Source organism: Microtus oregoni, unplaced genomic scaffold, assembly GCF_018167655.1.
Source record: "Microtus oregoni isolate MIOR12 unplaced genomic scaffold, Mior012 000063F_ref0000156, whole genome shotgun sequence".
Taxonomy (NCBI): Eukaryota; Metazoa; Chordata; class Mammalia; order Rodentia; family Cricetidae; genus Microtus; species Microtus oregoni.
The window spans coordinates 8,703,952-8,776,040 of record NW_024543873.1 but is presented as its reverse complement, the minus strand read 5'-3'; the positions used below and the strand labels follow the sequence as shown (position 1 = coordinate 8,776,040).

At 43.8% G+C, this 72,089-nt stretch overlaps 1 protein-coding gene across 1 annotated transcript; it reads right to left on the bottom strand.

Annotated features, from left to right (window-relative positions):
- Nucleotides 1-18,364: 18,364 nt before the first annotated feature.
- LOC121439845 (LON peptidase N-terminal domain and RING finger protein 3-like) lies at nt 18,365-52,297 on the bottom strand. The gene is made up of 12 exons (XM_041640456.1): nt 52,205-52,297; nt 51,314-52,151; nt 48,548-48,666; nt 45,407-45,529; nt 38,834-39,080; nt 38,046-38,136; nt 30,738-30,852; nt 27,417-27,538; nt 25,095-25,253; nt 22,577-22,739; nt 21,544-21,693; nt 18,365-18,520 (listed from the first exon to the last, which is right to left on the bottom strand). The coding sequence occupies exons 1-12, from the start codon at nt 52,295-52,297 to the stop codon at nt 18,365-18,367; spliced, it is 2,376 nt and encodes a 791-aa protein (XP_041496390.1).
- Nucleotides 52,298-72,089: the final 19,792 nt, after the last annotated feature.

Here is a 72,089-nt window from a genome sequence, read left to right as displayed (position 1 = left end):
GAAGTCTGGGTAGATCACAGTTTTCTAGCTTCAATATTCCTTTCTGTGTTCTCTTGTTTGGTCCTTTGACTTCTTGAGGCATCCACTGGCCCTCATCCTGGGAACACTGAGGTGAAGGTCCTCTTGACAGTAGGACACCGTGATGCGGCCGTGGACCTTTGTCAGTCCTACTTCTGTCTTCCTGGAGGGGTGGGCTGTGTATCCTTCTTTTGCCTTGATTATGTAACCATTGGTCAGCCACTTCCCATCATGCTCTTCTCTGTCCTAGTTGTACCTCTCAACTTAATGATTTCATAGGTTACAAGAGGTGTGGCTGCTAGGTTGCTACGGAAACCTTTGCTCTATTGACTCTTTTCTCCCTCTAATGAAAAGTAAAAAAAAAAAAACTTAAAGCAGCTATTCAACTAAGACTTGAGTACATTTTAAGTGTAATGTTCTTTTTCACTCTGGGGAGTGTTTGAAAGCCTGTACTTCCAATTCAATTTGTTTTCTTGAGCTTTTTGCTGTGTTTTATGTTTTTATACTTCCATCCAAATATTTTTTTATTGATTTTTGAGCTTTACATTTTTCTCTGCTCCCCTCCCTGCCTCTCCCCTCCCCCCTTCACACATCCCCCAAGGTCCCCATGCTCCCAATTTACTCAGGAGATCTTGTCTTTTTCTACTACCCATGTAGATTAGATCCATGTATGTTTTTCTTAGTGTCCTCATTGTTGTCTAGGTTATCTGGGGTTGTGATTTGTAGACTGGTTTTCTTTGCTTTGTGTCTAAAAGCCACTTATGAGTGAGTACAAATAATGATTGTCTTTCTGTGTCTGCGTTACCTCACTCAAAATGATGTTTTCTAGCTCCATCCATTTGCCTGCAAAATTCAAGAGGTCATTATTTATTTTCTGCTGTGTAGTACTCCATTGTGTAAATGTACTACATCTTCTTTGTCTATTCTTCAGTCGAGGGGCATTTAGGGTTTTTTCCAGGTTCTGGCTATGACAAACAATTCTGTTATGAACATAATTGAGCACATGTCCTTGTGGCACAATTGAGCATCAATGCCCAAAAGTGGTATTGCTGAATCTTGAGGTAGGTTGTTTGCTAATTTTCTGAGAAATTGCCAGACTGATATCCAAAGGGGCTGTACCAGTTTGCACTCCTATCAGCAATGCAGGAATGTTCCCTTTTCTCTGCATCCTCTCTAGCCTAAACTGTCATCAGTGTTTTTGATCTTGGCCATTCTTACAGGTATAAGATGAAATCTCAGAGTTGTTTTAATTTGCATTTCTCTGATGACTAAGGATTTGAGCATTTCCATAAGTATCTTTTAGCCATTTTAGATTCCTCTGTTGGGGGTTCTCTGTTTAGGTCTGTACTCTATTTTTTAATGGATTATTTGTTATTTTGATGGCCAATTTCTTGAGATTTTTGTATATTTTGGAGATCAGACCTCTGTCTGATGTACAGCCAAATGTTTTAATTGAGTTCTCCAAAAGGAAAAATAAAAACTTGGCATTCTCTTGTGTTAGTATGTGGCATTACCAAAAAACTTTCTTCATTGTTGTGCCTACATTTTCTAGCCGACAGAAGACACCAGAAACATTTGACAGTGCATGCAGAGGAGAGTTGGAAGTTGACAGGTCTGAAGTCACATGCTAACAAGAATAGCCACTGGAAATGGTGCATGCCTGTAACCTCAGCCCTCTAGAGCTTGAGAGGCCATGCCATCACAAGTCCAATGTCTGCCTGTGCTAAAAGGGAAGACCTTAGCTGAACAAAGACAAAGAAAGAAACAAAACCAAAATGCAAACACACACGCATACGTACATGCATCCAAACAAATCAGCTAAGAGCTAGAGTCCAGGCCCAGGAGAGGAGGAATCAAAAATACTGCACAATAAGGTTGCTAGGCAATGAAATGTAAGACCCCAAGTAAGTAACAAAGGAACAGCATAAATCTCTTCTGAGATAAGATTGGGCAGCAACCCCAGGTGTGGTAATATTGAGGAGTTGTTTGGGGAATATATAGATATTATTATTTCCCTAAGTCTTTGAACATAATCTGTAAATGAAGATAATAAACCTGTCTTGCCAGGTTTAATGGCACAGAAGTATAATGTCAGCAGTTCTGGAAGTTAAGATAAGATCACGAGTTCAAGGCTTGCCTAAGCTACAAAGTCAGTTCAGAGCTCCTCTGGACTACATAATGAGTCCCTGTCTCAAAGCAACAAAAAGAAGTCAAAAGAGGGCTAGGCACATAATTTGTGGTAGAAATGCTTCTTTAGCATGCTGGAGGCCCTAGGTTCAGTCTCCAGCCCCCGCTGACACATACCACTGTGTGTAGCACAGACTTCTACTTCTGTTCCTTTATTAAATACCATCTAAATAGAAATCGTGTATTCTTTGTGTAAACTCAGCCTCAAGATATTCCCCTGAGCACACCAGTGCCTGTTTCCTCTTCAACACTCTGTTCTTCTCACCGCCCTTTTGCTCCTCTCAACATTCTCCCCATATACTCTAGCGCTTCCACTGTGTCCAGAGCTTTCATTTCAAGTAATAGAGAATCATAGTTTACAAAGAAATAAAGGGGACTTATTATTTTCTTCTAGTCTTTATGGCTAAATGTGAGACTAAGGGGACTAAGATGGGTCAAGCGGGACCCATTTTAAGCAGTTTTCGTTCCCAATAGAGCTCACTCCGAGCACAATCATAGCTCTAAGTTCTAAGGGCCCCATGTAAAGCCAAATATGTCACCTTTGCCTTAGATAAAATGTTAGCCAAGGAGGAGGAAAGAAAGAGAACAAAAGGAATGTGGGAAGTAAACATTTTAAAAAGTATGAGCCTTCTTCGCCGGTCACCATTACCAGCATCTCTGATGTGTGCAGCACTGCTCAAAGTAACCTAAGTCATAGGAACCCTGAGGTCATCACTCATCCTGCTCTAGATGCCTTGACTTATATTTTTAATGTGCTCACTGCTATGATGTGGATGTTGACCTGCAGCAAAGCAGTTGGGGCTGGACCCTAGCACTAAGGGATTTAGGGAGAAAACGAATCCATTGAAAGTTTCTCAGTTGCTCAAGAGTCCCTAGGAGAACTTGAAACCAATATCAAGTTCATGCAAGAAAAAGGACCAACCCACTACAAAAGCTGCCCCTGTTCACTGTTTCCACTGTCAGCTTGTCTCGATTTCGAATCACCTGGAAGGCAGAGGAACCGCTCTGTGTGTTAAGGTTTCCATCAAGGATTAAGTGAGGGGGTTTAGTGCACTGTGAATATTGGTGGTGGCACTATGCTATGGACTGGGGGGGGGGTGGATGGCATAAAGGCCTAAAAGGGGAAAGACATTCCTATTTATTTGCCTTTAGACTCAGCATGATACAAATCGAAATGCTTGGCTATGCCTTCCCCAGTCTGATAGACTGAGAACTCTGAAACCGTGAGACAGAATAAGCCCTTCCTCCAGTAAGGCCTTTTGCTGGAAAGGTGAAATCCTAACTGAATCCTAGTCCATTCGTGACACTACTGCAGTATCCACCACTGGGCACTACCCACGAGAGCCCACCTCGTCATTACTCTCAGGGTTGAACCACAAGCTTCGTCTTGACACATCGGGGCAGCTGCTGCTGCTGCTGCTAGGGAGGCTCTGCCTTCCACAATTATACATCTGTGGAAACTTCCCCAAATTTTGAAAGAGGCTTCAAATTCAGGGAAGAATATTTTGCTAGCCTTGTCATAACAAAATGCAACAGACTGAGTGGGTTTAAAAACAAAAATTTATGTTCTCACAGTTCTGAAAGAAGTACAAGATCATGACGCCAGAAGATTTGGGTTCTCATTGGGGTCTCTCTCTCTCTCTCTCCTTTGCTGTGTACTTACACTGTCCCTTGTCTTCATGGAGGGACATTAGTTGGATTGAATTGAATTAAGACACACCCGAATAGTTTTATTTTAACTTAATATATTCTGAATTTATCTTCAAACTGTCACATTCTAACATACTAGGGGTTAATGACTTCAACATTGAATCTGAGGATGGTGATGCAATTCAACATGGATGACTGTTTAGTTCCTTGAGATTGCTGCCCTGCCTTGGGCACTGCTGGTTTGAAATGGCTTCACTACTTCATTCTCTCCCAGTCTGAAAAAGGCAAACTAAGCTATCCACTCTCCTACATCTTAGCCACCACTAGTCACATTTACCCAGAATATATTGTGCCTGCATTTAACAAGATTAAAACATGTAGAATTCTTAAACATCTAGATATGATAGCTTTTTAGATGGTCTTCTGGACTTCAAATTGACCCATCAAATGGTGGTTCTTTCCTGTGTAAGTGTCAACTCAAGACCCAAGTACCAAGTGACTATCTTGCTCCTTAAAACAAGTTTTGGATGCAATGATCCAAAATGTGCTCCCACACTCCACTGCCTTTGAAAATTTCACTGTGTATATTCATCACTTTTGATCTAGGAAGGCCAAGCTGTATATAGGTGCCATGTTTTAAAGACCAGAAATGCATTTTTCAATATCCTTCTAGGTTACTAAGGAATGTTAACTCAACAGCCCCTATTTTGCAAAATTCTTAATTTTTTTTGGGTTAACTGATATTAATTTTTCCCAATGGATGGGCATTGGTAGAAGTGGCCCTTCTAACAATATATAAAGATGGTTTTGTTTATGTGCCCCCCACACATATGTATATGTATATATTTACATATTCATTCTGTCCTTAGCCAACTAGAATATTCTCCCCTTTAGCCCTGCAGCTAAGAGACTGGAGAGTAGGGAAGAGATGTAGTGCTACCCCTGAAGAAAGGGAGCCACTGGAAGACAGAGGCATCAACTGGATTTGTAACACATGTATTAACGTGAGTTCCTGAGTTGTGGGAGTGTTTTTTAGAGTATCTTATATTTGGAGTGGTTTTACAGAGCAGAAATCTTTGAGGATCATGTCGGTAATGCAAATGTACATTGTGAGATCATAGAAAACTTTCAGATTAGAAGTCAAAGCCCGTTCAAGGGCGATGTGGGGAGCCCCAAGCAACAACAGTCAGAAAGTAAGTGGATGTGTAACATTCAGAAATTGTCTGTGGGAGAAGGGGCAGAGAACAGAGGCAAAGTGTGATGCTGAAGAAGGAGGAGGGACTAAAGAAGTAGTCTATGACTGTGCACCCAAACAGGTGAGTCCAATCATGGAAAGGCAAGGATAGCAAATTCCAGAGAGAGAGAGAGAGAGAGAGAGAGAGAGAGAGAGAGAGAGAGAGAGAGAGAGAGAGATCACTTTATTCCAGGCTCTAGAGAAGAAGAGAAAGACTTCCCCAAGGGGCACAGATCAGAAGCCAGAGAGCAAATGTAGCAGGTTGCTGAGTGAGTGTATGGCAGGGGAAGGAAGAACACTCTGCTGTATCTGCTCATTTATATGGCTTTGTTTCGCAAAGGCAGAACAATCTCTAATCAATGTTTTTATACAAAATGGCCCCAGAAAGATTTAGTGAATATTTTATAATTTGATCATTGCTAAGATTCTATGATGTCACCATATAGCCAGCATGCTTAGTAGACTAATCCAGAAAGGGGGGAGGGTCAGTCTCAAACTTGTCAGACTGTATGATCATCTAAAGACAAATCCAGATTTAGCATAAAATCTTGATATGAAAGACCCCCCAAAAGATTTCTGAAATATTATGGCAATCTCAGGTTAATACAAGCTGAACTGACTCAAACAATTATGCCTTAGAGACTTCCTATTATGTGTGCAGAAAGACTTAAATGGAATATATGAATTGGATCATTGATTGAAAGTTCTGTAAACTTCAGGTAAGATATACACAGAGTCGTGTGTGTGTGTGTGTGTGTGTGTGTGTGTGTGTGTGTCTTTTAAGAGAAAAGATACGGGCGGGGAAGAGACAGAAATCTTTAATAAATAAATAAATTAAAAAATAAAAAAAGAGAAAAGATATGGCCAGATAGTGGTGGCAAACACCTTTAATCCCAGCACTCAGGAGGCAGAGGTCTCTGTGAGTTCGAGGCCACCCTGGGCTACGAGAGCTAGTTCCAGGACAGGCTCCAAAGATACAGAGAAATTCTGTCTCAGGGGAAAAAAAAAACCAAAAAGAGAAAGAACAGATACATGTGTTCCACAAATATGTGGTGCTATCTGCTTAGATACCAATAGGTCAGGATGATGGAAGAAAGTTTAATCATATACTGAGATGACAAAAAAGCACTTAAGCGGAGACTTCTATCTCCTGGAAGGATTTTGGATTGGTGGGTCTTGTTTGTTATATTTTGTTTCGCTTTGCAGAGTAGAAATGGGACCCAGGATTTTGCACATGCTAGGTGAGTGCTCTACCTCTGAGATTCAACTTTAACTAGCCCAGGTAGTTTCACTCTTAGTCGGCTCCATTTAGACAAGGCTGGGACCATCATGACTTATGCAGCAGAAAAAAGGTCAGGAAAGGTTAATATGAGCTAATATGAAGTTATTGTCCATTGAGTAATGGTGAGTTAGTACATACCCAGGCAAGCTTCTTAGGAGAGACAGATGGCCATGCCTAATTGGCTTAAATAATAGCTATATTGATTTTTGGTTTGGGCTTCAGAAGGTACATTGGTCAAAGGATGCAATTATAATCAGACTAAAAGCTTAAAAATTAGGCAAAGTTTTGAAATTAAGTGAAATTTTTTAGTCCATTTATATCTTCCATAAAAATGTCCTTTTGTAGATGAAATCCCGAGTTGGTTTATTAGGTGCAATTGCATTATTAAGATTTATGGAGGCTAGAGAAGTGCTGTTCACCTCAAAACTCAAAGGTCACATGTGTTTTGCTTTGGCAGGGCTTGCTCAGTGTTTTGATTCTCTTGCTTGTGATATGGCCCAGAAAAAGGAGTGTCATGTCTGCAAGCCATCTCTACAGCAGTGTTAATTCTGTCAGTTGTGTTGAAACACCTAAGAAACACAACTTAGATGCTACAGGGGAGGGACTTTGTCTTCTCAAGCCTCCTTATTTTTTTCTGTTTTCCATTTTCAACTGACTTTTGCAGGTAACACTTTAATAGTGGACTTCATTAATATATCTTTGTATAGATACTGTTGTGCCTTGCTCATGTTGACTCACTACCAGCTCTAGCCTTCCTGCCACATCTACCAGTCCCCTTTGCTCCAACCACAGTCTCCTTTTGTGTTAGAGATTGATTCCACATTTCAGGAAAATGTGATACTTATTTCTTCCTTCCTGTCTCAGTGAGACAGTTGCTGTGGGACCCCTGCTGTGATGAGACACCATGACCAAAAGCAACGTGAGGAGAACCGGGTTGCTTTCACTCCCAGTTTCATATGACTGTTCATCATCATATCCCCGAGGGTCGGAGCTCAAGCAGGGCAGGAACCTGGAGGCAGGAACTGATGCAGAGGCCAAGAAGGGCTGCTGTTTACTGACCTGCTTTTTCTTATCTAACCCACAATAGGCTGGAGCCCTCTACATCAATCATTAACTAAGAAAATACCCTACAGGTCTGCCTACAGCCTGCTCTTATGTAGGTGTTTTCTCAACTGAGGCTCCTTCCTCTGATGACTCTAGCTTGTGTCAAGTTGACATGAAACTAACTAGCCAGTACACCTACCATTACACTCTCTTGTTCACTGCCCCTTTTTATACCTCTTCTTCCTCCTCATAGTTTTCTTATTCTAGTGTCATATAAGTATATCTCTATACATGCATAAATATTAAATATTAAATCTAGATCATTTTCTCTGTCCTGTCTTGCATGCTTCAACGTGTCCGTAGACATCCCAGTGGCCCAAAAGGACAGTGACCTTGCCTCTTCCTGTGATTATTACTTAGAACTATACTAAACCTCTAGTGATGGAGGAAGGTCATTGGTTAATTATAATAAAGAAACTGCCGTGGCCCATTTCATAGGTTAGAACATAGGTGGGTGGAGTAAACAGAACAGAATGCTGGGAGGAAGAGGAAGTGAGCTCAGACTCCACAGCTCTCCTCTCGGGAGCAGACGCCTGAGAGAGACTCCATGCTCCTGGCTCCTGGGCAGACGCACGCTATGAAGCTCCGACCCAGGATGGACATAGGCTAGAATCTTCCCAGTAAGCGCACCTAGGGGCACAACACAGATGATTAGAAATGGGCTAAATTAATATGTGAGAATTAGCCTAGAAGAGGCTAGATAGAAATGGGCCAAGCAGTGATTAAATGAATACAGTTTGTGTGTTGTTATTTCGGGGCATAAGCTAGCCATGTGGGCAGCCAGGGTGCTGGGGATACAGCCCCGCCGCCCTTATTACTACAGATTGGCGCCCGACGTGATGGACTAAACCGACTTAAAAAACCCGAGAAAGCTTAAAAGTAAGGGAGAGAGAGTTTAACACAGATTTTTGCTGTTTGTTGGTGGCGTGCTGTAGAGAGATTTCCTGATTCGGCAACAGTAGCAGAAAAAACGCTGTGTCATTTTAAAGCGTGACTTCCTGGGGCTGTGCCGCCATTTCGATCTCTGTCTGGCTCCTGCAGGAGACAGAGCTTTTGAATAGAGCATTTGGAGTAAAGTGCTACGATTTGTTTGATGGCAACTAGACTCGCTGTGTTCTCGGGTCTGCTCTGCTTGGTAGAGGCAAGCAAGCGCCTCATCTAAGATAGGCTTCCTGACTCAGCTTTAGCTGCAAAACCCTGCAGCTCTTAAGAGGTCCTGCCACGAAACACTTAAACAGTGTTGACGAAAAGCTGAACACATGCTTTTCGGTTTTCAGCCGTAGCAGGAAAAAAGCTGTGCCGTTTAAAAATGCCACCTTTCTGGGCTGTCCTGCCAGGGCAAGCTCTGACTTTTACGCAGGCGGTTCGTGCAGTTTGCAAGCACAGGCTGCTGAAGCTCGCTTGCTGCCAGGGACCTTGAAATGCCATAGAGTTGTGGCAGTAAACATGGCTACAGCTAGTACCTCAGCCATGAGGCTGGAAAGCTAAGGAATGGGCTGGATCCAGCCGGCAAAGCCACGGCTTTAATCCTACTGAGATTGCTTGGTAAATTAAAGACTCATGTGGTCAGAAAAACAGAGAGAGATACAGTAAAGAGAGATTCAAAGACAAAGAAAAATTTTAAATGATTTACAGCGTGTTAAAAATATATGCAGACTAAAAGTTGAAGTTCTTAAAGTAAAGAACAAAACAAAACAAAAAAAAGCAAGAGAGTTGTGTGTGGTAGTACACACCTTTAATCCCAACACTTGGAAGGCAGAGGGAGATTGACCTCTGTGACTTCAAGGTGTGGTAGCACACGCCTTTAATCCCAGTGCCTAGAAGGCAGAGACAAACAGTTCTCTGTGAGTTCAAGGTGTCCTAGTGTACACCTTTAATCCCGAATGCCTGGGAGGCAGAGACAGGCAGATCTCTGAGAGTTCAAAGACAGCCTGGTCGATAGAGTTACTTCAGGTTAAAGATACAGAGAACCTGTCTCAAAAAGTAAAGAGTTAAAAGTAAAAATAAACAAAATAGAGGTTAAAACAAAGCTGCACAAAGATGGAAAATACACAGAGAATTTTGATACTGTATGCTATTATGCTCTCTTTAAATTATTTAAATGCCGAGGAAGGAGCAACAGATGCTAAAAGATATTTATTTATAAATGCTGCTGAACTAATCCAACATAGATATTTTGATGCCTTGTCTTTGAAATTTGGATCTAAGGACATAATGCCTTGGAAAGGAGTTTCATATTTTGTTTTCACAGAGGATGAGACGCTGTTCATTTCTTCTATTCTGATTTGGTATGATGGACCACGCCCTCCTGAAGGGTTACAGTGAACATCTTCAGAAAATTGCTTTGCTCAACTGCCAACTGAGATGAAACTAGCACACAGGTTATACCATGAAAGGCGTAATTAACGACGCCCCATTCAGCAGGAAGCAGTTTGGAGAGAAATAATTGCGCCCATATTCCCAAAAAATGTTTATAAACGTTCTTTTACATTTAAAGGGGGATATGATATAGATATGAATTATTTGCATTAGTATAGATTTTGCTTTATTGATAGAGATTTAAGGTCAGTTTTGTTATATGTATATGTATTTCTGATATTGATTAAGGTATTGTGATTGTGTAGTTCATTTAAAAATGTAATGTATATAGGTAGTTAATAGATAATCATAATAGTCAAGTTTGTAGTCATGTTAGTTAAGATTTTCTAGTTGTGCATAGACATATTTTAGATAGGCATTCTTCATATTTTTCAAAGATTATAGAATATGGCATTTTAAATGTTTTAATAACTGAGGACTTTTCATGACAATGAGACACTCTGCTCCTGGCAGCACCAATCTACTTCAAGAGGAAGATGGGCATCGAAGAGGCACCTTATGGAGTTTGATAGCCATTTGGGCAAGAAACTGCTCTTGCCTGGACTCTTACATACACTGGACACAGAGAACCCGCAGAGAGAGGACTACTGAACTTGCCTAAGGTGAGATGATCTTTTGGGGTTCCTGATTCATGAAAGAGTCTGTGAGACATTCTGCAGGACACAACAGATAGTGACTGAACTGACTTTGAATTTTCCTGCTTTATGGAAATGTCTGCTGGATACCATGGGCCTGAAGGCTGAAGATGGATGCCCCAACGGTACAGAGGAACTTTGGGTGACTGTCCAGGCAGCGAGATGTCTCTGTCATTTCTAGAGTTTTAAAAGTTGCTTTTTTCTTGTTTGCTTAGGTAGTATTGTATCTTTCTGGAATCTTTGATGGAGTTAAGAATAGTTAGTTATAGTTATAGTTTTCCTTAGTTATGATAAAGATTATTGTTACTTTTACTTGATAACTGTTTTGTTATATGTAATTTTGCTATGTTAAAGTTAAAGCCTTTTTTTTTGTTTAAACCGAAAAAGGGGAAATGATGGAGGAAGGTCATTGGTTAATTATAATAAAGAAACTGCCTTGGTTAATTATAATAAAGAAACTGCCCATTTCATAGGTTAGAACATAGGTGGGTGGAGTAAACAGAACAGAACGCTGGGAGGAAGAGGAAGTGAGCTCAGACTCCACAGCTCTCCTCTCGGGAGCAGACGCCTGAGAGAGACGCCATGCTCCTGGCTTCTGGGCAGACGCACGCTATGAAGCTCCGACCCAGGATGGACATAGGCTAAAATCTTCCCAGTAAGCACACCTAGGGGCACAACACAGATGATTAGAAATGGGCTAAATTAATATGTGAGAATTAGCCTAGAAGAGGCTAGATAGAAATGGGCCAAGCAGTGATTAAATGAATACAGTTTGTGTGTTGTTATTTCGGGGCATAAGCTAGCCATGTGGGCAGCCAGGGTGCTGGGGATGCAGCCCCACCACCCTTATTACTACACTCTAGCATCCAAAAGAAGCCAGGTATTTATAGAATCATTGGATTTAGAGCAAATGAGCTATTTTGAGGACTTAATTTTGCTGAACTTTAAGCATTCGGACATTGTTGATACTTACTTCTAAGAAGCAATATTTGCAATGAGGTACAATTTGAGGGGGGCACCGCACTTCAATAGATGTAAGAATTTTTTTTCCAGTGCTCTTCAATGCACCAGTGTCATGTGCTAGGACATACATGTGTATACGTGGAAGGGAAACGAAGGTGGTCAATTGGTGTGACTATAGGTCGGAATGGGACAATTGGTAAGCAAAACTCTGGAGAGTGGTAGAAGGAAGTGTGGAGATGGCAAGGCTTCTCAACTACTATACACATCCACTTTGAGATGACCATGGTCAAGTCTCTCCTCCGAGCCTCCCTCAATCTTTCCTGGGTATGAAGAAATCAAAATGTAAGAAGGTGGTGTCATGGATTTGGGGAACCCATGAGTTTAAAAGGCACATTTCTCCATTTCCTAGACCTTCATTTTGTCACTGGGAGAACTTTCTAGGGAACCACACTTGGCCCTGGAAAACTCAAAGGAGCCAGAATGGATCCCAGAGGGGAAGAAGCAGAAACTCACAGCTGTGGGTTTACTCGAGACTCTGGAGCAACTCCAGATAGGGACTAGCTTTCTTTAAAGATAGCCCAGTCCAGTTCTCTAGAGAGCAAGCTATGCAGCCAGGCTGAGGGCAAGAACTGACTTGGAAAGGGAACTTGTGCCTTTGGCTTAAGTGTAGTGTGTTTCCTGTGAATAGAGACTGTCATATTGGACACAGAATAGCAGCACAGTTCAACACAGACAACCATTCCTTCTGGGCCTTAACTGGCCAAGAATTCTGATTTTTCTCGATTACTCCATGGGTCTTGTTAGAACAAACAAGCTTGGACTGAAGTAGATAGAGTTTTCCCATCATTTTATTTTATCATTTCTGAGAGTGGATCTATGTTGCCCTGGCTAGCCTTGAACCCAAGATCCTCATATTTCAGGCTCCTGAGTAAGTGATATTATAGGTGTGTGCCAACATGCTTGTCTTTTTATTTTATGCCATTTGATGGAGGTGGGTCTTGTATCTTATCTGTTGCTTTCTTTGGTTAACTAATAAAGAAAACTGCTTGGCCTGATAGGACAGAAAATTAGGTAGGCGGAGTAGACAGAACAGATTGCTGGGCGAAAAAAGCCAAGTCAGGCAGTCGCCATGATTCTTCCACTCCAGACTGTAGGGGTAGCCCCAGCCAATCACCTTGCTTGTAGGGCGGTGTGGCCTGAGGATATTTTTTACTAATAAATATTGCTGGTGTGCTCTCCCCCGCCCCTTCTGCTTTCCTGTTCTCTGCTGGAACCTCTGGTTCTGTAAGTCTCTTTTTCAATTAAAGCTGTATATATTATTACAATTTCTGTCTGCCTTCATTTAAGCCGCTACACCAGACAGACGCAGGTCAAGATCTTTCCTGGTAAGCCACCTCTTGTGCTACACAGATTATTAGAAATGAGTTAGATCAATATGTAAGAGCTAACCAATAAAAGGCTGGAACTAATGGGCCAGGCAGTGTTTAAAAGAATACAGTTTCCATGTAATTATTTCCAGGGCTAAGCTAGCCGTGTGGGAACCAGGTAGGAACGTAGCCCGCTGCTCCTTCAACAGTGGTGCCCAACGTTGCCAATTAAATCCACTTAAAAACCTGAGAGAGCTTAATTTTAAACACACAAAAAACAGAGTTTAACGCAGCTTTTTGCTGTTTGTGGGTGGTGTGCCACAGAGAAAATTTCCTAACTCAGCATCCACAACATAAAAGGCTGCGGTTTTAAACTGCCACTTCCTGGACTGTGCCGCCATTGCAATCTCTGTCTGGCTCCTGCGGGAGACAGAGTCTTTTTTTATTTTATTTTTTTATTATTTATTTATTAAAGATTTCTGTCTCTTCCCCGCCACCGCCTCCCACATCCCTCCCCCTCCCCCAAACAACTCCCCCTCTCTCATCAGCCCTAAGAGAGAACAGGTTCCCTGCCCTGTGGGGAGTCCAAGGACCTCCCACCTCCTTCCAGGTCTAGTAAGGTGAACATCCAAACAGCCTAGGCTCCCACAAAGCCAGTACGTGCAGTAGGATCAAAAACCCATTGCCATTGTTCTTGAGTTCTTGACTCTTGAAAGGAGCATTTGGAGTAAAGTGCTATGATTTGTTTGATGGCAACTAGACTCACTGTGTGCCTAAAAGGAAGTAATTGCATGCTGTAGCTCAGAGGCACAAGCAGCTCCACCACGCTACTAGTGTAATGTGCAAGGATCAGAGGCACAAGCAGCTCCGCTATGTTGGACCGGGCGGGGCAAGCAGGCAGTACCTGTTTTTGACCTAGGAATGTCACAACTTAGATTCTTAAGCGCTTAACGATTTAAAAGTGCAAAACAAAGTGCTCCTAGATAGTAAAAAAATTACAGATTCACAATAAAACAGATTTCAGACATAAAAGACCTATAAATGGATCACAATGTTGGATAAATATACATAGGCTTGAGAGAGAGAAGAAAAAAATATATATAGAGAGAATAAAGTCAATGGTTTAAAAAAAGGTAAAGTCTTTAAAGAGACAGAGTACAGATAGTTATAGATTAAGAGAAATAAAGAAAAATAAGCCACGTAAAAATGAAAAATTCACAGAGAGTCTGGATTCTTTGTATTATTGTGTTTTATTTAAAATTTTTGACTGTAAAGGAGCTAAGTACAGAGAGATATTTCATTATATGGGCTGCCAAGTGGAACCAGAACAGATATCATGAGGGTATAACTTCAGAATTTGGGTCTAAGGATATGATGCTTTGGAGAGGGTCTTCTTTTGTTTTCACAGAGGATGAGACCCTGTGGATTGCTTCTATCCCAATATGGTATGATAGACCACGCCCTCCTGAAAGGTTGCTGTGAACACCCTCAAAAAATTACTTTGCTCAATTGCCGACTAAAATGAACCTAACAGACAGGGTGTCCCATAAAAGACCCAAATTACAGCGCCCCCATTTAGCAGAAAGCAGTTTGGAGAAAAAAAACTGTGCCCATGCTCCCAAATATTGTTTATAAATGTTCTTTTACATTTAAAGGGGGATATGATATAGATATAAATAATTTGCATTGGTGTGGATTTTAAGGTCAATTTTGTTATATGTATATGTATTTCTGATCTTGATTAAGGTATTGTGATTGTATAGTTCATTTTTATAATGTAACATATAATTAGGAAATAAAGGTTGTTGATGGATAATCATTGATAATAGTCAAGCTTGTAGTCATGTTAGATTTTCTAGATATATAGACATATATTTCAGTTAGATGGGCATTCTTCATATCTTTCAAAGACTACAGAATATGGCATTTAATGTTTTAATAACTTAGGACTTTTCATGACAATGAGACACATCTGCTCCTGGCAGCACCAATGTACTTCAAGAGAAAGATGGACTTCAAAGAGGCTCCTTATGGAGTTTGATAGCCATTTGGGCAAGAAACTGCTCTTTCCTGGACTGTTGCATAAACTGGACACAAAGAACCTGCAGAAAGAGAACTGCTGAACTTGCCTAAAGGTGAGATGGTCTTTCGGGGTTCCTGATTCATGAAAGTCTGTGAGACATTCTACAGGACACAGCAGAAGTGACTAAATTGTCTTTAAAATTTCCTGCTTCATAAAAATGTCTTCTGGATACTATGGGCCTGAAGGCCAAAGATGGATGCCCCAACGGTACAGAGGAACTTTGGGTGACTGTCCAGGCAGCGAGATGCCTCTGTCATTTCTAGAGTTTTGGATTTCTTGTTTGCTTAGGTAATATTATATCCTTCTGGAGTCTTTGATGGAGTTGAAAAATAGATAGTTATAGTTTTCCTTAGTTATAATAAAAGATAAAGTATATAAAATATTGCAACTGTAATTCTTACTTGATAACTGTTTTTTATATATAATTTTACTATGTTAAAGTTAAAGCCTTTCTTTTTTTGTTTAAACAGAAAAAGGGAAAATGATGGAGGTGGGTCTTGTATCTTATCTGTTGCTTCCATTGGTTAACTAATAAAGAAAACTGCTTGGCCTGATAGGACAGAAAATTAGGTAGGCAGATTACACAGAACAGAATGCTGGGAGAAAAAAGCCGAGTCAGGCAGTCGCCATGATTCTCCCACTCCAGACAGACGCAGGTTAAAATCTTTCCTGGTAAGCCACCTCGTGGGCTACACAGATTATTAGAAATGGGTTAGATCAATATGTAAGAGCTAGCCAATAAGAGGCTGGAACTAATTGTCCAGGCAGTGTTTAAAAGATTAGTTTCTGTGTAATTATTTTGGGTAAAGCTAGCCGTTCGGGCGGCCGGGTGCCAGGAACGTAGCCTGCAGCTCCTACAACAGCCATTCTCTACTTCATATTTATTGTTTTAAGAGAAGGGTTTTCATACTTTTCAAAGTGGCCTTGAACTCAAAATCATCCTTTTTGGGCCTTTCTAGTGGGCATTACAGGGGTGTGACAGTGAACCTGGATTATTAATAATTTTTTTTCTTTACTGGTAACTGTAATTGAGCCCATGGCCCTGTACATACTAAACAAACAACCTGTCACTAAACTATATCCCAGTCTTTCAGTTCAGTTTTTCAGTCTTTCCTTCCTTCCTTCCTTCCTTCCTTCCCTCCCTCCCTCCCTCCCTCCTTTCCTCACACTCTCTCTCTCTCTCTCTTTGTTTATTTGTTTTTAAAGTCTTGAGAATCCCAGGCTTGTCTTGAAATAGTTACGTAAGGGAAATGACCTTAAACTTCTATTCCTCCTGCTACCAGCTCCCAGGCACGCCATGCTGAAGTTACGTAGTTCTTCAGGTTAGGCAAGCACTCTACCAACTGAACCACATCCCTGGCTTCTGTCCGTTTTTAAACTGTTTCACTCTTGTGTCCTTTTTCCAATGGTAAAATAGAAGTTTCATAAATTCTGTTCTTGCACAACACACAAATCAGCACCACAGAGAAGATGGGATGCATTGCTGGAGCTCTCTTGCTGGGGCCAGTTTGGTTAATATCACACAATGGCCCAGAGAGTTTTATCAGTTTTCCTATCATTCAGTTGGTGCTGGGCTGAGGCTGGAGCTCAGTGGCACAGCACTCGTTTGGGGCTTGTGGGGCTCAGGTTCTATCCTCGGTGCTATAAAACTGCTTCATGATTTGGCTTCGCCTTTAAACTATTCTCCCCCTCCCTGAGACAGGATTTCTCTGTGTAAAAACCCTGGCTGTCCTGGAACTTGCTCTGTAGACCAGATTGGCCTCAAACTCACAGAGATCTGCCTGACTCTGCCTTGTGAGTGCTGGGATTAAAGGTGGATGCTACTACCGCCAGGTTTAAGCTATTCTTTTTTGCATTGTTTTATTACTTCAAAAAATATCAATCTAAATTCCCACTCCCCTCCTCCCACTCCCTCTACACACCCTCCCATCCTTCCCTAAGCTATTATTTTTTTAAAAAAAATCATTTTTATCCCATGCTTTTTCAGACCCAGGCCAGCTGGCCTTGGTGAGTTCCCGATAGAACATCCCCATTGTCTTAGTGTGTGGGTGCACCCCTTGTGGTCCTGAGTTCCTTGCTCGTGCTCCGTCTCCTTCTGCTCCTGATTTGGACCTTGAGATTTCTGTCCGGTGCTCCAATGTGGATCTCTGTCTCTGTCTCCTTTCATCGCCTGATGAAGGTTAATATTCAGGAGACTGCCTATATGTTTTTCTTTGGGTTCTCCTTCTTATTTAGCTTCTCTAGGATCACTAATTATAGGCTCAATGTCCTTTTAGCTAGTGCATGCATGTGTGCGTGCATGCATGTGTACTTGTGTGAGTGTGTGTGTGTGTTTTCCATGTACATTCCAGGGACTGAACTCAGTTTATCAGACTTGGCAACAAAGTGCCTTTACCCCCTCAGCCATCTCCTCAGCTCCTTTTAAGCTCTTCTTGGTAAACCACTTAATGAAAATTTAAAAAGCTTAAACGTAAAAAAATTTAAAAAGATAAAAAAAATTCATCAAACATATTAGCCATTGGATGATAAGGTAACAAAAAGTCTTGCCTTCTTCCATGACAGCGCTAGTGATGAAACAGTGGGTAGGTGATCTGCTTGACTCAACCATGATACAGGAATGTTTTATTTACAAGGAAGCTGGACAGATAATTGGAAAATGCTTAAACCCTTAGCTGAGGGGCTACTGACTATAGAGGAGAAAGACGCCTTTTTCTTTGGACGTGTGGTCCCTGGTATGTTCTCCATGCCCCAGGGGATGGCCCCACACCTCTATACATCCAGGCAGCACTCAGAATCCTTCTAAAATTCTTTGAAACTTAGTCCACTAGAATAGACAAGAACTATATAAAAATAGTCTAAGAACTACGGTTACTTCAGCAAAATGTAAAGAAAGAACCTCACACATGTTTAGTACTGTTAATCCCCTACATACAGTCAACCACTTCAATAAATAAAGCGATGGACTTCTCAGTAAGGTAAACTTAAATAGTTACAAACGTACATGTAGAAAAAGGATACAGTAGTGCAAAAAATAAATTATTAAAACAGAAAGAAGTATGAACATTATTTTACACAATGCTCTATAAAACCTGAACCATTTGAAATGAGACCTCAAGTCAGTGAAAGAATACAGTGACGCCTGCATCCGCTTCCCATTCTAACCACACAGTCACTCAGCTACGACAAACAAACTTTTAGAAAAACTGACGCTAAACAGCGACTTTTACTGGCCTCTTCCACACCTCTGGCTGTTAGTGTCAAAAAGCATCTGAAGACAGAAAGTCAAACATGTCACATCCTTTCTGTCTTCCTACTCAACTTATGTGTGGTCAAAACGCATAGCAACATCTCTCAAAAATACTCTCTTCTGTTAACGTGTTATTACAACTAGATATCTGATACAAGAACATCACCCCAGGGCAGTGGATAGGGTGGAAATGCCTCCTTCCCAGTCTGCTCCCCCTAATTTTGGTTTCTGGCTATAAAGGCCAGGATTCGCCGAATACCATTCAGTCTATCCTTTAGGGACTTCATTGCTAGGAAGGGGAGCTGAGCTCTGGTTTCCAGGGGAAGAACGGCTAATGTCCACCAGCACCAGGCTGGACCGTTCGGATTAACCTGCAACAGAGAAACACAGTTCATCGATCCTGCTACCGTGCAGTCCACACACACAAGTCCCCACGCATAAAGTAAACACCCCACATGGGCCCACTTAGGTGTGTGGCCGAGACTGCTGAGAGCTTTCATCACTTCATTTGCTCTTCGTTCATTTCAGCTGAGCCCACAGCAACATGGTGGCAGCTGCTACGGGACACTATTGTTTCCTGGTCTCCCTGGTGGCTAGGTGAGGCCATAGACAAAACTGTGGCTAAGGAGAAGTGGTAAGTTCTGGGTCGTGCTCTGGGAAAAGAGCATGCGGCCTCTGACTACCTTTGTCTCCATATTTCTTTCCTTTTCTTTTCATTTTCTTTTTTTAAACTTTTGTTATTTTATGTGTATGGGGTTTTGTCTGCATGTCTGTCTGTGCACCACAGAGGCTGGAAGAAGGCACCTGATTCCCTTGGGCTGGTGGCTGTGAGCCCCTGTGTGGGTACTAGGAATTAAACCTGGGTCATCAAGAAGAACAGCCCGTGCTCTTAACCTCTGAGGCATCTCTACATCCTCTCCCCTTTCTCTAGCAAGACTGAAGACATGGTGATGACCAGTCTTCTTTAGTCAGGAAAAAAGAACTTTCTAGAGATGGCACAGCCCTGTGATAAAAGAGCCTGGGTCCTGGATGCTCTCTTGAAATAGAACTGTCTTAGTCCTCCAGGACTGGGGCCTTCTCCCTCATTGGAGCTGCAGTCTCTTTTAGTACTTGTTAAACCAAGCAAACCAGCATCTTACCACATACTCTGTGCTTCCTAAGCAGCGTGGTTTTACAAGCTCTGGAGTACCAACTATTTTCTCTCTTTCACTCCGAAGACCCTTTGGACTTATCCATTTAAAATTCAGGCCTTTAATCCTAGGGCTCTTTGGGCTTGGCATGATGGTTTCACACCCATTATTTTCTTACTTTGGTGGACGGCTGTAGTCTAAATATACCATGTCCCAAACAGAACCATAGCTACCTTCTCCCCTGAAACCAAGAGCTATGATTTCCAGTTTCAAAGAATAGCAAGCAAACATTTCAATTAGGAAATACATTCCTGTTAACCTTCGGGGTTTTCTCCAATAAAGACATGTCTCATCCCTTACCAATCCTTCACCGACATGTTCTTTGTTATCAGCTTCCTGAGCACACATCTTAGACATTTATTACTAAGCCTCAAATGAGTTTTCTTCCCACAACTTTCAGAACGAGTCAGCTTTCGGCTCGTAGAGAAGCGCTTGCTGGTCTCGCTCCCTCCATATGAAGTTATTTTACTCCAAAATGCTGTGTGGGTTTCTCCCTGAATGTCCCTGAAAGCATTGGGACACCCCCATCTCCTCTGTCTCTGTCTTTGTGTGTGTGTGTGTGTGTGTGTGTGTGTGTGTACCTCACTGTAGTGTGCAATCTATTTTCTTACAATCACTTTTGGATACCAGATTGCTATTCTGAGCTTTCTTTCCCAGGATCACCAGGCAGAGACTTAAGTTGATGTTAATACCATTGCTGTTTCTAAGAAACCTCCCACCGAGGCGCGAAATTCTTATTCGTGGAATTGCTTGGGGTTGCAGGATTAGATACAGCAAACTGGATGAGTTTTTGCTGTCGCCGCCACCACCAAGGCAACATGATAACAAAACTAATAAGAAAGGAAATGATTCGGACTTGCCATGTCATTATGGCCTTATGAATCACACCGAGGCACCTGTGCTTTCTCCTGTGGAAGATGTGCTTAGCACTGTTATTCTGTATCTTTTGCCTGACTGGCAGAGAATGTTCCTCAGCAGGTGAAGAGGAACATTAAGCTCGAACATGACCTTGTTCCAAGTTACGCTGACTTCTTAAATCACCATAGCCAAGAGCTGGGTCACCAGAAAGCACTTGCTGCCCTTGCTCTCTTTAGAACATGCGAGGGATGCCATTATACGGAGGGAGAAGAGCCACTCTGTGGGCTGCAGGAAGCAAGCCAGTTCAGCCCATTAGGGAGCAGATATGTGTTTTGAGGTCTCAGAATGAAGGAAGAGGAGGAACTTCAGACTCTTAATGATCCCCTCTGATTTTAGAGAAAAGTTGAGAAAGGGGAAAGATATTTACCCAAAGCCACACTGTCAGAAAAGTCAGAGTATGTATATATATATATATATATATATATATATATATATATATAATCAGATTTTTCTATGGTAATAGAATCAGGGAGCATACGTTAGAAAAGAAATCAGAGAGGTTCCAGCAGTGTGGGGGCAGCCAGCTTAGCATATAGAGAAAGGCAGCATTAAGAGAATAGTACAGCTTAGTCCGTCTCTTCTCCAAACTGGAAGTCCCCACAAACACTGCCTGATTGAAAAACAAGGCAGGCAAATTGTGGGAAAACCGAATTCTCCCCACATTCCTAGTGTACTCTGGATCTGCAGCCTGAGCTTGTAGAGACCCAGGCCTCAAGGAAGAAGAGCAATCCAGTAGAACCTAATGAACTATGTCCTGGGGACCACCTTTCTCAGGACCTGCTCAACCTAGGAACAATGGCAAGAGTCTAGACTCGCAGGGTTACACATTGATGGGCCGGCTATGAAGGATTCTGCAGCTGGACTCTTGTAGCATAGGTGATCCTACCTCCTAGCTCTTGCAGAACTGGAAAAGGGGACATCAAGCCAGCTAGAGGTGCAACCTTAGTTTTCATCTCTCTTACTCCCTGGCTGTTACATTTGTCCCTGTCACCTAATATTACCATGGCTGTGGGTCTGGACTCCCATCGAAGGCTCTCCTGTCGGTAGTGTCGCTGCTCCCTTCCTCTCACCTCACCTATGTCTCAATATTTGTCTTAGTTCCAAGTTCCTACTACTTACCTTTATAAAGCCAATTCTGACTGGGGATCCTTTTGGTCCTACCTGTGATGCTCACTACTTAGCCACACAAGACTATATTGGATGCCAACCCCACACCCATCTAGTTACAAAGCCTGGAATGTCCCACCTGGTGGGGCAACCTGTTCTGAACAGATATACTTGTATACCTGGGGATCTTCATCTTTCTCTGGCATTGGACCAAAGTGATTTAGTATCCGATTCTTGAGCGATGTTTTGAGCGAATGAAACCACGAGGAGGCTTGCTCATACACACAGTTATGCAGCCCCATGAGTTCGGCACGGTCTTCTCCCTCAACCTGCAAATATCAAAATGCAAGTGAAGCAGTCTCTGCCTTCTCCACCCACCTCAGAGTTGTTTTCGGACACCCGACTCTCTTTTGAGATTCTGACCTGCCTTTCCTTTCCCCTTCTGGCTCTCTCCTCGGTCAAATGTGGAACACCCAGCAGCCAGGTGCTGGACTGGGTACGAATATGGCATAGAAAGCAGGAAGACGAAAGGTTTAACCGAGAAAAATGCCCGAAACAACAGGCAGAGAAACAACAGCGGGAAGCTTGAGCTAGCCCAGGTGATGGCATATGAGTAAAGTTCACTGGGCTGCTTTATGCCTCTGCCCCTTCCATCTTTATGTCCTTTTCTTCCCTACTCACTGGGAAGGGAGATACGGCTGTATCTGTGCCTCAGCACATCCTCAAGGCCAAATGAATTTATCCATTCACCATGCATCAATCTACAACCTAATTTATACAAATGAGCATAGGATTACTGACCTCTTCCTCTACCCCTTAGCTCAGGGTATATGACATTTTGCTTTTACTTTTGGGGACGCTGAATGACTCTGAGGTAGGAACACAGTTCTTAGGCAGGTTGGACATTTTAAAAATGAATTTCTATTGCAATCTACAATAATCTCAAAAAATGCACTGGAAAATATAAATCAAGCCGTAGTTAAAATGCTTATGTGTACCCCATTCTACACCGAGCCCCCAGAGGGAGAGAAAGGGGGAGAGAGGGCTTTGGATGCAGGTGGGCAGCTGCCCAGTAGCATTCATCTAGGACCAATTTGGTGAGAAATCCCAAGGCCCCAGTCCAATTCTGAGAAACCTCTTCACAATCATCTTTGTATACCAAGCTACAATAATAATTTGACTTTTAGGTTTCTTGATCCTGGCTGCCCTTACCTTTTGATCTTCAATGTATTCAATATCAGCTGTGTTGTAGCCATCCCGCTGGCCCTGATTGAGCACCTTGAAGCGCCTCTTGCCTATGCTGTCAACCACCGATCGGCCATCAGCAAAGAATTGGACATTTCTGATTTCTAGCATGCAGCCGTATTCTGCAAAGCTGGTTATTGAGAATCAAGTCAAGAGAGTGGATTGTTGATGAGTTCTGCCGTCCTTGGCCTAGATCACCATGCCTAGCACCCTGGGCTGTTTGCTAGAGGACTTCTCTGCGCTGATCTACAACTGTACCTATCCATCAGACAGCACCTGTGAGGAGAAAAGATCTGAACAGAATGGTAAACTGACTCTCATTTGTTGATTGCACACTATGTGCAGTGCTTTGGTTTCAATGTTTGTCCTTCTCAAAAGCTGGTGTTGAAATTGAATTGCCATTTTAACACTGGTCCTGCCTTTAAGAAGTGATCAGGCCTTGAAGGCATTGCCCACATGAGTGGATTAATTACTGCAAAAGTGTGTTCTTTAGCAAGAGGAGGGTTGGGCTTCCCTTCTCTCCCTTCCTCCTTGCCTTTCTACCAAGATGTTATCCACATCCTGGACATGAGAGCATATAATGATAGTCCTAGCCACAAAAGAGGCTGTTGGCAGGTGAACCACAAATTTGAGGTTGGCTTAGGCAACTTAGTCCTACCTGGTCTTAAATGAAATAAAATAGGCTTAGGATATAGTTCAATGGTAGAATAACTTCTGTGGTAGTCTGAACGCAATGATGGCCCTTTTAAGCTCATATGGAATGGCACTATTGGGAAGTGTGGCTTTGTTGGAGTAGGTATGGCCTTGGTGAAGGAAGTGTGGCAATGTGGAGGTGGGCTTTGAGGTCTCCTATGCTGAGGATATTACCCAGTGTCTGAGTCCACTTCCTATTGCCTTCTGACCAAGAGGTCTGCCTGTTTGCTGTCATGTTCTTTCATGACCATAACGGACTGAACCTCTGAACTGTAAGTGAGCCACCCCAGTTAAATGTTTTCCTTTAGAAGGGTTGCCATGGTCATGGTGTCTCTGCACAGCAACAGAAACCCTAACTAAGACACCTACCTAGACTCTGGATTCAGAAAAAGAAAACATTACTGTTATCAGATGCTGGCACATTGGCTGTAGGCATCACAGCCTTGATAACTGTAGGCATAAATGTCTATTGCCTGTGGTGGCTCACACCTGGAATCCTAATGTAGGGGAGGCTGAAGCAGAATTGCCATGAGTTTGAGGCAAGTCTGGGCTATACAGTGAGTTCCAGGTCACCTTAGGTTACAGTATGAAACCCTGGCTCAAAAAAACCCTATTGCTTATAAATTACTTGCTACACAACATTATATTACAGTATCCCCAATGGACTTATTTGGATAGGAACCTTGTGTAATGCTTGGAGCCCATCAGCTCTCCCAATAAGCAAGACCAGCTAGGTAGGCATACCATCATGCCCACTTAACATACAAAGAAACTGGAGACAGAAAGGCTAAATGATTTTCCCAACATCAAAGGTAACTCCAAGGCCAGCACTCAAATATTAAAGTGGGTAACTTAGCTCTAGGGCTAACACTCTTTACAAAACAATTTTGTTTGTGTGTTTCTGGGTTTCACTTGTTTTTGAGACAGGCTCTCATGTATTGTGGGCTGTCCCTGGACTTCGCATGTAGTCATGGGTGACCTTAAACTTTGTTTTATCTTGTCTCCAACTCACTACTATTGGGATTGTGGGTGTGCAGCACTCCAGGTTTATGTACTGCGGAGGATCGATTCCCAGGCTTTGTGACTGACAGGCAAGCTGAGCTACAGCCCTAGCCTACAAGACAAGTTTTGCAATGTATGGAACCTGCTTAATGAAAGATTACCTCTAGGGTTACTTAAAATAGAACTCATACTATAAAGTAGGTATCAGAGGGAACGTGATCCTCACAGATGTTTGGGTGCTCTGAGCTGGCTAACCTCACGAACTTGGTTGATCCCACCACACGAAGCCCTCCGAAGTAAAAGAGAAATCCCCTTATGTTGAAATAAGGGTGGTGGGGCTGTGTCCCCAGCACCCCGGCTGCCTGGCTAGCTTATGCCCAAAATAACAACACACAAACTGTATTCATTTAATCACTGCTTGGCCCATTTCTATCTAGCCTCTTCTAGGCTAATTCTCACATATTAATTTAGCCCATTTCTAATCATCTGTGTAGCGCCCCTAGGTGCGCTTACTGGGAAGATTCTAGCCTATGTCCATCCTGGGTCGGAGCTTCATCGGGTGCGTCTGCCTGGGAGCTGGGAGCATGGCGTCTCTCTGAGGCGTCTGCTCCCGAGAGGAGAGCTCTGGAGTCTGAGCTCACTTCCTCTTCCTCCCAGCGTTCTGTTCTGTTTACTCCTCCCACCTATCTTCTAACCAATGAGGGCCAAGCAGTTTCTATTTATTTAACCAATGACCTTCCTCCATCACCCTTATACCTAACTTCCCTGTTCCCTAGGTCTCCTCACTTACCCTCTGACAGGATCTCCAAGGCACATGCCAAACTGTTTTGTGCCTGTCTCAATACATCTCCGAATCATCAGGCGATAACAAGGCTCAAAGATATGCAGGGGACAAGGGACAGTGGGATAGGCCATGGTGCAAACGAAAATAGGCACATTCTTAGTTAAGCTGTCGGGAAGAGAAGATGAAATGGATCTTAAACCAATGGAGCAGAGAACCGACAGGTTGGTCAATGTCACAGTATGTTTCCTTGGAGTAAGACAAGGAGTCATCAAAGTTTAATGGCGGATAGGGAAACATTGAAGTGCACTTGATTCTGTAAGGCAATTTCCATGATCCAAGTCTGAAAGCCTAAGCTGGCATTGCACACATTCTAAGTTTGTTGATTAGATCTCGATTACCATAATACTGTATTATAATACTAATACAGTAATACAGTATACTAATACATAATATAATACATAATGATGTATTATAATACTAATACCATAGTACTATGCTGCTCCTACCTTTCTTCCCTCCCTTTCTCCCTCCCTCTCTCTCATTTGGACCACTTCAGGCATTTTGTTTGAGATATGAAGAAGAGCACTGATGTTATAAATGCACCCAGCTTTGCAGATGGGCAGTACCGCAAAGTCCTTACAAGCATCTCAAGTTTGCCACGTCTCTCAGAGACCATTGAGAGCAGACCCAGCTAGGAGGAGTAGCCAGCAAGAGACCGCCAAGACAAATGTAGCCCAGTGATGCTCAAATGCTCATGGACATAAGAATAATTGGGGACCCTTAAGTCTAGATGACTGGACCATTACACCTTCAGAGATACTGATGCATTCCCTCTGGAATTGCGATGCAGGAATCTGCCTTTCAATAAATATCCTTGAAAATTCAGACACATGGCTCTATGGGGAATCCCCAACTGGGACAGCTCTTCATAGATCCTAGTCCCCTGAAGCATCCAGTAAAACTGGTGCAGGGACACTACATCTAAAGGGGCCAAGAAATGTAAGACCATCTGTATAAATCCTAAAAGGGGTCCAGTCTGAGATGCCTTTAAACAGAAAGCCCCTCAGTATGTACCACTATTTATTAGGACAACTTTGCATGATAGTTGAGAAAAGGACTCAGAGAGGTTAAAACAACCATTCTCAACCTGTGGGTCATGACCCCTTTGGGGGTCAAATAGCCCTTTCACAGTGGTTGCATATCAGATACTCTGCATAGCAGGTATTTGCATTATGATTTATAACAGCAGCAAAATTGCAGTTATGAAGTAGCAACGAAAATATTTTTATGGTTGGGACTCCCATGTTATGAGGAACTGTATTAGAAGGTCACAGCGTTAGGAAGGTTGAGAACCACTGGGTTAAAGACTAAGTGAAGGATCAGAAATGAGATAAAACTGTGCAGAGTGGTTTCAATATAAAAAAAAAATTTAGTCTCTGAGAAAAACATGTGAAGTGAAGGCACATCCAGACAAATGGGACGCCCAGTTCGAAAGTGATCTCTTCCCAGAGGGCATAAAAACAGCCGTGATTTTTCCCTCAGGAAGCTGTTTTCCAGCAGAACGCTGTCAGAACTCTTAGGGAGGGCCGGGTAGAGGGCAGCAGCCAGAGGTGCAGGACTTAGCTGTTATTTCCTGCTTTTTTGCTAAGTGCATGGCACTCAGAGCCCCGGAAGATCCAATTATGTCTCCATTCCGAGCCTTCCCCTCTCATACTGTGCAGCAGAGAAAATACACAGCGAGTATAGGCACTATTGCCTTAATAAGTGCTTGCTGTGCAGCAACTCATTCGGGTCTTCAGAATAAGCCTACAATACAAGAGCTATCAGCTTCAAGTCACTGGCAAGGGAACTGAATCCCAGAAAGGTTGAATGGCATGTCCACGACCACGAAACACACTCCCTGATAGAACTGGGCCTTAACCCCAGGTGTGGCTTCACACCACTGTTTACCCAGCCATCACCCGCTTAAGGACTTGAAGGCATCTCCTAGCTGTCTCATGAGGTCTGCTGATTAAGCTGCCCGTTAACTCAGTCCAGCCCATAGCACGTACTTCCTAGTGCTGAGACGCATCAGGTGCCTCTGTGCTTTGCCGCTGAGCTTCTTAGGAGACATACTGGTAAATGTTTAACAACTGCTTCTGAGAGGGATGCGGGGGGGGGAGGACAATTTGTAGCATTTGTTGACTTCCATGATGCAAATATTCTCCTCATGGCCATGTCAAGCTAGTAACGACATGGCATCATTGAACCAGAAGTTGCTAGGAAATGTGTCAGTTTTTGTGAGTGGACACACATGAAACGGAAGCCAGAAACATGCATTAAACATACTTAGAAAGTTCTTCCATTTCCTCTTCATGAAGGCGCTTTCGTTCCCTGAGTTCTTCTGGCAGGAATTTAGCTATTAGTTCTTCCATTATTATGTTCTTGCTGTACTTTCTTGATTGAAAGCCCTAGAAATGGATCAAAGTAATGAGATAATATACAGTCCACACGAAAAAAACACAGACAATCAAGTGTAGCCCAGATGTAGTCTGATGGAGACCAGACAGTAGTCAAATCATGCATGTGTTGTAATTTGGATTTGGAAGCTAATCCAGCCACAATATATGTATCTTTTGGATGTTAGAGTTATGATTTTCCTAAAAAAATTCAATTGAACATTTATAATTAAAAAATATTTTAACAAAAAATGTTGCATTAAGCTTTTGAAAAATTTCACAGATGTCATAAAGCTTTGGATTTGAGAGGTTCATGTCTGAACTGTATTTTTGTGTTTACGAACTCTATCTTGGAAGTGCTGAAACACAAAGGGTCCAGAGAATCAGACAGCTGTGTTCATGTACCCTTTGTTGCCTTGCCCACCTCCACTCCAATCGAATCCCTGGCTCCTAGATATTGCCAAGTCTCCATGTCTTAACTTTAGTTAAAATAGAAACCACACAAAAACTAATGGCCAAATACAGGTGGTTGTCTCATTGCCAGTTTATGTCACCATCTTAGGTATCACTGAAACTCAGAATCAGACTTAGGTTAGAATGTCCCTACCATATGCATACCCAGAGATCTAAGTGCAGTATGTATTAATAATATGGCCCAAACATTGAATGGTAAAATATCTTCTAATAGAACAGTAAAACCTTAGAGGAGAACTTATTATTTCAACTTTCCTAAAGCAATACAATCTATTTGTAATTGTATTCTAAATACTTATCCTTCAGGGACGTGCAGCTCTCACCCCTCACCGAAGAAGCTTCTTTTTGTAGCAGACAAAGACTAGTACAGAAAGTCACAACTGGTCAAAATGTAGATAACAATCCACTGTGGGCTGCTCATCCCCAATTGAACAACTACAACACAATCCCTACATGTAAGACTCAGGACATCACAGAAGAGGGGGCAGAAAGGCGGTAAGAGCCAGAGGACCAGGATGTGTGCTTCCTTCTCTATATGCCTGGAAAGTTGTACCCATAAAATCTGAACAAAAATACAATTCTCTAAACAAGGCTTGAACAAATGACATCCCCAGAAAACCTATTATTTGTGTAATGAGGAAATCCCATGAAGCTATTCCTAGATGAGGAGCTCCAGGCCACTAAAGGCTGCTGGGAGGGGAAGGATCCATCTTCCCCAGGGAGAAAGCCGTTAATTGGTCATTTAATATCAGTGATCAGCCCCAAGAGCACATGCGTATGAGCAACACTAACTGGACTCGGAAAGTCGTAGTTATATATTTATATGCACACATATATGAAACACTAGTTAAAGAATATGAGGTCACAAAATTGAGAGGGAGTGGGGGGGTCATAGGCAGGATTGGATGGAAGGAGAGAGGGAAAAAGGAAGTAAATACAGCACTCGTGAAATTCTCAAATAATAATAAATAAAAAATTAATATCTGCAGAGAATTGATTGTGGTGGGACTCAGCAGAGGGAGCTCCTAAGTACCAAATTGCTGGCTTCAGACAATTAATTTTGTTTCTTCCCCAGGAGTCTCTACTCAACAACTAACATGGCTGGAATATGTATCACTCTGTTAAGTGGTGGAAGTATGCCCCTGGATGAATACAGAGCTAGATGAGAATATCTTCGAGCCTCTGAGTCTGAGATCCCACGGCTTCTGCCTTCTGGATGCCTTATCAAGTACGGCCATTGCATGGCAACAGGCAAAAATCCATAATGTCCAGTCCCAGGTTTTAGGGGAAAGCAGTGCCTCAAGAGGTAGGCAGTCTACGTGGGAAAGTGATTCCTCTGCTGATGCTAAAACAAAACTCCAGGAAGCGGACACCCTAAAATGGTAACAGCGCTTTTCTCTAGAGGCTGAGCATATGGTAGATGTTTCTCCTTCTGTTGGTGTGAACTTTATGGTGTTAACTAACTCAGCATGGATATCTCATTTAAATAGAAGAACCATGAGAATCTTATCTACAATCAGGTTGTGAATCCCACGTCTTTATCTAAGTGAAGCTATTCCATTAGCGGTTTCCCATTCTCCTTCTCAAGGCTACCCTGGACGATGGCTTCGCTCTAGCTCCTTTTTGTCAATGTCAGAGGTAAGAGAGGCTCAGCATGCACTTCTGTGGGCCTATAAGAACCTATAAATAGGGGGGTTTGGAGAAATGGCTCAGTGGTAAAGAGCATTGCCTGCTCTTCCAAAGGTCCTGAGTTCAATTCCCAGCAACCACATGGTGGCTCACAACCATCTGAACTGAGATCTGGTGCCCTCTTCTGGCCTGCAGACATACACACAGACAGACTATTGTATACATAATAAATAAATAAATAAATATTTGTAAAAAAAAGAACTTATAAATAATCACTTTTCTTCATGAGACAAGGTCTATCCTGGGTGACTCAGGTAGACATTGAACTCACAATGCCACTGTCTCAGCTTCCCAAATCCTGGAACTACCAGCCTGCGTTGCCATTCTCTAGAGATAACCCAGCTCCTGCGGCCTCTTTTCAGGGATGATAAGGGGAAAGCAACAGTAATACTGTTTGTAAGCTGAGATCCTCGAGTCTCTGAAGGAAGGAAAGCAACATACATCTCTTTCTTTTGCTATAGGAAAGCCCATAAGGCCCACATGAAGATATACGCTTGCATCGTTAATTTTGATGACTCTCAAGTCCTCAAAGCTTGACAAGTATCTGCTGATAAGAGCGGTGGCTCCCGAGGAGTTGTCGAAAGATCACATTGACATCTGAGATGGTTCTCTGAGCAGGTGGTGGCTGGGGCCTACAGCAGCTGACCTCTTTAAGCATAAGTAAACATCACTGTATGCCGAAGTCAGAGCTATCTAGTTCAAGGATAGTGGAAGCAAAATTCACTCAAGATTATTGTTTATGCAGTGCCACAAAGGTACCAGAACCAAGATTTCTGTTTATCGTCTAGTTCATGCTTTTGCTTCTAACACAAATGAACTTCATTACTGAGAGTTATTGAAAAGCTAGATGTTGCCTCATTTTCCTGAAGGACTTTGTGGAGAGAGAAAGGATGTTTAGGAGACAGCAGAAATAAACAGATGGTAAGCGGGGGGGGGGGGGATGGGGGGAGGTATTTTGGCCAAGCACAGTACAGTGGCTTAGGACCCAGTTGAGCACTGAGTTAGTAAAAAATAAGTTAACACAACCGAGGAAGAAAGAGCGGTTTACCTGGAAAAGAGAATCTTTGCACAGTGGACACTTCGTGTTATGATCTAGGCATCTCTCAAGACACTTCATGCAAAAGGTATGCCCACAAGTTGTTGTGACTGGCTCATAGAATAATCTGAAATTTAGCAAATGAAATAGAAGAAATTTTAATGAGATTTCAAAATAAAAGATAGGGGCATTCATGGTTAAGTGTTCACAGAACTCTTTATCCAAACCTGAGGGAGGGCACTCTGTGTGTCTTATCGCCAGCATTTTCCTTTTCATTCCTGAACTATATGTAGAAAGATGCAGAGCTTCATATTTAGGGCATAACCAAATTATTTTGTAACATTAGCCTTTTCCTGTCTGGTCTAAGAAAAATTCAGATTAGTGCTCAGAGTGTCTGAACAGATTCCATTATTAAGAAAGTATTTGGCCAACCTGTTTACCAGAGTATACTGTAAGCACACAAATACGTACGGAGAGATAGCCACATGCATACACACACATAGACCATGTATACCATATTACAATGGGGGAAAAACTCAATTCGTTTGCTAACCTTTAATTTTTCCTTCATTTAAGTGACATTTGGTGCCTGAAGGTTCTTACATCTGTAACAAACATGCGCCTGCCTCTTGTGTGGATAGATAATTTTCCTAGCAGTAGTAAGTAATATGCTAACGCATTTACTCCTATCAATAGACATGTAAAATATGTGCATATATCTACTTACATTCTTACAAATAAAAGTATGTTTATATGTACCATATTCCTAATAGATCTTATTGCTTTCAGAAGGGAGGATTTTTTGTTTTGTTTTTTGTTTTTTGAGACAGGGTTTCTCTGTAGCTTTGGAGCCTGTCCTGGAACTAACTCTTATAGACCAGACTGGCCTCGAACTCACAGAGATCTGCCTGCCTCTGTTTCCCTAGTGCTGGGATTAAAGGCGTGCACCACCAATACCCGGCAGGAGGATGTTTTTAAATCAATCTGGGGAAACTGGGGACCCTTAATAAAAAAGTATTCTACACATTCAGAGATGCATAGATTTATTTTGTGTAAAGAGAGGTTCATCTGAAGCAGGACCAAGAGTTAGGGGACAGCTGGTGGTGACTATTAACTGGGGCTCAGCCGGATGATGGTGGTACACACCTTTAATCCCTGCACTCAGAAGGCAGAGGAAGGCGGATCTCTGTGAGTTCGAGGCCAGCCTGGTCTATAGAACAAGTTCCAGGACAGAAAGAGCTGTTACACAGAGAAACCCTGTCTCAAAAAAAAAATTAAATAAATAAATAAAGAAAGAAATGAAGAAGAAGAAGAGGAGGAGGAGGAGCAAGTGGCTTTTACATTGAGCAAGATGAGACAAATCTTGGCCAGCTTCTTTTGACTTCCCACGAGTGTTCAATTTAGAGCAAGAGGTTGTGAGCCTTGTGGTATATGGTATCACACATATTTAATTAGAGGTCAATAGAAGAGGTCAATGATTTGAGAAGGAGGAAGGAGACACAGGAGGAGTTGGAGGGGGAAAGGGAGAGCTGAAAATAATGTAAACACAGGACTCAGAAATGATAGTCTCAAAAAATCAATTAGAAAAGAACTGTAAACATTTGCTGCACCTCAATACATCCCAATGAGTTATTTTATTTGGTTGATTTGTTTGAGGAAAAACTTGGCAAGCATCTTTCTAAATGCAATAAGGATATGCAAAAGGCTGAGAGCCAAGACACATCTGAAGAACAAGGATGTGGGAGGGCTTGCTTTACCAAGCATCAGAACTTATTATAAAGCTACGATGGTTAAAACAGTATGTACCAGCACAAGGAAAAATAGATCCATGGAACAGAATAGAAAGCTCAGGAATAGAACCAGGCATGGATTCTTGACTTATGACAAATGTGACATTTGCAAACAGGGCCACAGGAGGGTTTGAAAGCACAAACAATCTGTATAAAGGCTAGAGCCCCTATCTGGACAGAGACATGAAAGTGGGCCATCTTTTATACCACACACAAAAATCAATTCCAGGTGATGTGAAAAAAAAATAAATCTGAAAAGAAAAACAACTTCCAGAACGTAAAATCGGAGAACATCTTGATGAAACAGAGATGGAAGTAGAGAAAACTCAAAGAAACACTAACTATAAGTGAGAAGATCACTAATTTCAACTGCACTAAGATTAAGAATTTTTAAGTTCATCTAAAAGCATAATTAAAAGGGCAAGGGGAGAGTGCTTGCCATGCCCAGGTAAGAAAAAGCTTGTATCTAAAATATACCTAGAACTTGTAAGAAAAACACACCCAAAGCAGTAGGGAAAACCAATAACCTAGTAGAAAACCAGGCAAACACTGGCACACGCAAAAGCGGTGGCCATCCATGATATTTCTAAACTAGAGCCAGCCCAGCTAAGTACCCATCTAGAATAGAACGAGGAGACTGTGGTACACTCACACAACGAGACGCCGTGTGCTAATGAAAATGAACAAACCACTTACATGTTGATACGGACTTTAAAAGAAGAAACCAGACTGAAGAAATATACTAAAATTCAATCTAAGTTTTACAATTTAGGACAAATCAGAGTATACCCTTTACAGCTGCAAATACGCATGGCGAACTTATAAGAAGGAACAAACTAGAACTCAAGAGTGTAGCTTGGAGGTTACAGTAGTTACTTTTATATTGCATGCCTTCCCAGTGCTGGGATTAAAGGTGCACACCACCACTACCCATTCTTCATTGTTTGTTTTTTTTTTTTTTAAGATAAGGTCTTGTTCTATAGCACCATTGGCCTAAGAGCACTGGCAAGCCTCTTGCCTCAGTTTCTTGCTCGCTGGGATTAGAAATATGTGCTGCCTCCCCTCGATTCCTCACCCTTGCTGTTTCTCAGGGGCGGGTTCTCACTCTGTAGCTCAGGCTGGCCTGTGACTCCTAATTCACCTGCTTCAAACTTCTGAGTATTGGTATTATAGGCATACTCATGATATCTGAATACTTTTAGATATTATTGATTATACATATGAGGATAATTGATAAATTCTATCTACTGCTAATATACAAAACTATTTTTTCTTGAGAGCTTGATGATTGAGACTACTGCTCTTTTAAGACCATAAATATATTTATCCTGCTGTATTTATGGTTGTGTGCAACACTATTTTTCATTAAAATTAACTTTATATATCAATAAGTGGCAATTATGATAAACTATTTTACTGCTGAGGAAATTAAAATGCAAGCAGACGAGATAACATGCCCAAGATTACAGAGTTAGCTGGTAGACAGAAAGCTTGGGATGTATAATCACATCTGACTCCACAACTAATCTTCCTCTTTCGGTCTACAAGACAGCTAGGACTACATGTGTCCTTATATTCAACTGCATTCCAGCCACTCAGCCGACATCTGCCCGCCCAAGTGCACTTCCACAAACGCTTTCCTCCTTCCCTTTCTGTCACTCTCCCTCCTCCCTCTGCTCTGCAGAGAGAGACACACAAAGCATCTTACCTACGAAGAGAGAGAGGTATATACTGGGACGTCTGTCTGTCCTTTTTTCACTTAAGATAAGGGTTTTGAAAACACTTCAGAGAGACAGCTTTAAATCAGAGCAGGGCTGGCTTGTCTCACAAGAAAGCATTTCACATTATCAGAGCGATGTGGTAAACAATAGTAAGAAAAAAATCCCTTCCCTTAGATGTCAGTCCAGATAAAACGTCTGGCTTATCTGGAAAGAGCTATCTTTCCCCACCAGTGACAGCCTTGCACTGTGTTCTTTTGCTGTCAGGTTACAGCAAAGAGAGAAAAAGAAGCAGGAGGGAAAGAGAAGGAAAGGAAAGGAAAACTACCTTAATACCCAGTGACTTAGGGAGCTATAACAAGATTATATATAAAACTGACCCTTTTGCTCATCGCCAGATGGCATGGTGGCTGGTCACTATGCCACCAGAGAACTAGTTCAGATAGCAAACAGTCTCATTTCATATCTCAGAATACAGAATTATCGCAAAGGTATTGTTTTACAGAAGCCCAGAGATGAGCCCCAATGGCTACAGTGATGCATGCCAGATAAACCTCAAGGGGAATTTCATGCCCCTAATGATTGCAGGGCAGGATTCTGAGATGTGGGGGTCATTGGGGCAGACTTCCCTTAATGGAGTCCTTCCAATTCAGCAGTGTTGACTTAAAGACAGAAAAGGGTTTCATTATGTACTCTCCAATTACTCTTCCACTTTTTAGAAAAATAGGGCCTCCTGTAGCCCAGCATGGCCTTGAACTCACTATGTAGCCAAAAAATCACCTTGAACTCTTCACCTTCCTACATCGACATCCCAAGTGCTGGGATTGCAGTGTGTGCTGGCTGCTACCCCTGGCTTCCAGTCACACTTTCCACCCTTTCCCTGTGAAACTTACAACCCAATCTATTTCCTCTCTCGAATCAAAATGTATAAATTCATGCTTTGTCTCCCTTTTCTCCACCAGGGCTTAGATTTCAGTCTAGAATCTTGAACAGGTAGTACAAATGTCTAATTCACACCCAAGCATCTTGAAACTACCTGTGATTTTAGACCCGTGATGGTTAATACCAATTGCCAACCTGATGGATCTAGATTCACAAAGAGAGAACCCTCCAGGACACTTGTGAGAGATTGTCTAGGTTAGTCTGAGGTGGAAAGACCCATCTGAACTGTGGGAAGTGCCATGCATGGCCTGGGCTGGGATCTTGACTGAAAAGGAGCCAGTGAGCTAAGCAATGACACTCCTTAGGGCCTGTTTCCTGTATATTGGGAACTCAATGTGAGCTAGAGGCAGGGCTCCTGATCTTACAACCACACTTTGCCCACCTGCTGTTAGGCCTGCCTCACCATGAGAGCACCAACCCGCCAAAGGAAAGCCAGAATAAATACTTCCTCCCTGAAATTGCTCTGGTCAAATATTTAGTCAGAGCAACGAGAAAAGTAGCCAAATACAAAGCCTCTCCTCCAAAGACACACCAGGGCCAAAACAAAACCCACCAACAATCGTGACAAAACTACCAATGGCTACAAGTGGGAAAAGGAACTTTTGAAGCCTAGAAAAACACAGGTGAGGGCATCCACACTAAAGAAATTCCGTCGGCATCTGATGTGGAACTTCCAGACAGAGCCTGTTGGAAGGGAAGCTGCATGTTTCTTCCCAACCGCTGAAGTGTTAAGAGCTTCTAATCAAAAAGTCCTCTAGGCTAGCCAGGTTCCTTACACCATAAGACAGCGAGAGTCTAGCTATAATTTAGTAGCCTACATAACAGCTAGCTACTCTGGGCAAAGACGGAACAAGGGGTCAGAAAGAGGGACACAGTGGCTTTTAAGCTTAGGGGGTGTGAACTAGACGGGGTGCTTATCCTCCGTGTGTTTATTTCTTAAACCAAATTCCTAACTCTTCTACAAAGTCCCTTGTGGTTAGGGACAAAGAAGATGAAAGAGGAAAAGAAAAGGAAGACGAACAAAAGAATTTCAACCTCAGGATTTTTATTCCACAGGGAAAACACAAACAGGATGAGTCTGTATGTTTGATTGTGGGTCGCCCGGGTTTTGGCAGGAGTGTTAAGGAGGGTTAAGCAGAACAAAGACCTGCTCTTTCTGAGGAAGCTAAATTAAATCTACTTCACAGTGCCTATCATGGGCTTTAGAGCCACTGATTCAGTAGGTACCGAGCCCCTTCTCGGCTTGAAAGCAGGTTTTTGCTGTCTCCTACCTTGGTTTAGCATGATGCACTTGCCACTCTGTTGTGAGGGGCGGGATGAAGCGGTGTAAAGGATCCACTTCTACTGTTCAGCACACTCTTGTCTACACCACCTAAGCGGACTCCTGACAGTGTGTTTGCAGCTTAGTTTGATGACTGGCTAAGACCTGTCTATGCTTATGAACAAATCTTGCTACAACAGATTTTTTTTGTGTATTATTATTTTACTATTATTGTTGTGATACTGATTATTAAATCCAGAACCTCATGAATGGTAGCCAAGTCCTCTCCCACTGAGCTACTCCCCTAGACCCAAGTATATTTTCTCTAAGAAAAGTCTGTGTTTTAGGTAATAGTTAATTCTTAATCAGATGATTAAGAAAAGTCATTCAGAATATAAACTCATATGACCAATAGGAGAGGAATAAGCTCGCAAAGGACAGGCAAACATTTGTTCAAGTGTCTCAGTTCTTTCTTAATACTTTTGGAGAAAGTCACCTCATTTGAGAATCTAAAGAATGCTATGTGCTTTCCTCTTAGAAATATGCACAACCACACACACACACACACACACACACACACACTTTTGCTTATTACTTCAATGAATTCATGGATCTATTTGAATATACACAAAGAGCTTCCTCGGAGGTCTATGGCTCTAACATGAAAGACCTCTGGGTAAGAAGAAAAAAACTGTTAATTTTTTGAGTACTCCCTGTATTCCAGACACTACTCTAGGCACTGAATAGTTTTTCTTAATCAGTCATCACAGCTCTGGAGTTCACTGCCCTGTTTTCTACTTTACTAAAGAAAAAAGAGTGGCAGAAAATGTCACTTGCTCTAGGACAGAGTCTGTAGGTGGGAAGAGCTAGGATCCCAACAGTGGCTTCAGAGCCCTTTCTCTCAGCTACTACACCACAGCTATGAAATGAAATAAACTATTACATTTCAAGGTGGTGAACAGACCACAATCACAGAATCTTTCTAGTTGTCCTTGAAGTGTGGCATATGGATAATCTGCTCTTTAGAGCCCTGAGGAAGTATAGATAACATACTAGTTGGAAGGAAAATGCTTGACCAAGAATCATATGTACTGTTCTTTAGACAGCATAAAATACACACCAATGTAGGCTTCTCTTTGGTTTCCAAAGAAAATGCTTATGGCATTGATATTAACCCTTAAGTCCTTAATGTAGTAGTTTAGATTCAGGGTCACAAGTTCAAATACCTCGAAGGCTCGAGCAATAATGTGAGACAGGCTGGGATAAGTTCGTGGGATCATGACCAGCTGGCAAGTGTATGCCCACTGTACAGTCATACATAACAACATCAGATCTAATGAGGACCAAATAAACATGCTCCACTTGGGGCCCATCAGTTTTTGACCTTTGTTGCTTTGCCACTCCCCAGATCTTTTGAAATCATGACTTAAGGATGTAAAGATCACCATTTGTAAGCTGGGGACACCAGCGGTCTCGTGACAATGTGATTTCCATCTCATCTGGGCCATGATTTTACATACTAACTAACTCAAGAGTTACTAGAGGGAAAGGCCCAGCCACCAAAGAGAAGGAACTAGCAAGCAGTTAAGTGATGACCCACGTCACATACCTCATACACAGTGAGCATTCAAGGTCAGTCGCATCAAGGGATGTAAGTGGAATACTGAGATCAGGTTTGGCCCCCTCATCAGCAGGGTGATCTGTGATTTAGAACACAGCAAGTCAGAGCTGCATCAACTTGGTTTTACAAACAAGTACTTCTGAGTGAAAAAAAAAAAAGAAGTTTTCAAACTTCCCCCAGAGTTTAATTTTGTGGCTGCCTGAGCAATTGCCAGGCATTCCCTAAAGTGGACTTCCAGGGGGTGTTTGAGCAGTCTCCATAGACAGAAGGCCAAGGCTAGAGCTCCTGGCGAGCATTCAAATTCATTAGCAGCAGTGGCAACTCCATGGAGTGAGCCAGGTCTTCAAAGCTCACACTTAATCTTGGAAAGATAGGGAGCCTGCTTCTCAGAACACAACTAAGTGAGACATGACCACACCTTTCCCATCCTACATTCCCAGACCAGGGATGAGGGCAGGAAATGGTTGGCCTGGAAGAAAGTGACATGATGGAAAGCATGGGATGGTGTTACTTGATGCGGTACCTACCCCCGATTGTCTTGACTACGGATGCTAATTATCACTTTTCTGTGTGGCGGCTACCCCGCACACTCACATTCTGTGAGAAACCTCACAGCAACCCCTGGGATTTAACAGCTGGTGAGTGCCAGAGCTAGGTCACAAACTCAGAGCCAGAGGATCCCCGCCCCCCACAAAAAAAAAACCGAGGGAAACTACATATGTCAGTGAGCCCAGTCATCTGCATTAAGCTCCTTTCTCCCTGGGTGGAATTAGTACCTTGTCTGGGGACTTTATTAGGCACGTCCAGGTCTTCTTGGTTTTCATCAACTTGGCAATGGTTCCTTTTCTTTTCCTTGCATTTGCCGGTCCTGATGGAGGCAGTATTGAGCTTCTCTTCTTCCTGATCTTTTCCATTGTCCTCCTGACTCCCCACCTTTACTTGAGCTGAGTTCTTCAGGCTGCTGCTTTCTCCCTGAGCTGCTGCTTCCTCCTGACTTGAACAGTGTGGAAGCTCTGGACTTTCCTAGATGGAGCAAAAGCCAGATATCAGAATCGACTAGAGACCAATATCGTCCTCCAATATTGTCCCCTTAGGGGACAAAAAGGAAACAACATAATCCTGCTCTTCACTCCTGACCTCTCAGTGGATACATAACTCAATGGAGGGCCAGTCATGGGGCTTACTGCTCACACCCAATCTATGTCAAAGGCTTGCCTTGCTTAAATAGAGTTAGGGGACTTCCCTAGGCACGGCCAAAAGGCACATGGGAGGAAAAGCTTCCTGGGCAGGGGAGAAAGGGACTGTAAGGGAAGGCACCACTCTTCCCTCCTATCCACATCACTCCCCGGTGGTCTGTGAGGAAAGCAAAGCATTCTGTGAGGGGTATCCTGTTACCGGATACTTCCTCTCACCCTTGCCATCATTCGTCGCCATTCTTTAAAGGACTTTAGGAAAGGCTTTGGGGCCAGCTCTGTACAGGCCTTCCAAAGCAGCCCATGTTCCAGGGCTGTATGCTAGTTTCATCAAAGGAGCAGGGGACAATCCATTCCTTTCCCTCAATTTTGGGTGAAAAGTCTGAAAAAGAGACATAATAGTTTGGCATAATAGCTGGTCTCTAGCCTTTTAGAGAATTTGGTCCACTAGGAAGGTATTGGGAAGCGGAACTAAAAGTAATTGCAAAGATGTGCTTATGCACAGTGCTCCGGAGAAGCTCTCTTCTGCAATCGAAATCAATATTTGACAGCAAAAGGCTCACTTTCCGTTGTTTCTCCTCTACCCTTGCCAGCAATCCTAGTGGACACAGGCGGGAAGAAACAAAGAAGTGGAGAGGAAAGGAGAGGACGTGGCTTTTCTCATCCTACATCCCAGGGGTTCTCAAGTACTAAATTAAATAACACTACAGTCTTGACTTTCCATGAGCCCAGAGCACTGTCCACATAAGACCCCAAGGCATTGCAAAACAATGTTTGGGTGAAAATACACTTGCTGCTCCCCAGTCTGCTCACATTGAAAAGCCAGAAGCTCTGTTTCCTTCATTTTAGACTGAGTGGCAAATCGAATTCCCCACTGCAGACCCTGGGTCCTCATGTTAGCTGCGTTAGTCATCTACTAATGACCACTAGGGACTCTCTGATTTCAGGAGATATTCCAAGTTCTGCCTTTACCAAGAAAAAACAGCCGCCTTGGGTTTTATTCCTTCTCTAGAGCAGACACAAAAACTAGGAAGACGTGAGCATCCAGGGCTTATATACAAGTAAGGAACTTCAGGCACAAATGGAAACTGCTCCCCAAAGGTGCCCAGCAATTCAATGTTAAATCTTGCTTAAAGTCTGTTTTTTTGAGCCCCAACTTCTGCCCACTTACCCTGTGCTAGAAAGGCCAGCTCCTAATGCCCCATCCCTCGGCATTTGGTTCCCTTGTTTTCAAAGAAAACTACAAACACTTGTCTTCACTCTCAAGTCAACTCTCGCACCTCTACTTTGCTAGAAATGTGCATGAGAAGCCTACTTATGTGGAAGGCATAGTGCAAGAACAAGAAAGTCCCTCCATTTGCTCCCCAAATGGAGTCACCCTTGCACAAAGCTCTCACTGGTGCTCAAAGGCCATCAGCTTGAATGTGCCCCAAAGCTGAAACCAATAAGCACACCCCAATTACGGGGTTCCAAGGGAAGTGGGCCAATCTCTTTATACTTCTATCAAATCTTTCTATTTCCAGATCTGACCAAGACTACAAATAAATTAACCAATAAATCAACTTTTGGAGCATGCCTGAAATTCCCAGTTGTAGCTTTAAGCAAAGGACACAGCCATTATCGACTACATCTTTCTTTTTCACTCAGGAACCAAAGTAGGAGAGGTAGGGCTCACTTCTCGTGTGCCCACAAAAGAGCCAAACGAAGCATCATGAGCGAGCTGGGTGAGTTGAGTTTTACCTGTGACAACTTTGGTAGATTATGGCTGGTGCCTTCAGTAGCCATTGACTCTACGTGTTCCTTTAATCTAGGGTGAGGTGCCAACAGCTTCAGGATATCGGGAGAATGTTCCTGAGACTCCCCCGGGACTGATGGTGAAAAGAAACTAAAGAGAAGCTGTGACATAAAACAGAAGACTTCACTACTCAAGTTTCTACAGGTGCTAGACTAAGGTGAAGGGGGAGGGATGGGGGACGAGAGAGCACAGCTTGCAAGGCAAAACTCCATTGAGGAAGCCTTGGAGCGGTGTCCCTAGACACACTAAGGAGAGGTTGTTGCATCAACACACATCAATATCATCTAGGAGCGGGGGACAGGGATACAGGAAATCACTTAGTCATTAAGAGCACATACTGTTTTTGTATGAAGATCCAAGTCCGATTCCCAACACACATGTAAGGTGGCTCACGATCACCTGTAAGTCCAGCTCCAGCGATGGCGGACACCTCTGACACCCAGAGGTGTCAGTACTCATGTGCAAATACCCACACACAGATTCAAACACATACACATATTAAAAAGTAAAATACATGTATTTTTTATCAAATAAGTCACCTAGGAACTTATGAAAATGTTGGTTCCTGGGTCCAGCTCCAGTCTCCCAAGGTCTGAAATATGACCCAGAGAAGGCAAGACAAATGCCTTTGTTACTTAACCAAGGTTAAGAGCCACCTCTATGGTGCCACCATTTTGCAGAAATACCTGCAATGGAGCTTGAAAATCTGTCTGAACCAAAGGAAACATAGGAGTTAAGTCAGAAGAGATGCCTGTACTGGCTAGTGGGGTTATTTTGTTTTTTGTTTTTCATTTTTCGTTGTTTTTTTTGTTTGTTTGTTTTTGTCAAGTTGATAAAAACTAGGTCGTCCTGGGAAGAGGGTGATTAAATTGAGAAAATGCCTACATCAGATTGGCCTGTAGGCAAGTTTGTGTGGGTATTTCCTTGTTTAATGGTTAATGCAGGAAAATAAGCACACTCTGGGGAGTGCCACTCCTGGGCAGGTGCTCCCAGTATGTCTGAGAAAGGTAGCTAAATGTGACCCTGAGTCACAAGCCAGTAAGCAGATTCCTCCAGGGCTTCTGCAGGAGTTCCTACCTCCGAGTTCCTGCCGTGAGTTCCTGCCCTGACTTTCCTCAGTGACAGACTGCAACCCAGAATGTGTAAAGAAAGAAAACCCTCTCTTTCCTAGGCTCCTTTGGATCATGGAGTTTACCACAGTAATAGCAAAGCAAACAAGGACACCTTAGCTGAAGAATACAGAGTCAAGCCCGCAGCAGCTTCGTGGGCAGAGAGGTCCACAAATCTACACTGGGTTCCTTATTGCTGTTTTTCTCCGTCTGTCTGTTTCGAGTCCCCCATCATCACACCTGGATTTTTTAAATCCCTTCAGAGCTGGGGACCTGAGTGATTAAATGTTAGGAAAGCAGAGCTCAGACTTCCTCTCTCCTTTCAGCCTCTTCCTCTTCCTGGTCATCTCTGTATAAAGTGTCAGGTTCGCCTCCAATCGGATATACCGATGAGGGAGAAGTTAAGTAGAAGGAAAGGGTCTAGGAGACAAAGGAACGCATTTGAGTGCAAGCTGCAGTGTTAGTTGTTCGCATTCTTGCTTCAGTTCCTCCCTGTGCCAATCAGGGGTCAGGGACTGTATGTAAGTATGTATCTATCTATCTACCCGTGCATGTGTGCATGTGTGCGTGTGCGTGAGAGAGAGAGAGAGAGAGAGAGAAAGAGAGAAAGAAAGCAGAAGAGAGGGCATGTCAACGGGCTTCTCGAATGTTCCTCACCTAGTCGACCCTGCCATGTTTGGAGGCTCACTAGAGAATGCCTGACACTGTAGTTCAGTCTACATAATCAGGAGCGTTACTTCATCAAGAGAACTTGAAAAAAACACTAAACACAAAGTTTGGTTTGTTCTCTTGTCTGTTCTTCACAGTTTCTTCATGACGCTCCTTTCTGCCTCAGCACTTTCTCTGCACAGAAGCCCTCCTCAGCCTTTAAAGTTGAGCTTGAGAGCTGCCTTGCCTCAGTACTCACACCTCTCTGATCGCACCTGCCCTTTCACGTTCTCTGCAGACCACGGGACTGAACCTTAAACTATTTCCTCTCACTCAGCACTGGAAGTCTGTCACGAAGTAAGTCTTTCTTTCCAGCCAGAGATAAATGTCCCTCATCACCCTCATGGAAATGAGGAAGGTGTTTCTACATCCAAGGATGTATTCTAGCACTCAGGTGCCTCAACTCCTCAGAGAGATGCTTCTGCTTCCCTCCACTGTTAAAACCCCTACTTTCGAGGCATAAGCTGACAAAGGTGGAAAGGCCCACAATACCCAGGGTCATAAATGTAATCTCTCAGAGCTAACTCATCCCTAGGAATCAATGTTGGCTCACAGAAACCCTACTCAGGGACCCAAAAGGGTCTATCCACTTCGGAGACAGTCTCCCTGAAGGGGGCCATCTAGGCCCCGGGTACAAAATTGAAAAGACAGAAGGTAGTGTGAGGAAAAGGAGGCCAGGAGTCAGAATCAAAACAAAGAAGGCAGGAATAATACAACCGTGCCCTTCTTAGCATTACTACCTAAGATCTCCGAACAGAGCTTTTCAATGGTTCTGGAAAACACAAGTTAGGGTCAGCTTTCAGTGAGAATAATCGTTCCACATGAATGAAAGTTCATTCTGATATAATTTCAGCCAGAGAAAGACCCAACTGGGTTAAGAATCTGTAGTTTAAAATAAAGCACAGGGCTGTGGGTTCTAAGGAGGCTTATTGATGTCTAGCGCATCTGGACCGTTTGCAAATGTTTAGCCCTATAACTGGAATAATCCAGTGAACGCACAGTTGAAGCTGCTCACTGTATTTACATGGCTGTTATAGCTCCATGACACTCAGCAGAAAATTGCCTCCAAATTCTTACATTAATTTCAGAGTTTTATAACCATTAATTTAAGCACACATTCATTTATATTGCCTGGCAGTCATATTCACCAACAAAATATTACAAGTTCCACGAGGAACTTAGGCCTTCTTGTGTCTCTACAGTTTCCCACAGTGCCTTGTCTTTCATCAGGCAGGTATCGAAATGACAACAGGCCATCCTTGAAAGCAAACTGAAGAGAGAAGTTAGTTCAGCTTATAATATCAGAACCTCTTGGGCCACCCGAGGAATGAACAAAAAAGAAAGCCACTGAGCCTTAGAGTCCGCACCTATTTGTCTCATCTATAACATGGTGAGAAATATAACAGCGAGGCTATGGGGATGATATGGACCCTTATACAGAGAGGACTAACCAAGTGGCTTACATGCTCAGGTCACGTTAGACTATGAACAGACTACACTGAAGTTTTAGGAACAGCCCATAGATTGCTAAATAATTCTACCTGAGCCATGCCCCTTTCAATTAAACCTTATCCACATACACAAACCAGGCCATTTTTTTTTCTAGACAGGGAATGAATTCTATGCCAAAGTCAGAAAATCCAGAGTCTAGCCTCTGCCAACTTTATCAGTTTTGCTAAAATATTCCGTTCTAGAGTCTTCAGAAATCAGTTCTGTCTCTTGCTCACTTTCTTCCCCCCTTTCCCTGTCAAACCATTATAAATGGATAGGAGGGCTTATGGTCTGGTGTTGAATGGTGTATGGGGACAGGAAACCAAATACAACCACTGAATGTCAGCATCTCACTTCCAGACACCAGAAGAATATATTAGGATAAATGACAAAGTCATTTGAGGATCAAATGAGGATGCTTGACCCTTCAGCCAAGTCCTTGGTATTTCTCATCATATTTGTTTTACGGCCACAATCTCCCGGGCCCAAGAATTGGAAGGACTAATCGGATTGTTTCACAATGGACTCTGACTTGAATTTCTGAGACACTGGGTTTAGTTTTCTAGCAGAGGAGGTGAAGTTTTGAGTTCTGTATGTGGCAAGCAATGTGGAGATCATCAGTGTCCTTTCCCGGGAGCTGTCCTCCATGTGTGACTGGTGAGATGTGTGACTGAGGCAAAGCAAAGTCATACAGCTGCAAGCAGTCCCCACCCCCTGGCTCCTGATCTCTCATCGACAAGCAGACTATCCTCAGTGACCCTTTACCCCCAGGTTAGCTTACTTGGTGCAGTGTGGTTTCTATCCCACTGACTCTAAGGCAAAACATTCTTCACTGGCTCCTACAAAACAGTAGGAGCTGCCAATTTGATAGTACATACCAGAGCGGCAGTGCTTCTGGGCAATCAGTTGGCATCTCTCTCATGACCCTTAAACCCAGAGAACCACCCACTCAGGATCACAGATACTGAGGATGGTCACATCTTCATCATTCTCCCTAGGAAGACAAAGTGGTGGGGGTCCACTAGGCAGCTGACACTGGGTTATTCAACTCACCCTCTGAGCTTCAATTCTGGCTTTCTTGTTCTTTCCATCAAGGGATACACAGTAGAGAAATTCTCTGAGTGCTTCCTCCACCTTGCCTAGGGTGGCTAAAGCTTGTGCTTTTCTGAGGTGTGCCTGGAAGAAAACGTTAGCAGTCAATCACATCTTAATAACCATCTTAATGTAGCTACTATCAACAGCGATGGCTGAGTGCTTACCGAGTAGTCCCTATCGGGTGGAGTGTTGTTAAAAGACTTTGATTTTTGTACCAGTAACAATGGCAAACTATCATGAATCCCATTTTAAAGGCAATGAAAGGGGGATCCCAAGAAATAACTTAACCAAAGTACAACAGTCAGAAAGCTGTAAAGTTCAAGTTTAAACCTGAGACTGACTATATACAAAGCCAAGATTCTTAGCTCCTAGGCTTACTACCTCCTCTCACCCCACAACTGAGCATCACAAACATGTCAGAGCCTCCATTTAACCACAGACTCTAATAGCTCAGTTTTCGATGTTCATCCAGAGATGCCGTGCCTCTCTTTGAACTGGTCTGTAAGACAGTGGTGGCTCACGTGAGCCCATCACTTTTACAGAGACCTGAGAGAAAGACCATGGCCTCTCTAGCAGCAATCTCAAACTGAAACTGTGGCCTGAGAACTTCCAGAAGACCAGTCACTGAGCCAATGCTTTTGTTTCTAGAAACGTAGCTGTCTTTTCCTCTGTTGCTGCACACTTTATAGATATAAGGATGTTTCATGGCCTCCGGATTTAAACCCAAGTGCTCCGGACTAATTTCTGTATAAGGACCTAAGCAGCAATCCTGAGCAGGGCAAGAATGAAAGAAAAAAAAAACAGAGTAAAGGGGCTGCCTCCTCTTAGTGCCTAGTATGAATATCCCTTGTCAGGCATCCCTCTGCCTTCTAACGTGTGGCTGTATGGTGTCAGGACCTGGCTAGGATTCTTGAGCAGTGGCCACAGCTACAAACCTAGTGGGGACCTCTATCCATGCCCTCAATTCTTTCTGGATCCAAATCTTGGCTGACACACCTCCTTCTTGCTCCTGCCAAAAGTGACCTTTTGGAGAAAGGCTAGCCGGTCATTGCAGAGCAGCTTCAGTGCTGGGAACCTGCAGAGACCTCTGGATGACTAGTAACCAATCCAGTAGCAACTCACACAGCCTACTTTCTCAGGGTGGCCAGCTTATGCTGACGGCTGTACTGCTGGCAAGATGCACGGAATGACACAGAGCCCTGGATGGATGGATGAAATTGGGCTGTCTACTGGCCTTATGGCATTTCACCCAGAAATAGTGGGAAATACAGAAATCAGAGCATTCGACCCTTTCAATCCCCAAGACAACAGAGTTCTCTGAACTTTCCCTTTCCTCTTCCTCCCAGCTGTGGGGAAATGAAACCCCTGTCAAGTACTTATACCAGTTCTTTCTTCACTGTAGAAACCCCTTTTCTCATTATGTCTACAACAGGCTTCTCAGGCCTCTTCCCATCGTGGTATCTGGATTTAGTTTTCCAGTAAAAAAGGCTGCAGGGAAGCCCCCCTTACCCCAAGGCTTTCATGTTAAATAGCCCGTCCCCATGGCAACTTAAGGCACTGGTGACTTGGATTAAGCTGTAAATGTCTTCCTTGGGAAAGAGAACACAATGATCCTTTATCATCCACGAAAAACGCTTTCGTGAAAGACCAGTGAGCTTCACTCTAATATTACAGACTCGCTGTCATACTCCAGGCTGGCCTCAAACTCCGGATCCTGATTGGATTATAAGTGCATGCCACCACACCCAACTTCATCAGGCCTTCTCTGAAGTTCCTAGGTCTGTAAAACTTTCAATGATCCGATGTTTTCATAGGTTCAACAACAAAATTCATTAGGCAGCAATATCTGAACTAAACTGATGTAAACGGTTTTGTGGTATTTACCTGATCAGTGTGATTTTGCACGTAAAGTGCCGCAGAGAAGTATGTTTAATTAGACCCACTGGGAGGCTATCTGGAGACTATTGAAGGTGGTGCCTAATCCAAGGTCAGAGAAACATTCTGCATCCAGAGGATACCTGCTCCTGTGACCGTCAGATAGGCACAGTGGCCCTGGTCTTGGAGACACTGCTTTTCCCACCCTCAGGCTGTAGACAGAGGTTCTTAAACCAATATCCTGTAAAGTTTGTAGCTTGCAGAGTTTGCTCTTCTCACCTTTGATTCTTACACATACCTGCAAAATGATCATGGCCGATAGCACTAGCATCAGATAGCAAATAAGAACACGTGAGTGTTGGAGAGTGCAGTCATTTCCGCACAGTCACACTTTGCAAGCATTGAGCCACAGACCCAGTTCTAATCTTCTAAACAAAATACAGACATGTGGAAGAGGGTGGTCCTGAGGCCAGGCAACGATGCAGAAAGTAGTACTTTGTATTCAGGATCCCCTGTCTTGAAGTCTACCTTGTCTTTCTTCTCACCTTTCCTTTTTGACCGAGATTGTTGGGGGGTATACATGATGACGTATCAAATGACTGTATTAATGATTCCAAATGGCACAGCTATTGTGTTAATTTGACAATCGCTTTAAAGAAAGCTGTTTAAGCTCCCAAGAAGCCTGGTTATCAGTAGACATTCTTAAGGACCAGGGCAGCAATATTTTTCTCAGATTTCTCTACTTATTTTCCCTAGAAAATGGTAAGAGTGATGATGATGGTGGCGGTGATAGCAAACACTCATACAATGTTACATGCATCGTTCTGAGCATCTTCTCTACATGATCTTGTATAATCCCCACGACAACCCCATTTAGTAGTTGCCTTGAATATAAGCATGTTAAAATGAGGACATTAGACACAGAAATTAAGTGATTTTCCTAAGACCATACAGTTAAGAAAAGTTGCGAGCTGAGACACGAAGTCAGGCTGTGTGGCTACTGATTCCATACTTTGAAAAAAAAAAAAAACGAAGACAAGCCTATCCTTAAGGTCACCAATTGAAGGTGGACTTACTAAGATTCCTTGCAGACTTATACTTTCCTTTATTAATGGATGCCCTGCACAGCCCAGGCTCTAATATCTCCTGGCCCAGAGGGCCAGCCTTCTTGCCCATCCCTGGCTGCAGACAGCCCCTTTCCCATCCCTCCTGTCCCACACTCACCTTAAAACCCATTGGCCGAAGTTTACATGCTATTTCTGCATCATGCAGTGCATCCTCGTGAGACTCCAAGGTGAAATAAATTTGAGACCGATTGCTATAAAGCAAATGATCATTTGGAGCTGCCGAAATGAAAAAAAAAGCCCTCATTAATGGCTCCCAGCACAAGCATATGATAAGTCCTGTGTGAGGATGGATCGTAAGCTCTTTCCACTGGACCCAAAGGCTTAAATGTCATTTCCAGTCCTAATATCGGCCTGACTTTTACACCCTAGCTTCTCCGTGCAAAGGAGTAATGTCGCCCTCCTTCTGCAAGCTGGCGCTAGGTGGTGTAGTGTCCATGATACATTAGAAACTTTTCCCTAAAGAAAACCCTGGTGCTCTTCTGCCAGATGAACGATGCAGGCTGCTAGTGTCCAGCAACCTGGCTTCCGAGGGAGCCAGTATCAAATGAGAACGAAGCCAGGGAAGAGAGGCAGCCAGACCTCTAACAAGACAAGTCCATGTTAGTATTCCAGACGGGGATTACCTGTGGCATTAACCACCATATGGTCAGGGCATATGAAGCTTTCCTGGAGGAAACAGATACGCATTTACCAGGTCCAACCTCCCGTCGATGGCCAAATGAAAAAGCACTTTGACAAGGCTTTTAGGGGTCTCACCCTCACCACCACCAAATCACTAGAGCTCAGGCCTGGACAGGTCTTCAACCCCCCCCCCATTCTTTAGATAGGAAAAACAAGGACAAGGAGATGACGTTGATAGGGTTTGAAGCTACAGGGCTGGTTAATCTTTTGAGGCCTGTGTGAAGGGAAGTTCCTTTTTCTGAGTGTGAGTCCAGCATTTTGAATAATAAGACACTAGCCATTTCCAGGATACATTTCGTACCATCGGTTGAAGAGGTCCCTTTTCCTCTTAGCAGGGTGACGGTGCTATTGCCATTTTTTTTTGCCCTGACTGCTCTGAAGAGATTAACAAAAGTGTAGGAAAGATGCTCCCAGGAAAAGTGGTGGTGGTGATAGAAGAGGACCCTGAGAAAGGGCTTTCCTGGCCAGCCTTTGGGGAATGGATGAAAGAAACAGAGCCACCCTTGGAATTCCATTCAGAAGTGGCCAGAGCCTATTCCATTCACATTGCTGCCTTCTTCCTCAAGTTCTGGGCTCTGACGTCTACCTCTACCCCGACCGTCCCTCAGGAGTACTCTCAGAGATGACCTGGGTGCCAATAATTTGCTTTTCACTTTAGCATGGAGTTTGCAGTCTTCTCTGCCACTTTTCTGAACTGCACATTGGCAGCTCAGAGCCTGTTTTGTACAGGCACACACAGGATGTGTTTTGTGAGTAAGGTCTGTGTCCCTCAGTCATGGGGTCCAGTCAGCCCTGGTTTTGTTCCCGCCAACACTACCTGTTGCTAGTTTGAGCGGGATTCAACATGTGGAGACTCCATCCCATCCCACTTCCACCTATCAGAGATGGTCTAGGGGGGGCCTTAGGATCCCACAGCCCTGTCTGCTTAGCCCCACTGCCTCCTCCCCAGCATGCTTCTCTGGACACCGCGCCCAGCCTGCCTGCAGAGGTGCTGGCACCAGCTTGGGGTTCCAAGGCCACTTCCTAGATCTGAGTAGGAGGAGGCTGGTGGAGCAAACAGGTCCCCGGGAGAACTCCCGTGCTCCATCCACTCCAGGAGAGATGTGGGGCTTCCCGCATTGCCCTTAAAAGTTACAGAGCCCACCCTTCCTCTACTGGAAACTTTTGGAGAAGATTGACAGAGGCATGCCCCCTGTGTAGACAGTCCCTTGTTTCCTTGGGAAGTTGCCTGGTCCTGCCGCCCGTTGGGTTAGAGGGGTCAAAGGGTTCGATGTCAGGGCGAAGGCTGTCTGACTGCAGCGCATAGAGGGGGTGGGGCAAGTGCATCTATTTCAGCCAAGGATCGTGTGATAGGAAGCGGTGACAATGAGTCACAGGGCAGCGGGGAGCGAGCCCCCCCTTCTGCCCCCCCCCCCCCGCACACGCTCGCGGGATGGTTTCCGAGGCGAGCGTGGCCCACTTCGGTTACCTCAGCGTTACACAATCCCCGCCTGCCCGCCTGCCCGTCCGCCCGCCCGCGCGGAGGAGGGGCCGCCGGCCTGGGCAGCTCGAGGTCCTTATGCAACCAGTGCTCTCCTGACCTAATTCCAGGCCGGACCCACCCCACCGGGAGCCGCGGCCCCGGAAGGGACAACTCCCAGAGACGGGAGCAGCGGACTTGGGCGCCGGCGGGCCACTTCTGGCTGGCAAAAGCCCGGAGGACCGCGCGGGAGTTTGAGAAACAGTGCCAAGTTCCTCTCCTGGCAGGGAAGGTAGCGGCAGGTGTAAGAGGGAGCGCTGAAATGTCCAGGAAAGATAGAGAAATAGGGACGGTGACACCGCGCAAGGCAGAAAATAGTGACAAAGATGAGAAGAAACGCGCAAAAAGAGAGAAACTGGGGCCCGGTGGCATAGAAGCACAAAAGCAAACAGGAGATACGGAAATGAACAACAACTAAAAAAGCAATAGCACCAGAGAGACCAATAACAGCCAAAGGAAGCTAAAGTAGAAACGACAAACTCCTAGAAAGGTCCCTCCTCCTCCTCCTCGTGGGCCACGGGCCATTCCCTCCCTTCCCCCACCTCGCCCGCGCGCGCCCAACTCTGCCCCGTCCATCCCCCACCTCGCAGCTGGGTTCATCCTCCCGCCCCCCTCGTGTCGTGACCAAGCCCTCCTGGCCCGGTGGCGGCGCGGAGGACTTACCCAGCCGAACAGCTTCGTTGTATTTGAGCAGAGCCGCCTCCACCTGGTGCTCGCGGTACAGCCGGTTTCCCTCGTGCCGGAGTTGCGACGCTCGTGCCGGGCCCGGGAACAACTTGCCCAGAACGCCGCTGAGTACCACGTTGACTGGCAGTAGCAGGGGCGCCTGCTGCCCAGCCCACCGCAACCCGAGAGCTCTCCCACCGGCCGAGAGCTTGAGCCCGCAGACCGCGCACCGCCGATCCGCGGCCCGCCCACGTTCCAAGCAAAGTTTACAAAAGGTGTGGCCGCACCACAAGGATACGGGATCCGAGAGAAATCCGTGACACTTTTGGCACTTAAAGCCATCCCATACCTCGGGGACCATGGCTGCAGCCTCCGCTGCCTTTTTCAGGGCCGCCACGCAGCAGCTCGAGCTGCCGCTCTGGTATGAGGGAGCCGGCGCCACGAGGTTTTTTTGCGGGACGCTCTTAGCCAGGCAGCGCACAAACTTCTCCAGCTGCTCGGCCACTAGCTGCTGCTTCTCCGAGAGCTGCCTGTATACCTCGAGGGCTTCCCGAAGGCGTCCTCTGGATGCCAAGGCGTCCGCCTGTGTGAGCAGGACTTTGCACTCTGCCGGCGTCGAGGTCCCCGGTTGCGGTGTTTGCTCCATCTCTTGCTTCGGGGGAGGTTCAGAGCCGTCGGGAGATGCCTCTGGGTGGGCTACGGAGTCTCCTCGGGCCACTGATGCCCCCCGCTCTTCCGGCTCCGCCAGCTCCGCCAGTTCTAAGTTGTTGCTGCCGAGCTCGGCGGGCAAGCTCAACATCTGTGTAGTCTGAAAAGAGTCCAAAAAGAGAGAAACCTGCAGAGGTTGCGGGTGGGTAGGTAGAGGAGAGGCGTCTAGGAACAGGAAACTCGCAGGAAGGAGCGGCGGACGGAAACGAGCTGCGCTGCCGTGAACGCGGGATCGCAGTGCGCCTGGCTCTGCCTCGCCTCCCGGAGATCCATGCTGACTGCCCCGCGCCGCCTAATAACTGTCTTGTCTCAGGAAAGCGTTATATAAAACGTCACCACGTGACTCCACCCCCACGCTGCTCATTGGCCGGCAGCGGGGAAATTGTTACAAAACCAGACAGTTTTGTAACAGTGTTGTGCTTGCTGCTTTTGGCTTCGTGTTTCTTGGCTTCTTTTTTGAGGTTGTTTGTGTTTACTCTTTATTTCCCACTCGCGACCCGAATCTTTTCTGGACCAGGGAGAGGAATGCAACCTCTTCTTTCACGCTTTTCCATCTCACCTCCAAAGTAGCCAGCAAACAGGTCCTCTTTGCCAGCCGCTTGCTAGAGTCCCCTGCCCCGGAGAGGCAGGCTCCCCTCCAGGGGGCAATGGCTGCCGTATGCAAATGCAATGGGTAGCCGAGGGGCACCCAAGAAGCCCTCACCCTTTGTTCCCTGGAACAGCCCTAAGTGCTTCGACTGAAGCTCCTGAATTTCCTGGGGGAATCTCCCCAAAGAGACTTAGAGCAATTTCGGGAGAGCGCTCTCTGTTTCCCACATAGGCTGCTAATTCCAAACAACGGATCCAGTGGTTGAAAAAAGTTCGGCAGCCCGTGCTGGGCAGCAATGGGAGCACGAAGACCAGGATTGCTGACTCGGACCCTGGGGAGGTGTCCCTTGGGCCCTCCTCATCTTCTCCCCTAACTCCAGAACCAGTGCAGGAGTGAGCAGTGGGCATCCAGCTGGTGCTTCGCGGACCCCAGGACCCAGACACCAGATAGGCACAAGCTGAGTTTGTTGAGTTTGGGTGGGCTAGGTTGGACATTAGTAGTAGTGCCTGACTTGGGTGGATGGGGGTGGGATCTCGACCAGGCAAACTTTAAAAAAAATGCCAGAGTGGTTCCACAACACCCAGAGATTTACTGCCAGCCCCTAAATTTCAGACAAAAGCCGTGCACACAATGAACAGACAGGTTTCCATACAGAGAGGAATATCACACTTCAGGGACAGTTGTGCAGCTCCAAACAGGGAGGCAGAGTCCAGCCTTCCTCTCAAATGGCTTCCCCTCCGCCAGTGCCTAGAGGTCCTTGGATAGCGATCAAAGAGTCCCAGCAGAGTGCCACCAAGTCGGCTCCTGCTGTGACCATTTAGCTGGGGGACTTTGGGTAATATCATCTAAACCAGTTATTTTCACTTCTAAACAAACAACTGTCTGGGATGGTTTTTAGCTGGGATGAAATCTTGTATCAGAACTGCGATGTCAGACCTTCTCCGGGCACTGAGGTCCTTAATCCAGACATAAGCTAACAAATACCAAGGTCCCAGAGAGTAAGTCCAGATACTGGGCAGCACTCTCCAGATCCCCTCTTTCTGGTCCGAGAGGACAGTAGGCTCAGGGCAGAGAAGGAAGGCAGTTTATAGACTAAAAGGAAGCAAGAAATGAAAGTGGGCTCCGCATCCAACAAGGAAGGCAGGATCAGCATAGGAAAACTTGGTCTAGTCTTAGCTTTGTCAACATTGGCTGTCAAGCAGACCCTGTACTACAGTTTTCCCCCATCCCAACCTTGAGTGTTCTTGATCCTAAAACCAAATTTCAAGTGTTAACTACTGAATCCCAAATAACTGTTCCATATGCCATGGCAGGGGGCAGAGGGGATGCTTGGAACTGGAGATGATCCAGTGGCAGCAAATGCTGTCATCTATGAGAGTCCAGCCTGAGCTAGATTGCAAAGACAGGAAGCCTAGCAGGAGACTGACCAGGAGATGGAGGAGGTGGAGCCAAGTCAGCAGGGAATAAGCTGCTGTTTCTGGTGGCTTGTTGTCTGAACTGTGGCACTCCTGAACGGAGTGAAACCCCTTAGTTTACTGTCAAATGGAACTCCCAGAACTAGTTTTATGCCTACCGCTTCTGGCATATAACGAAGTTATATGTATAAGTGTCCTCCTATAATGAAGGACAATCTGTAGGGCACAAAGAGATTCATATGAAAGGGCCATGACACCAGTAACAATGAAACCTCTTAATTGAAAGGCATTATCCTTCCGACCTTTCTAAAACATTACCGCAGATTGCTTTCCAAAGATAGAGATGGGGGTGTGCCTTGATTCTCAGACCACTCTGTCAAGTAAGCTCCTTGACTTTGTCTCTCCTTGACCTATTGGTGATGGGGAAAGAAAGATGTCAGCCATGCTGGGCAGAGGGTCACAGTCCTCCAAGTGGAGAAGAATGTGCTCTCCACGAAGGTCTTCCGGACATCTGCATTACACGACGCTGACCATGAATTGCGTTTGGAATATTTCTGAATGTCAGGGCAATGCAGGGTGCCCCCAGGGCAATGCAGGGTACACTGGGCCAAAGGGCAGCTGCACCTAGTTGGTCACTGCCATACCAGACTCCACAGAAGAGCTTTACACTGTAATCCACTGTAGTAGACTATATCCAACAAGCATTCTACTGAGCGCTGGAACAACTAGCACAGCAGTTTTCTTTCCTTCTTTTATTTAAGTTAAACAAACACTAGTCTCATATACATTGGTGGATCAAGTTTCCTAGTGAAAGTAGCCTCTTCCATGCTCTTAGTAATAACTGGGGGACCCCTGGAGTGAGGGTGGGAGGAGGGAATTTGCAGTATTTTCTTTTCAGATACCCATGTCCCCACTGAAAAATAATATTCTATATATTTTGTTGAGATGAACTGGGGGAGGGAACAAGAATTGAACCACTTCTCATTTCTACTGGAGGAACCTTCTGGATCCCAGAGGAGAGAGTACACAGAACTGGACCCTAGCTTTCCTCAGTTAAGACAGTAGCATATCTACCTCATTCATTTCGTGAGCTTAAGGTACAATGCCATTAAATGTGTGTCTTTAAAACAAAAACGTTGGAGAGTTATGGACATTTTCATTCACTTTCAGATCTTTATATTTCATATCACCTATGTAACACACTCCATTCTAGGTACTGGAGATTTCTGTAAGCAACCCTTAGCTCCCATGTGTTTCCTTATGGACTGTAGCACAACTCCCCCACCCCCCCGCCGCCATGTCTGTGTGCCGACTTTCTGAGTAAATGAGATGCTCCAGGAAGGAAAGAAAAAGAAGAAAGTCTGGCGCCTCGCGTTGCTCTTGTCCTCCTCGGAGCACATCACTTGAACAGCTTTATCAAACACAATAACGAATGTTTTAGTCCAGACTAGAAACATCCCGAGGAGTAAGCAGAAATCCAGCTGGAATGCAACAGCTCATTCATAAAAAGAACGGAACAGGCATGTAGATAGTGAATGTTTGACATTCCTGGGACGGAAGAGTCCAGTCAAAGCCAAGGACATGAATGAGAAGTGAGCAACATTCTCCTCTCCACACACACAAGGCATAGACCCTTGACCAAAGCACATGCTTTGCTGTCTGCCCGAGCTTCTCAAGTCAGAACCTGGAACTGGCTCACACTTCTTAAAGACACTCACACCTTCACAGGAGACAAAGACTTCCCATTGCTCTGCAGAATATCCCAAGTCCAGCACTAGGATGAAGCCTATATATCAATCCTGGCTTCATTTATGAGGAAATTCAATGCCAGAGAAAACTAGTGACTTACTACAAGTCACAATGGGAATTTAGGACACAGTCAGGATCGGAAGCCAGGGCTTCTGTCTCCATGAGTATTTTCCCATGTGATCATTTTGCTTCCAAAGGACACAGAGCATCTGTCCAAATAAGTAATAAATTATGTCAGATTTCCCATCTACAAGACTTCCATCAGTTCAATTAATGTGCACTGAACATGCGCTGTTGTGTTAACAAAGCTGACATTTGGGTACAATAATAATAGGCTATGATAAACACACTACCTACTCTCTGGGAGCTCCCTGAGGGTATAAGAAGCAAAGATTTAAAGCAATGTCGTGAAGACAACAGGTAGCATGTGAAAAATGCCCAGACAGCAGGACAGTGTGCTTATGGTAACGCTCAAAGTTTACATACAGACAGCGGTACTTCCTATCTCACGAAGAAGGTGCCTGTCAGCTAGGTGACAGCTGCTTTGAACCGCCGCTTCTCAACTCAAGGGGTCTCCCTTGTTATTGGGGCTGTGTTCCATGGGGGGAAGGGGAAAATTCCACTTTGAGCTGGCCGAGCCCCAGGGTATTGTTTTGTGGCACTGAAGATTGAACCCAGGGCCCTACATAGGTTCGACAGATGGTATAGCACCGCGCTGCACTCCTGGCCCAAGCATTTGTGGTTTTAGAAGGTCTCCAGGAGACTATGATGCTCCAAGTGGTCTAATGTTCACCTGTGGAAAAGATGAGTGGTGTGGGATTCCCCTCTGTTTGCTGGGAATATGTTTTATTACCATTGGTTAATAAAGATGCTGCTTTGGCCTATGGCAGGGCAGAATAGAGCTAAACAGGAAAACTAAACTGAATGCAGGAATAAAGAAGGCAGAGTCAGGCAGACACCATGTAGCTGACCAAAGAGAAAGACACTGGAACCTTACCGGTAGGCCACAGCCTCATGGCAATTCACAGATTAACAGAAATGGGTTAATTCAAGATGTAAGAGCTAGCTAGGAATACACCTAAGCCATTGGCCAAACAGTGTTGTAATTAATATAGTTTCTGTGTGATTATTCGGGTCTGGGAGGCCAGGAACAAAAGAGCACTCTCTGTTTACAGATGAGACAGGTCCTTCTTTCCCTACTTCATCCTCAGTATCCCCAAAGGACCTCTGGGATATCGAGAGTTCTTTGCTATATTTGAGTGGAGGGCAAATTGAACATTTAGAGATTTTCAATGATGAGGCCTCCTGCCAAGCAGGAAACAAAGCAAGACCATAAAATAGCAAACTGAGGAAAGCTTGCTTCATTTATCAACAACACAGTTCAGACCTGCTTCCAAAGCCAGTCAATCTGGTGTCCAAAGTACAAAAAAGGATCAAGGTTGTGGAGTTGGCAGCCATGTAGGAAAGCCAGGGTGATGCTTATTGCTGGGAGCATGCTGTTTTAACTTCACGGTGTGACTCAGGCCAAGCCACTTTCCCCTTCTCTTTATGTCTGTTCTTCACCTATTAATCATCATGTCCAATGTCACTGTCGGGATTATCTCCCAGTGATGGAAAGGGCACACTGTAACTAGTCCTGATACCATTCCTGGGAACAGAAGGGATCCAAGCCATCTGCCCATGCTTGTGAGTAAAATGTGTGTATGCTGCCTTCAGAGAAAGCATCTTCTTCCCAGGAGGAGAAGGAACCAGTCGTGTATGTCTGGGTCCTACCTTAGCACCCAGGGGAGCAGTGTCCAGTGTGAAAGCTCTAGAGGCCCTGACAGGGAGCATTCCAGCCTTAGGACAGAGGAAATAAAATACAAATTAAAAGATTAATCAATCAGGAGTGTATTTTCGGACATCAACAAGACTGAAAACCGGTGAGAATGCGCTAATTATTATTAGGCTTTCCACTTGCCCTCAAATCCACATTTGAAGTTTTATACTTTAACCGTTTGAAGGGCATATTCCAGTGGCATTAAGTGTAGTCACACCGTTGAAAAAACATGACCACTATCAACAGCTAGAGCTTTTTCTTTCCCACTGTGAAAAGGACTGCACAGCCCATTCAATGTGAGCACCCTATCCCCCATCCCCTCACTGCTGGCACCGCCATTCTACTGTCAGTCTGGCTAGTGCACTATGATAGTAGCTCAAATAAGAGGAATCATATGATTTTCTCTTTTTATGGATGAATTATTTCAGTTTAGCACTGTGCTTTTGGTCTTACCTATATTATGGTATATGACAGAATGTCCTAATGTTAAAAGGATGAATGATGTTCCACTGACTATCTACACATTTATCTATTCCTCCATTAATGAACACTGAGACTGCATTGCCCTGGAGCAATTGTATATCGAACATCTGTAAACTGAGGTAAACAAATATCCCTTGGTGATCCTGTGATTACCTCTGTGAACTATGTACCTAGAAGTGGAATTGCTGGCTCACATGGTGGGTACTCCTATTTATGAAGGAATCCCCATACAGTTTTTCACAATACCTAAACCATTTTACATTCCGCGAACGATGCACAAGGTTCTAACTTCCCCACTTCATTGCCAACACATTTTAAAAATAGAAGCTGCCCTAGTAGGTATGAAGTGTTATCTCATTGTAGTTTGAATTAGCATTTTGTGATGATCAATGATGTTCAACTTATTTCCATATGCCTTTTGGGCACCTGTATATCTTCTTTACAGAAACAGCTAGCCAAGTTTCTGTATTTGTTTTTAATATCATGTTGGACTTGTTTCAAATCGCTGAGTACTGGTAGTTCTGCCGCTTGTCAGTAACCCAGCAAACGCACCACCGACGGATAGTTTTCTCATCTTGTGGATTACCGTTTCACTTTGTTGGCAGTTTTCTTATTTGAGAAGTTTGTCAGGATTGGGCTTTTGAACTTGAAATCTCTACTTCCAAAATCTGGCTATGAAGCTAGGCATGCTAGACATTGTGGGATGCATTTGCAATCAGGACCCGGGAGACTGGGTGCAAGGACCAATGCCAGTTCAAAACCAGCCTGGCCTGCAGGGCAGATCTTGTCTCAAAAACAACAATAAAAATCTAGCTATGAGACACTGGGTAAGATTCTCAATGTTTTTGAACCTATATTTGTAGGCTTAGCTTTTTTTGTTTTGTTGTCTTCTTTTCATCTGAAAAATTAAGGTGATATGTATGAGAGAATCAAGTTTATAGGACTGATATGAGGAGTAAATGGCATTGTCACATCAAATCTTACCTCAGTCAAGCCCACTTCAAATGTTCAATAACTGGAAGGCCTTCTTTAGTATCAGCTTGAAGAAAGAACGAGAACGACATCACTGAAATATGGTATTAGTTCCTATCAAAAAGCTTTATCCAACAATATTAAATAACCAAGTTGAACATGGTAGTATTATGCAATACTTAATACTAGTATAGCAGGTTGCAGTGTCAAAAAAACACTTAAATATGTATCATTCATTCAACAGGCCCTGCTGAGAACATAATCACGAGTAAGATACAGTCCCGGAGAGCTGAGTGGGAGAAACAAACCAGGGAAAGGGCAGTTTCAATCAGGCTGATGAGCGCTAAGAAGACAGAAGCACAAAGGGGGAGGAAACAGGGAAGAAAGCAATTCAGATTGGGGGAGGACCTCCTGGGAAGATAATAAGGGCACAGAATTCTTCACAATTCAAGAGCGAAGAGAAAGAAAAGGGCAAGCTGGAAGGACTGAGTGTTCTAGGTACAGCAAAAACTAGCACAAAGGCTAGAGGTGAAAGAGACTGCCTTGGGAAAGAACTTTCAGTTTGCTATGACTGCAGTCTTAGGGAAAGAGTGCTGTGGGAGAACCTGGAAAGTGCAGCACTCGTCAGTCATGATAAGTTTTTTAGACCAGAGAAGGGGGTTGGAATATTTTCTTTTTCTTTCAAACATAACAGTAGCTCAGGCTGACCCTCCAACTCTTGGCAATCCCCCAAGAGCCTACATAAGCTACTGCACTCAACTATAAGGGTTGGAATCTTTATCTTGGAAATAACAGACAGCTGGCCAAAGGATTAGAGAATATATATATATATATATATATATATATATATATATATATATATACACATATCCTCTAGAAAGATCGCTTTGGCCACAGAGGAGAGGCTAGAATATAGCTGAGAAAAGAAAGAAGCACAGTATTTGAGAGCAGAGATGGGGACTGAATGGACAACCTCGGACCTCAGTCAACACTTTGCCAGTTAGAGACTTTGGTGTTAGTACAGTTTCCTTCGAGCTAGGCAGTGGGATTTGAGAACAGCTAAGTAGCTGGGCGGTGGTGGTGCACGCCTTTAATCCCAGCACTCGGGAGGCAGAGGCAGGCGGATCTCTGTGAGTTCGAGGCCAGCCTGGTCTACAAGAGCTAGTTCCAGGACAGGAACCAAAAGCTACGGAGAAACCCTGTCTCGAAAAATAAAAAATAATAATAATAAAAAAGAAACAGTTAAGTAGCTTGAGCAAGGTCCTTCTGTCATATGGACTCTGGCATTCCACACTGACATCTCACTCATTCACGAGATAGATGAAGCTGGGAGACAAGTTTCTACATCTGCATGAGTAAATCCCTTTATGGTCCCCAAGCCCTGCTTCCCTAGTGGCTGCTGTGCAATAGTAAGTCATTTCGGAAGTCGTTTATCAGTTCTCAATTGGTCATCAATGCACTATGGCTTTGAATCCTTAACCTTCAGACCTTTCCTCTTCCATCTGCCTGAGTGTTAGGTGAGTAAGAAGCCTACAAGGGAACCTTTCCATCCCAGGGAGGCTCAGATAAAAAAAGCTGGAAAAGGCCAGAAAGAGAAGAATTATGTCATCTTCAGGAAGATGGATGCAACTAGAAATAATTGTAGTGCGTGCAATTGGACGCAGACAAACACATTTTCAGCAATTTGTATATCCTGGATTTTAGCATCACTCATGTATATAGAACCTGCAAACAGAAATGAGAGTGCCTAGGGGAAATGACTAGGAATAATAGGAGGGAGGGAGAAAGGAGAGAGGGAGAGGAGAATATAGTCAAAGTACTTGATGTACGAAAAGGTCTTTATGAAATCCATCATCATGTAGAATAAATAGACGCCAACACAAAAGATCACTTGATTGTAGCCAAAAGGTCAAGACATGATAATGAGAATTTTATATTAAAGAACTCAGTGTCACTTGCAAATAGCTGTGAGACATAGCTAGTCACATTTGTCTTATAAATTCCTCTCTGAAAATCAAGGGAGAACAGACCAAAAAATTGCACTCAAATTCAATAACTTTATGAATACCTCTTAAAAATAAATGTACTTTCAACTAAGTAAATATTCACCTATCAGTCGCCCAGCAAATGAGTTTTCTGATGCAATGCCCTTGGAGTTAAGAGGAATTTTCTCCAAAACTCTACTATTTGTTCACTTGGGAATATGTCCCTGTCCTGGAACTGCTGAGCATGGTGTTATCAAACCTAAACTGTCAACCCAAGATACATAGGTATGTTTCTATCTGGGACACTTGTATTAAGAAGATTTTACTTTGGCAAGGATGGAAAATTCACTGAGAGAAGAAAAATGAACAAGGAGGCGAAGTTACAGCTTCCAGAACATCCAGCTAATGTACCTACCCTGAGGCATCAAGATGATGGAGCATCGCCTGAGTGAATGGCAAGGCACTGCCCATACAGAGGGAGATGATGGTAGCATTATTGTTTCCAGCTAGGAAAGGCTGTGAGGGCAAAGGAGATTGGGGTGATACAAGGCACAGGGGGCTACAAGCTGCTGGGGGAGCAGTCCCACTCAACAGAAAGAACAGAGCAGCCAAATGCAACTACATTCCCAGCACTGGAGTTGTATCAGTCACAGAGCCTATGACAGTGAAGGTCCTTGGAGTATGAGAGTCAAGGTTGGGTTTTGTTGTAAGAGGCCAGCATTTCTTAGGCCCTGCTTCCCTTCCAAAGTTTGCATGAGCATCAGGATAGGCTGAGTTTGAGAACCCTGGGCACCTTACTCTCTTTCTATGGAGGAGGTGCCCTGTGTGGGTGTTTCTTTTTGAGGATCACCTACAGTACCCTCTCTCTGCAGCATGGTAACTAGGATGTCAGTGAAAGGCCAAGGGACTTCCTGCCACATGTGCAAAGTGGAGGCAGGGTCACATATCAAGTATAACATCCTCATTTTTTTCAGCATCCCAGGGCAATCATAACTAGCCACAAGGGTGGTGATCTCGTTTGATGCCCCTGAAGGCATCTAAAGAAATGAAAGAAGCGGCATGGGAAGGCCTGTGTGCACAGTTAGACCCAGTGCAGGTGGAAGAGAAACACTGCTAAGGGTGATAAGGTTTCCAAAGCCCCAGATTTATTTGAGGAACATTTTTCCAATACTCATCCCATGCAGAATCCCATGGCAGGTGCCATAGGTGATAAAACCTTGAGGAAATGTTGGGCATGACCTCTCAAAAGGCTGTGCTTTTCCAGAAAAGCTAAACACTGACCTAAGCATGTCTTTCTGAATTCAACATAGCGTGGAGGACTGAGCACAAGCAGAAAAGAAGTCTCCCAAACATGGTTCATTTTCAGGCAGGATATAAAGGGGAGGCTTTAATTGATTTTTCCCCAGGAATACATCCTTTCTTGGCTGTATATGAAAAAATCTTTCAGGTGTTATACTCTGGAGTCTCCCTCTGCCACACCCCTCCCCATCTGAAGATCTGCATTTGGCCATTTCTGTGAGTGGTAGAGGGAGAGGGATGGGAAAGAATGCCCTTCCCCAAGGAGATCTGGTATCATATCCATTAGTTCACATCATGGAGATTGTAAAGTACGGCAAGCCATAAGTCTTAGGCACCAGTGCGTTCTTGATCCACAGCAAAACTCCAGGCATATAGTAAGTGCTCAAAACATGCTCACTGCACGACTGAATTGCTAGTGTCTGAAACGTCTGCCCCATGGCTTCAAGTGAACAATCAAGCTTTTGCTGACCTGGAAAGAAGCTTGCTTTCTTAGAAAAAGCAAGGTCCCCAGGAGGTTTCAGTTGGGTGGCAGGCTAAGAAGGTTCCCCATTCTTCATTCTTTTTTTTAATCACTACACAACTCCCCCAAATTCTTTGCATTTTATCAAGGACAACACCTCCATCCCTCTCCTACAACCAAAGTCCCTTTGAGGACCTGTGCGTGCCTTACTGTGGGCATGCGGAGATGGTGGCCTGCCTTACTTCCTCCTTCACAGAACACTGCTTTTCTTTCAAAGCCCCACATGCTTCCCCCCTTGAGGAGCCCTTCCTGAGAGAAGCCTACATGCCATCATCCCTTCTGATTCCCTTAGCTGCACTGCTGAGTGACCCATGATCTTGCAGACAAATATGCTTGAGTCATTCCAGTCAGATACGGTCTCATGTGCAGTTTTCTCCCAAACAGACTCCGAGGCTGTTTGGTTGTCATAGATGGTGCCACTTGCTTCTTTACCCTCAGGAATAAGGCCCTGCCACATCGGTGAGCAGATTGAGATGACATGAGAACAGATCAGAACCATTCAGGGACTCTCAAGTCAAAGATATTTACTTAGTGGAATCCAGAATACTAACCTTTCTGAAGTCCGTCTGCTCCAGAAGATGCGAGACAGGTAAGCAATAACGTGTGGTTCAGAGAGATGGCTTAGCCAATGAAGGTACTTGCCACCAAGACTGATGACCTGAGCTTCAGTGCCTAGAACCCCACACAGTGAGAGGAAAGAACTAACTTTTCTGTAAGCTGTCGTCTGTCTTCCACATCTGCACAGTGACATGTAAATACCCACACATACATATGTGTGCTTGCGCAAGCACACTTGCAAACAAATGTAATAAATTACATCCCTTTTAAAGGAAGGCACTTGTTTCAATTTCAAACTACAAATGGGCAATTTTCCACTACTTTCCTGGGTTTGCCAACAACTTGTGTAAGTTTTCTATAAGCAGTTGACTGCCTTTGATCTCAACTTCTTCAATTTAAAAATTAGAGAAACTTCTACTAAGAAGTAAGTAAGAGAGAGTAAAAGGGGTTTGGTCTACCTTCCTACATGAAAACAATCAAGTAGAGTAAAAAAAAAAAGAAAGGAAGAAAAATGATACAAATCAAGAATTCTCCAGACACTAGTGAAGCAGAAGAATTGTGACTCTCAGTCTGGCCTGAGCTATATGATGACATGTCTCAAAATAAGTAAGAAATAAATAGATACAAAATAATCAACTGTTTTCAACTCTAGCCACCATATGTGTTGTGGACTCAAGTAGATTACCTGAGCCCTGTCCTCACTCTCCTTCATTCAGGTTTCCAAAGTCCTTTGGATGCTTGCTAGGAATACTCACATCCTCCTCACCCATCTCTCTTTCGTTGGGACTCATCTGATCCCCACATCACTTGTTGCTGGGGGCCTTGTAGCCACCACTCATAATGAGGACCTAAGTAGGTTACCCACACTCTTCCTCTTGGTTCCCCACCATTTGGGTCACCCAAGTTCCTTAACATCTTGCCAGGGATAGCTTCTCCTTCTCAGCCTGTCTACCCACCTCTAGGACTTCCTGTACTCCACCCCTAGTGTTCACCAGGGACCTTTTGGCCATCACATATTACCAAGACTCACAGAACCGTGCCTCTTCCTTGCTGAGAAATGCCAGTTGCCCTATCCTACAGGGCCTTGAGTACACACCACCTAGGGAAGCTGGCTTCAGGCTCCTTAAACAAATTGCTGAAGGCACTCAACTGTGGCAGAGAAACAGAAGACCTGAATAGAGGCTATATTCCCAAATACTAGACAAACAGAGGAAATTGAGGTCACAATCCTGCTATGATTTTATGAATTAGCCCCATCCTGAACACTGTAAATATCTCTGATAAAGGAAGCAAAACTCACCCAACGAACTAACTCAAGATGGCAAAACCCAGCACAAAGAGAAAAAAGTGAAAAACCAAACTAACATCACCTACCAAAATTACAAGTCTCATATTAATGGCCTGTAAGGAAAATGATCTAAAGAACTTGCAAAGCATTCAAAAGAATGATTGCAACTGTGTTCAAACAGTTCAAAAAAGAAAGTCTCCACAACATATCATAGTTAAAGCACTAAAAACAGAGAATAAGGACGGGTATTGAAAGCTGCATGGTAGAAAGGTCAAGTCACGTATGAAAAAGGGCCTCTTAGAATAATACCTGATTACTCAACTGAAATCTTTAAAGCCAGAAGGGTCCAAAAATATACTCCAAGCCCCCAAAGACTACAACTGTCAAACCAAGCTATTAATCTCAGCAAAATTATTTATTAAAATCAAAGGGTGATTCCGTGCTCCCCTATCCAACCTTCCTTTATCCCAATCCTCCTGTTTCCCCAAGGCCCCCCCCTTCTTCCCTTCTAACTTTTCTCTCCCCATCTCCCCTTACCCCCATCCCACCCCACCCCCAAGATCCCAATTTTCTCCCCAGCAATTTTGTCTACTTCCCTTAGACAAGAGGATAACTATATGTTTTTCCTTGGGTTCACCTTCTTATTTAGCTTCTTTATATTCTCCTATTGTAGACTCCGTGACACTTATTTATGGCTAGAAACCAATTATGAGTGAGTAAGGGAGCCACTTTAGGGTTGGCAAGAGACTTGAACCTAGAGTGGCTCCCAGGTGCCCAAGCCGAGGTCCCCAGTTAGTTCCTTGGGCAGATGAGGATAGGGAACCTGAAATGACCCTATCCTATAGCAATACTGACGAATATCTTGCATATCATCATAGAACCTTCATCTGGTGATGGATGGAGATAGAGACAGAGACCCACACTGGAGCACTGGACCGAGCTCCCAAGGTCCCAATGAGGAGCAGAAGGAGGGAGAACATGAGCAAAGAAGTCGGGACCACGAGGGGTGCACCCACCCACTGAGACAGTGGAGCTGATCTATTGGGAGCTCACCAAGGCCAGCTGGACTGTGACTGAAAAAGCATGAGATAAAACTGGACTCTCTGAACATGACGAACAATGAGGGCTGATGAGAAGCCAAGGACAATGGCACGGGGTTTTGATCCTGCCTAATGTGCTGGCTTTGTGGGAGCCCAGCCAGTTTGGATGTTCACCTTCCTAGACCTGGACGGAGGGGGGAGGACCTAAGACTTACCACAGGGCAGAAAACCCTGACTGCTCTTTGGACTGGAGAGGGAGGGGGAGACGAGTGGGGGGAGGGGGAGAAGGGTGGGAGGAGGGGGAGAAGGGTGGGAGGAGGGGGAGGCAGGGAGGAGGTGGAAACTTGTTTTTTTTTCTCCTTTTCTCAATAAAAAAAAAGATAAAAAAAACAAAAAAAATCAAAGGGTGAATAAAAACTTTCCATGATAAAAACAGATTTAAAAAACGTTTGACTAAAATGTTAGCTCTCTTAAATAGGAACCAAACAATGCAAACACCAATAAATGTGCTATCATGGAAAGGGCAACTCTCACAGGACTTCATGCCTAGACAATGCACTACAGGCAACTAAGGAACACTGAGAGTGGCGGAAAGGAGTCTTCCCCAGGGAAGGGCACACCAATTGGCTGTCCGGTACCAAGTGGTCAATCCTGAAGTCATATACATACAATCAACATAAAACAGATTCATTCTATTGTATTTATATATTTATACATCTATATACATACATCATAATAATAATTGGAGAAAAATAGGCCATGAATTTGAGAGCGGGTGAAGGAGTTCATAGAAGGGGCTGGAGGAAGAAAATATAAGGGGAGAATGCTTCAATTATATTATTAAAAATATATTTTACACTGTGATCCAAGTAGCTTCATCCCAGAGATGCAAGGATGGTTCACCATGTGTAAGTCAATAAACATAATTCACCATGTGAAAAGACTTAAGGACAGAAACCATCATTAGATGCAGAAAAAGTCTTAAAATCCATCACCTCTTCATGATAAAAGTCTTGGAGAGATTAGGGACATATGTGACATACCTCAACATAACAAATGTGATTTACAGAAAGCCTGTAACCAACATCAAATTAAATGGAAACAAAGCAGTTCCCTAAAATCAGGAACAATACAAGGCTGTCTACTCTTTTCATATCTATTCAATGTAGTACGTGAAGTCTTAGCTAGAGCAGTAAGACAGCTGAAGGAGATACAAATTGGAAAGGAAGAAATCAAAGTATCATGATTTACAGAAGGTGCATAAGTGAAATAGACTGAGAAAAAAATCAGAGGAATAATTCCATTCACAATAGCTTCAAAAATATCTTGGAATAAATCTAACAAAGGAACTAAAAGACTTGTGAAATGAAAACTTTTAGGCACCAAAAAAAGGAAATTGAAGAATATGGAAATAGCTCCCTTACTCATAGACTGGAAGGATAAATATTGTGAAAATGGCTATCCAATCAAAAACAATCTCAATATTTATCTCACCAAAAATTCCAACATAATTTTTCACAAAAATTGAAAAATAATCTTAAATTTCATATGGAAACACAGAAGATTTAGGATATTCTAAACCATAAAAAAGCAGTTGAAACCGTTTCAGATCTCAAGTTACACTACAGAGATACAGGGATAAAAACAGAATGTTACTGACACAAAAACTAGATTTGTTGATCAATGGAATCAAAAGGGAATATGCTTGAACTCATCGGTGCAGAAAAGAACTTTCTGAATAGGACCCCAACAGTTCAGGCATTAAGACCAACAATTAATAAATGGAATCCCATGAAACAAAAAGGTTTCTGTATATCAAAGGATACAATAATTTGAATGTAGAGGTCACCTCCAGAACGGGGAAAAAGACTTCACCAGCTATACCTCTAACAGAGAGTTACTACTTAAAATAACACTAAATATCAAGAAAAAAATTTAAAAATGGAACCAGAGTTTTCAAGGGACAAAATACAAATGGCTGACAAATGGTTGTTTTGCTTTGTTTTGTTTTTAATGCTCAACATCTCTAGCAATCAGGGAAATACAAATTAAGACTACTCTGAGATTTTATCTTACCCAAGTCAAAACGGCTGATATCCAAAAAACCAGATGACGACAAATGTTGGCACAGATGTGGGGAAAGAGGAACACTTACTCACTGCTGGTGGGAGTGCAAACTGGTGCAGCCACTACGGAAATCAGTGTGGAGGGTCCTCAAAACTCTAGAAATAGATGGACCACATGATCCAGCTCTACCACCCTTGGACACATACCCAAAGAACTCTTTATCCTACTAGAGAGATACTTGCACCCCAATCTACTGTTTGTGGCTTTTTGGTCTCTACAAATTTTCCACCCCGGGAATCTCAAAAAAATAGACCAGTGTAGCAGATGGTCTTCATATTCAGTATAACGTTTTCGAGGTCTATCCATGTTAGGGCATGTATTTACTTTATTCCTTCTTATGGTCAAATAATATTCCACTCTAAGAATAAAGCATAATTTTGTCTATATAGTCATTAGCTGATGGATATTTAGACTGTTTCTACTCTTTGGTTATTTCTGTCAGCAATGGGCTTTGAAACTAAGACCTTGTGCACTCTAGGCAAATAGACCACCACTTAAGTCTATCTCCAAACTCACATCCTTCAAATTTCAGACAAAGTTTTTTTTTTTTTTTTTGAGTGACCCAGGATGCTTTTCAAATCACTCTGTATCCCAGACTGACTGTGAACTTGGATCGTTCTGCCGCCATCTCTGAAGCAGCTGCAAGTTTGAGCCTGCGTGATTAGCTCAGGCTCATGCTGACTATTTTCACATGTTCACTGTCTATCTTAGGCTTTTATTGCTGTGAAGAGACATCATGAGCAAGGCCACTCTTATAAAGGAAAACATTTAGTTGGGGGCTGGCTTACAGTTCAGAAGTTCAGTCCATTATCATTATGGCAGGAGGCATGGCAGCATGCAGGCAGACATGGTGCTGGAGAAGGAACTCAGTTATACATCTTGATCCTCAGGCAGCAGAGAGTGAACATAGACACACTTCCTCCCAACAATGCCTCACCTACTCTAACCAGGCCACACCCCCTAATAGAGCCACTCCCTATGAACCTATGGGAGCCTATTACTTCAAGTCGCCACACCATCTATTTGTATAACTATCCTGAAGGAATGTCTATTCAGATTCCTGGACCACTTTTATTATTGAATCCTTAGTGACCTTTATATAGTTAGTGAGCACTTTCTTACATTAAGGATAAGTTGGCATTTCTCTCCCATTCTGTGAGCTGTGACTTCACTTTGGTCATGGTGTTATTTCCAGTGGGATCTCAAGGCAGGGGCCTGCTGGCAGAAACTGAAACAGAAACAATAGAGGAACGTGCTTGTAGCTTACTCTCCATAGTTGGTTCTGCTTTCTTTTTTTAATTTTTTTAAAATTTTATTTAATATTCCATCTACAGTTCTCCCCCATCCCTCTTCCTACCCCCTGTCTTCCCGCCCCCTCAGCCCACCTCTTTCCACTCCTACCAATGGGTAAGGGCTCCCATGGGGTGTTAACAAAGTCTGGCATATTAAGTTGGGGAAGGAGCAAGCCCCTCCCCCTGCATTAAGGCTAAGCATGGCCTCCCACCATAGGGAATGGGCTCCAATAAGCCAGCTCATGCACCAGAGATAGATCCTGGTCCTACTGCCAGGGGCCCCTCAAATAGTCCAGGCTTCACCACTGTCTCCCACATGTGGAGGGCCTAGTTCGGTCCCATGGAGACTCCACAGCTGTCGGTCTAGAGTTCCTGAGTTCCCACAGGCTTGGTTCAGCTGTCTCTGTAGATTTCCCCATCATGATCTTGGCCTCCCTTGCTCATACATTCCCTCCTCCCTCTCTTTGACTGGTTTCCAGAGCTCGGCCTGGTGCTTGGTTGTGGATCTCTGCATCTGGTTCCATCAGTTGCTGGGTGAATCAGCCTGGTTTCTTATGTCACCCAGGAACACCTTCCCAGGGGTGGCAAAACTGGCAGTAGGCTGTGCCATTCCCACATCAATCACTAATAAGATAATGCCATACAGACTTACCTATAGGCCAGTCTTAGGGAGGCAGTTGTTCAAGTATAGCTCCTTCCCAGATAACTCCAGCTTGTGTCAAATTGACAAAACCTAGCTGGCACATTTTTCTATGTGGTGAAAGACACAATCTGACTTGTTCCTTTTAGCATCCAATTTTCTCAGGCTGGTTTGTTTTCTCCCCAGTGAATGGTCTTGACCTCCTTGTCAACAATTCCTAGGAGCTATGTAGATCTCAGTTCTGTTTTGTTGAGTCGTATAGTTCTCCTTAGGCCCTTGCCAAACTCTTTCAATTACTATTGCTTCCTGGTGAAATTTGATAGGAAGAAGTGATACTTCTCTTTTATTTTTTTCTTGAAACAGAGTTTTGTGTCATTAAAATCCAAAAGAAACGTGCACAGGTAAAGAATACAGTACACCCAAAAGAGTGGGTATGGGCTCCCCAAAGAAGAGCTGCACTTCCAGTGGTGATTATATATAGGATTGGGGAAAATATTTCAAATTTCATTGCTGAAGTGATTTTTAATTAATCAAAATTCTTATTATGATGTCAATTATGTTAATTATGGCATTGTCACGAATGGATATAGTATATTTGGTCACATTTACTGTTACCTTCTTTTGCCTCCTTCCCACTAGCACTGAAACCCTTCCTCTTCACAACCAGTCCTCCTTCTTACTTGCATGTCTTTTTACGTATTTTTTCTTGGTGACCCAGTGGATTCAATTAGAGTTGTTTCCACGAGTGCAAGTAATTTATCGGTGGCTACACCGCTAAAGAAAATTCTCTCTCTCTCTTTCTGGCCGGCTGATCCTTAGGGAAGGGTGGGGCCTTGCGATCTCTTCCCTTAATGATGATTTAAGCCTGGAGAGTCCCCATCTTCTGTAGGTCTCGTGCAGATAATCTTCGGTGGTGTAAGTTCCCAAGTGTAGCTAACGATTACATTATGCCCAGATGGCAGGCTTCTCCAACACTCCTTACCTTGCTTTTGCTCGTACAGTCTCTCTGACCCCTCATCCACAACGTTCCTTGAACCTTATGGTTGATGCTAATCCATGCCCTGTTTATGGTGGAGCGTGCACTAGTCACTTATTCTCCTCACTTTGATCAGTTAATGAATCACTGCAGTAACTGACACCCACAGTAGAAAAGAAGCTTCTCTGACCACAGGTGACAACACTCATCTATGCACATCACTTCTTGAGACAGTAGTTCGACAAGCACAGCACAATTAGTGCCAGAGCAGTGGCCACTTCCCCATTAGGACTTATGACCTCCTCAGCCACAGGTTTTCATTGACCAGGTTTACAGTATTAGTAATGAACTCCCTCATGAGGAGCGGGTCTCAAACCCACAGGAAGTGTCAGCCGTGCCACAATTTCATCAATAGGCATATCTTTCTTGTCAGGACAGTGTTATAGCTCAGGATCCACAATTGGTTGAGACTGGAGATGTCTTTTTATCCCCTCGCAGCTATGCAACCAAAGCGTGTAGAGTCTTCAGCGAAAACAGTCTTACCGCCAATTTGTGTTGGGCAGCCAAGAGCAGTGGAAATAGCCTGTGTTGACTTGGGGGCCTCAGGAGCCTCCTTGACTACCAACTCACACGGAGATAGTCAACGCTCAGCGCTGGGACTTTCACTTACCAACCTATGGCATCTAGGTGCGGCTTTCTTTTTCAGGTAAAGTGCATGTATGTATGTAAGATAGTCCATGATGTGTTTTGTAATTGCTTTACAAAGTAGAAGATTTACTTAAGAGTTTTTCATACATCCTTCGTTTTGGGTGACCCTGCTCTCCACCATTTTCCTGCCCACTCACAGCCACTGAGACCTTTCCATTCCTAGTGTCCCCACTACCGTTGTCACGCCATGTGTTTCTACTGCCCTTTCTAGTGTGTCTTTTCCACCCCTCTCATGGTCCCTTCTGAACTTCCTGTCCTCTGCACATACTAGTAGCTAGCATCCAATGTGGTATTTGTCTCACTCTAAGTTACTGATGCAATATGTTTTCCAGACCCATTCCTGCAAACTTCTCAATTTCTGTTTTTTAAATATCTGAATAAACTTCCATTGTATATATTTATCACATTTTCATTTTCCATTTGCGGGTTGATCTTCATCTAGGCTGATATAATTTCCTATCTAGTGTGAATAGGGCAGTAGTATATGGATATACCAGATTCTTGATGGCAGGGTGCAGAATCTTTCAGATCCATGCCTGAGAGTGGTAAATCTGGCTCATATGGTAGTTCTAGTTTTAGCTTCTTAAGGAACTTGCATACCTATT

What these genes read in the sequence shown, in the direction of transcription:
- LOC121439845 (XM_041640456.1), bottom strand. Translation starts at nt 52,297, where the DNA reads ATGGATCTCCGGGAGGCGAGGCAGAGCCAGGCGCACTGCGATCCCGCG. An exon ending in TCCGCCGCTCCTTCCTGCGA is followed by an intron (nt 52,152 to 52,204) that starts GTTTCCTGTTCC and finishes CAACCTCTGCAG; the next exon opens with GTTTCTCTCTTTTTGGACTC. An exon ending in GAAATGGAAGAACTTTCTAA is followed by an intron (nt 25,254 to 27,416) that starts GTATGTTTAATG and finishes TCTTCCCGACAG; the next exon opens with CTTAACTAAGAATGTGCCTA.